General features: G+C 41.0%; 3 protein-coding genes across 3 annotated transcripts; 1 reads left to right on the top strand and 2 right to left on the bottom strand.

The window, feature by feature from the left end:
• Positions 1-5,213: 5,213 nt before the first annotated feature.
• Positions 5,214-11,158, bottom strand: LOC108674892 (galactoside alpha-(1,2)-fucosyltransferase 1). Its single transcript, XM_047883237.1, has 7 exons — positions 10,824-11,158; positions 9,996-10,085; positions 8,889-8,936; positions 8,633-8,749; positions 7,159-7,224; positions 6,389-6,525; positions 5,214-5,713 (listed from the first exon to the last, which is right to left on the bottom strand). The coding sequence occupies exons 1-7, from the start codon at positions 11,037-11,039 to the stop codon at positions 5,386-5,388; spliced, it is 1,002 nt and encodes a 333-aa protein (XP_047739193.1). The 5' UTR covers positions 11,040-11,158; the 3' UTR covers positions 5,214-5,385.
• Positions 11,159-25,085: 13,927 nt separating this feature from the next.
• On the top strand, positions 25,086-29,067 carry LOC108674913. The gene is made up of 2 exons (XM_018162896.2): positions 25,086-25,330; positions 25,913-29,067. The coding sequence occupies exons 1-2, from the start codon at positions 25,295-25,297 to the stop codon at positions 28,088-28,090; spliced, it is 2,214 nt and encodes a 737-aa protein (XP_018018385.1). The 5' UTR covers positions 25,086-25,294; the 3' UTR covers positions 28,091-29,067.
• A 1,133-nt stretch (positions 29,068-30,200) lies between these two features.
• LOC108674879 (ATP-dependent RNA helicase A) lies at positions 30,201-53,700 on the bottom strand. Its single transcript, XM_018162868.1, has 25 exons — positions 53,475-53,700; positions 52,660-52,832; positions 51,578-51,666; positions 50,834-51,073; positions 45,555-45,601; positions 44,353-44,582; positions 43,567-43,740; positions 43,001-43,198; positions 42,098-42,258; positions 41,531-41,699; positions 40,719-40,919; positions 40,435-40,563; positions 39,540-39,663; positions 39,072-39,166; positions 38,215-38,427; positions 37,783-37,957; positions 36,853-37,029; positions 35,975-36,165; positions 34,941-35,102; positions 34,276-34,380; positions 33,976-34,077; positions 33,538-33,708; positions 32,626-32,782; positions 30,989-31,322; positions 30,201-30,210 (listed from the first exon to the last, which is right to left on the bottom strand). The coding sequence occupies exons 1-25, from the start codon at positions 53,560-53,562 to the stop codon at positions 30,201-30,203; spliced, it is 3,915 nt and encodes a 1,304-aa protein (XP_018018357.1). The 5' UTR covers positions 53,563-53,700.
• Between the last annotated feature and the right edge of the window lie 11,856 nt (positions 53,701-65,556).

Below are 65,556 nucleotides of genomic sequence, written 5' to 3'. Positions count from 1 at the left end.
CTACTGCACTGCTCTTCGTTGAAGATTTGAAAACAATCAAAACCTGGCAACTGAAATTTTCCAGATACATTTTCACCCCGTGATTTTTGATGAGTGTTTCTGTAATACAAATAATGTCTATACACTCGTTTGCGATCACAGTTAACAGTTCACTTATTTGCTCATATAACTTGTTAATATGATATATGTTTCCATTCCAGTGATTAGTTATAGTGAAGTAAGCATGCATTGGGCAAATATATATGGCCTGTCGCTGATTCCTAACATGTCCAAGTTCTCGCGTTTTGCTGGTCAATGAACGATTCCTTCATATAGCATTTGTTCTAACGTTAGAATTGTAACTTAAGTTTCTCAAATAAAATACTATTATTGCATTTACTAAGTATTAATATATTAAGTGTTAAATAACGGACCCAGATATTATTAAGAGGCCTCATATAACCTACAACTTGTGACTGCTTTCTATGTCAGAGTATATGTCAAGTGCGTAATAAAATTTAAATTACTTAATTTTGATCAAATAAACTTAATTAGGAATAATTTTGAAATAATACGTAATTCATATTCGAATAGCAATTAGGCACCAAATTTGAACAGATAAAGTTGAACAAAATATTAGAATATTATTCGCTATAAAGAGTTCACATGTGTCTTCAAACCATTAATGATTTCCATGAATCTTTCTTGCCTCACCACGTTTTTACAGAAATAATATTGGTTCAAGGAACTTTCTTATTGAATCAATTCAATTATAAAACTTTAATATTAATAAAAAAATGCGTTCACGCATGATGACATGACAACAGATAGTGAACCTAGCGCCTGATTCTGGCCAGCATCTCAAGCGTTAGATTGTGACATCATCATCCCTGTTAATTAAGCGTTAGATTGTTTAATTAGTTTAATTGTCAAGCGTTAGATTGTGACTCCTTCATCCCTGTTAATTAAGCGTTAGATTGTTTAATTAGTTTAATTGTCAAGCGTTAGATTGTGACACCTTCATCCCTGTTAAATAAAATGCGGAGAATTCAATGCTACTCCTACTCAAACATTTAGGGAAATTACTGGAACATAATGTACAAATAGTGACACCCTTTTTTCCCCACAGCGTGAACAGAGGATGGATTATATTTTAGTATTTATACACCATTTTGCCGGGCAAAATTAGGTCAGAATGAGCCAAAAAAGAATAAGTGAATCATTATTTGGACTTTTGTCATCTCGATCATAAACAGATTAGCTTACGAATGACATAATTAGGGAGCGTTCGGCAAGCTTTCCGATTCATGTTGAGTAAAAACTTCTTATTTCTAACTTATTCTATTTCTATTCTTATTTCTTATTATTACTAATTTGATGCACATAGGAAGAAGAACTTATCACTCCTGAAAGTGCAGGGGCTTCAATACCAACACCTAAGCATGAACTCTCGCGTGTACCACTTCAGATACATTCTAAGTGAATAAGAATTCTGTGTTGTGTACGGCTATATTCTTCATAACATTTATGTAGCAAGCACCCGTGAGACTCGAAGATTTCTCTGAAAAGTGGAATAAAAGTATAAAAAAAAATAAAATTATATGACATACTCAAGCCCAATAAACTAACATTTAATAACAATGGTGAATATTCTGAGACATAAATTTTTCTCTATCGTATTTATCATCTTAGAAACAACAGCGGCTGTAACACATATCTTCGCTCAACTGTTCAACAATGCAATGTCATTGATCTGCAATATCCCACCGAACAAATTTACGTCCTTTTTAAAACAATCTAACAATTTACGTAGTATTTGATTAGCAAATTATAAATAACAACCAATGGGAATATGAAATAAACACAAATATTATTACTCTGCTACGTATAATATTATTATTATTTTAAGCAGCTTTCATTGAAGACCAGAGAATTCGTTTTATTGCCAATTTTCTTATTAGTTTTTTCAATAGATCAAACAAAATTTTTCGTTTGCACGGGTAAATCGAAAATCAGAATACCGAAGGACATTTTTATTTCTTTAACGACGTTTCGAATGTTTCTATCATTCTTTATCAAGTTAAAAGGCGCATTGAGTGATGGAATTTGGCTCGACATAAGTACAATAAGTACAAATCTCTACTGTTAAATCTTGAATTGTCCTGCAGGATCTACCGACCTCAGTTCACAATCACAGTTTTCTCAACAAGTTAAACTCTTCTGTTTGATCTGCACTACAAAAGATCTCAATATAATAATTAGTCAGTCGTCAAGGATACAAAACTGATTTACACTAATTATTTCCTTTATCTCATTCAAATCTTCAAGCTTTCCAAAGTTAACCATCGAATTAATTATCTTCACTTTCAATTTGCATTTTCGCCATCGTGAAAACCTATTTCTATTCCAAAGAAGAGCTACGGGCGGTAAACTGGCTACGAAAACGCGTTGCACTCGAAAGTTTAGAGCTCACAAATAAATATTTATACTACAAAATACCTAACATAGAATAGACTATGAAATATCACATCTACATTAGATTTCTAACATGGAACTAAATGAAGATACCTGCGATGGTTAATAAATGATGAAATGATATTCCTCGTGATATGGTGTTTGGTACAACATGCTATAGGATTTAAATCAAGGTGAATTTCTTAGATTTCTGGCACATGAAGCACATTTACGAATAAAATGACCAAGGTTAAAAAGAATAAGTGCAATAAAAGGCCATAAAATTTCTGGCACTGGATTGTACTAACGATGTGATAATAAATAAATAGAAAAAACATTTTTAAAAAATACATTAAAAAAAACTTTTTTTAAAAAACACGTTTTTCTTTTGGACTAAAAAGTAGAAAATAAATTATGACTCGCCCCAAAAAACGTGTGTCGGGCAGATTTAGGATTAAAGCGAAAAGCACACAACACACGAATTTTGGAAATTTGATGGTGCACATGAACGTAGAGCCCGACCCACGTTTTTTGGGGCGAGTCATAATTTATTTTCTACTTTTTAGTCCAAAAGAAAAACGTGTTTTTTAAAAAAAGTTTTTTTTATTGTATTTTATTTTCAACTTTTTAGTCCGTTGCTACACATGAAAAAAGGGGTTTTTAATTAGTTCGATACGCATCGATGATACGCAGCGTCAGCGCGTGCTCGTCTATAACGCCAGCGCCCACACGTCATACTATATATATATACTATATAATATATATATACTTAATTAAGCTAATTTAGGTCTCTAATTGCTAGTTTTTATGATTGTATCTGAAATTGTTAGGCGAAAATAGCCTGCATGCCGAATTTCAGATCTTTAGAGCAATCAGAAGTGGGCTAATTTTCGTTGTCAATGTTAACAACAAACAAACAAACAAACAAACAAATAAACAAACAAACAAACAAACAAACAAACGCGAAGCTAAGCTAAGAAAAACGTGTTAAAAACAAACAAATAAACAAACAAACAAACAAACGCGAAGCTAAGCTAAGAAAAACGTGTTAATAAAAACGTGTTAAAAAACCACGTTTTTCTGGTTTTCACAAAACTAAAAATAAGGAAATAAAACAAATAAAAAAACTTTTAAAAGCCACGTTTTCTTAACGGACAAAAAAAAAAACATTTACTCATTCATAACATTTAAGTTATGTAAAATGTTATGTAATGTTATTTAGGAGTAAATGGTTTTATTTTTTGTCCGTTAAGAAAACGTGGTTTTTAAAAGTTTTTTTTATTTGTTTTATTTTATTTTTTTCTTGGTTTTGTAAAAACCAGAAAAACGTGGTTTTTAAAAAATGGTTTTTCCATTTATTTATTTTCTACTTTTTAGTTGCCAATTTTAGCTATTGAAATCAATATCCAGGGTTGGCAAGTGTGGATGTTCGAGAAAAAAACTCAATTCCAAACCGTGATTTTTAGCTGTTTTTTTCTTAATTTTTTTTTTATTTTAATTATTAATTCTGATGATCATATCATGAATTGTTAGGCAGCATAAGCATGCATGCCAAATGTAAAGTTTCTAGGATGTTCAAAAGAGCTCTAAATTAAGGTCTACATTTTTGATGACAGACACACAGACACGAAACGAAGTTAAGAAAAACGTGGTAATTATTTCCAATTAGAACCTGATCACGGAAAACAATGCCGCATATCATGATTTTTTTTTTTTGTAAAATGGTAGAATGGGATGAGCGTAGCTATATATTAACAGACCAATTCGTGAATCAAGTTCTTATTTATGAATTTTCTTGGTAATTAAGAACAATTGCTAAAAAGTTTTGTCAAATTACGCTAAGTTTAATTATTTCAGATATTTTATTAGAAATATTAGTCTATTATTAATATCAATCGTTGTTCCTCAGTGCATTCCATGAACTGCGTGCTTCGCGAATAAATTGTATCAACTAAATGTGCTATTCAAAAAATAAGGATTAACGAGATGGCTCTATCATCAGCAAATACGTCAGTAAAATGTTTCATTTTAAATTATTAGACTATGAGCTCCAAATAAATTCCGACGCATTAAACATGCGTGACTATGCGCTGTGAGGCGATTTAAGTGAGGGGAAGAGGGACCACCCATATATGAACCCTAAATTTAATCTCATTGATTAAATGTCACATTAGAAATGTATACAATGTGGTCAACGTGGTGTGATAAAACTTAAGTTTATAATTACGTGATCTCTAAATGGTCATATCTTTCTTTCGAACCAAGTCCATGGCGGGGTCATTCATATTTTGTTCACATCAGCTGCCCTGCACTACAATGTCTTCATAAGGTTTTCATTCTATTCAGTTTAATTTCATTCGCAATTTTTTATACAAAATAAGAGTATATTATTTACGCTGACCTGTTACACCAATGTGATTCATAGTGAACGTTTAATGCATCACAGTAACGCACAAGAGAATATTATTAATCTCTTTACATTTACACTTAATACTTAACAGTGTTTATAATAAAATGATAAATACTCTGATATTATTACAGCATTGGGCGGTATCAACGCCCGAGCCTCCTATCTTTGTCACAGATCGTCTCATTAATTAAAAAAGTCAAAGAAAAATAATCGTTTCTTCTCGTAGAAGTAAGAAACTCATTGAAAGAAATAATAAATTAAGAGAAAAAAGTTCCGTGGCACTGTGAATGAAAGATTTTATTATAATTTGCTTTTTTGCTTATACATTAAATAAAAACCATGCCAAGGGGATCCAGACAAATGGAAAATATGCTGCCGTTATAATATAGTAGTATAATATAGTACTATGATACCATATTATATACTATTATACTATTATATCGTACTATAGAACAGCGATGTACAATCTAGTCTTCATACAGACCAATGATGATAAAATTCTTTTTACTCAACACTTTTTCGACGATGGGAATAATTATTCATCAGAACACTACGGTAACAAATGAAGTTGTATTAAGTTTAGTCTTCATGAAGTCCAGGGACCGGTGATGGGAGTACCGTTTGAAGCCCACATCTGTGGAGGGATGCGGGTACACCACTGTTTTGGCATTGGATAACAGGATTGTCCATAAACCAAACGTGCCATGAGAATAAATAATGTGTTCCAATGACGCAAGTTGGACGAAATCCAGCTCCGCGGATGCATTGTCATCCAACACGACCACATCACTGAAGCCTGATGCAAGGTTCTCCTTGCACCAAGGGACTTCTTTCTTTGCTGTCATCACTAGGAAGAGCACTCGCCTAAATCTGGATTAAAAGAATCTATGCATTAGCTGTAAATGAAACTTGAAAATAGTGATTCATGAACTGTGTATTATTAATGTTCTTTGCCTTTAATTTAGAATATTTGTAAAGAATTTCAACGTTTAACTAGTATTAGTTCCGATTGGAATTTTCTTTTATAAAACTTTCCTTAAATTAAAAAATGCAATGAAAGTTTCTTTGAAACATGGAATGAAAATGGCGTCCGTAAATGAGCATCGAGTTTTTCAACGTCAAAGTATGACTAAACTGCCGACAACATCACTCATGACTTTATTGTTGTATCGTATTTATTGTTCAAGCTAATGAAAAACATTTCAACTTAACTTGACGAATCGTTGTCAAGTCTAAACTTTAATTAAACTCCTCGGGGTCTTCAACTTGACCCGATGCTCTGGAAGAAGTAGGCGAAGCTAACAACGATAGAGGCGTGAGCTTAGTGTTACACACGTGTTCTTGCACACCTACCGTGTCCTGAGTGATGTTCCTTGTACACCTACCGTGTCCTGAGTGGTGTTCCTTATACACCTACCGTGTCCTGAGTGGTGTTCCTTGTTCTCCTACCGTGTCCTGAGTGGTGTTCCTTGTACACCTACCGTGTCCTGAGTGGTGTTCCTTGTTCACCTACCGTGTCCCGAGTGGTGTTCCTAGTTCACCTACCGTGTCCTGAAGTACTCGAAGGCGCTGTGGTAGTAGGCGGGCGGTAGGAAGGAGTTCCCAGAATATTTATCAAGAATATACTGGAAGTCTCCCCGCCTTACGTGCACCCCCACCACAGTTTCAACGTCCGCTGTTCGCTGCACATTTGAAAGCCATTGATCAAGTTAACGCAATAATCGCCGTGCATAATAGCAATTTTAAACTAAGCAATCATAACGACGAATTTCATATTGATAAATTTTCATATATAAGTTGGTACAGGCACACTTTACATGACATTATTTAGATCGGAGTTTCGGATAGTGCATGCGCATTAATCGATATGAATGAAATTCATTATAGAATACAAACAAAAGTAATTAAATGCTATGTAAAATCAAAAGATCTTATCCAATGAAATATTCGTTTAAGCGCACTAACTTCACTCAGATGAGTGAAATTAGTCGTTTCAGTGAAATTCAGTAGGTTAAGTGAAATTAGTCGTCGTTTCATGAGTTTCACTCATGAAACGACGACTTGGGTGACGAATAATGGCGAAGTGATTAAGGAAGTGACTGCCGGCTCGTCTATAAGTAGTTACCTTCAGCGTGGCCTAAGACTGTTACGCCTGAAAAAAACTACCAAAGATAACAATTTATAGAACACAGATCGAGGCGTCATTTCTATAAGTTTTAAAAATTTAGTGACAAATTAACGGCGTGCGATAATAAAAATAAAAATAGTGACAACATTTTTTAGTGACAAAATAACGGCAGCGCTGTGAAACGCACCTCAGGTCTTCCGTTGTTGCGCCTGTTTTCCAGTAAGGACTCCTGAAGACGACGTCTCGCCGAATTCTAGACAATATTCAATGCATTTATTACTTATAAATGATACCGCCGTATGCATGAAATCGAAAGAGATTGTGATTTCCGGAAGACCTGGTTTCAATTTTTACCCTGCATATTCCTGCGTACGCCCCTGCACCAAAATATATTGATTTTGAATTAAGTTTTATTCACGACGATATAATATATATCTAAAAATTGTGGATATAATTTTATTAATGCATAATTCAGCTTATTGGAGCACTTGAGTTATTATTTAATGCCTCAATACAGCGTAAGATTTTAACAAAATTTTCCAAATTACAATGCCTTATGATATTAGATAAATTTGGAAATCGACAACGTTTTCGGTATTTGAGTGAACAAAATTCTTATAAAAGTTTACATCTTTTGAAGTCGATAAAGAAATCACGATTTATTTATTATTTTTTGGTTTTGTAACCAAGTTTTCAATGTCTCATGAAAGTGACCGTACTTTCACAATTCCATACTTGCACAACTCGGTACTTGCACAACTCGGTACTTGCACAACTCAGTACTTGCACAACTCGGTACTTGCACAACTCGGCACTTGCACAACTCGGTACTTGCACAACTCGGTACTTGCACAACTCTGTACTTTAATGTGACAAGACCTTCACGCTACATCAGCTTCATGAAGTTGTCACAAAACTCCGTGCACTATTGTCGTACTCCTGCACTATTGTACAAACCTTGCCTTAATAGTGTTTATTGTTCATATCCATTTGAAATTCTTATATCGATGCCTTTCTATATTCCGTGGTAGTTTCTTGTTACTTAGGATTTAATATCTCTTTCGTGTGTATTTATATTTTAAATGCAAGTTTCATAAAGGGCCAGAGAGTATTTCTTATTGGTCATTTTTTACTGTTTATCTCTATTCGGCGTATTAGGCTTTTGATAAGACTTGAAATTTAAAATAAAAAATTTCCACGGAATATTTTATTATGATTTACGACGTTTAGAATGCAACTTCATTCATTATCAAGTAGGGGGAAGAGTTTTGCAACACCTTAATTTGAAATTTTGAAATGACGTTAGTACAAACATAAAGGGTGTTATATGGATACAGATTGAAAATGGTGAAGATATACGGTGTATTTTCTTGTCGTTTTCTTTGCTTCCCAAGTCTTGGTGTCAGAAGTTATAAGTTAATTAACGCTATTTGTCTGTTTGCTCGGAATTGTTGGGAATACATTGTTCAAAATTCCAACATTATATATTATATTTCCGGCTGAGGCCTTCGTATGGTGCCAAAACCGTGCTACCGCTACCATATCAATATTTCTCAAAATATTGCATTTATTAGTGCATTTACAAGATATATAAATAAAATAAAAAACTAAATTTTTGCATTGCAGTAAAATCACTAGAATTCACTTCACTAAAATCGTACTTTCAGTGAAGATTTTAGAGCAAACTTCTCGCGGATGAGGGGCATCATATTCCAGAAGGTAGAGAGTCTGCACGGCATGCCAGTGAGCAACGTGAAGTTCTCATGTCTCTTGTTGGTCTTAAAGTCCTCGAGCGCCGTGAAGTAATCAACCGAGTGATTATTCATCTGAAACATGGGATTAACAAGCATTGATGGTGATTATATCCTCTGGCTTGTATATCTTGTATATCTATCTATATACTTGTCTCTTGTTGGCCTTAAAGTCCTCGAGCGCCGTGAAGTAATCAACCGAGTGATTATTCATCTGAAACATGGGATTAACAAGCATTGATGGTGATTATATCCTCTGGCTTATTTATCAAACAGATAGCTTTACGCCGCATCTTGAGATTGGTGTCATCTTTTATGATCTGTCGTATATATAATATCAAATGTAACGCACATCTGTTGTATATTCAATATCGAATGTCATGTGCAAAACAACTGCAAGCCATTTGTTTGAAGCATATTAAGCTTTAAATTTTTTTATTATTTTCGGCCTAAAATCTCAATATATTGATTAATGCACAAATCTGTCGAAATCTCAATCTTCGAACAAAAAAAAACTTGATTGTTTTCTTTGAAACATTTTCCTGAAAACTATGAAACATGAAACTTTGAAAATACGTGTATATCATTAAATGGACCGTTAGAATAGTTTACCATCGGTCGTATACATACCCGATATTTTCAGTAAAACGTAAGTCATCGTTATTCTTTATTATAACAACCCATATTAATTGGTACCTGTCAATTAATCAAAAGAAACTTAAATCTTTTTTTAGTTTAACGTAGAATTCAACTTACATTATCAAGTTCAGGGCCTATACTTTCAAAAAAAGTTAAGAGATCGTAAGTTCATCAGCCAATCATTGACGGCCTTTCAAGCAAAATCCACTAATCGTAGAAAAGAAAATAGAGCGTAAGTACTTACGTTCACTTAATCATAGACAAGAAAATAGAGAGTAAGTACTTACGTTCACTTAATCATAGACAAGAAAATAGAGCGTAAGTACTTACGTTCACTTAATCGTAGAAAAGAAAATAGAGCGTAAGTACTTACGTTCACTTAATCATAGACAAGAAAATAGAGCGTAAGTACTTACGTTCACTTAATCATAGACAAGAAAATAGAGCGTAAGTACTTACGTCCACTTAATCATAGACAAGAAAATAGAGCGTAAGTACTTACGTTCACTTAATCATAGACAAGAAAATAGAGCGTAAGTACTTACGTTCACTTAATCGTAGAAAAAAAAAGAGCGTAAGTACTCATGTTCACTTAGCGAGTTTTGAAAGTATGGCCCCAGAGCTGTACTCTCACCTGCTCCATGATGGCAGAAGGAATGGTCGGCAAAGGGGCGCGTTCAAAAAGCTTCATCAATAGATCACGCATGTTTGGGTAGAGGAATCCCTGATCAAATAAACAAGACCGGGTTAATATATATATCAAGTTATGCATATAAGATTATAATGCAATGAATATTGAATTGAGTACTTATTAATTCTAATCGTGTATTTTATTCATACTATGATCATTTTTCTGGTCAGTAAATTAAAATTGGTAAAAACAATCTCTCAATTGAGAGCATATACCTGAACCTTGTTATGAAGTTTTTGAAGCAAACAATAATATTCTTCGCGTCAGGACAAGGAATAAGTAAGCCCTGAAATTTATCACGGACACCCAATATTTCTTTGGTTGCTACACGCGCCATGTCTTGAAGCAGGGCTGTATTATAAAGTACTAATAAGAGTTCTATTACAAAGGAAAGTATGAATAATGCGTTTTATTACAAAGTAATGTATAGATAGAACTTCTATTACAAAGTAAAGTAACAATAGCAGTTATATTACAAAGTAAAGTAACAATAGCAGTTATATTACAAAGTAAAGTATCAATAGCAGTTATATTACAAAGTAAAGTATAACAATAGCAGTTATATTACAAAGTAAAGTATCAATAGCAGTTATATTACAGAGGAAAGTATCAACAGCAGTTATATTACACTGGAAAGTATCAGTAGCAGCTCTATTACAAAGTAAAGTATCAACAACAGTTATATTACAGAGAAAAGTATCAACAACAGTTATATTACAGAGAAAAGTATCAACAACAGTTATATTACAGAAGCAAGTGCCCTCGCTTCACCTGCATCGTGTATGTGATGTTGGTGTGCAGTAGATGTGCGCACATACATATTTGGTTCCCCAGTCGACCTCCCGGTCTAAACGATACGACGGGCTGTTCTGGATTAAAATTTAAATTTACTTGTTTTGCCGGGGTGGAACGATGTAAGGTAGTGAATTTATATAAGAAAATAACTAAGACAACCAGTGCGAGTCTTAATATGACTTTCTTCCGCATTTCTTAACAGTTTATTAAGAAATAATCTAGCTAAATTTACTTGCGGTTTTCGTCGAAAGAAAAATCAACGGCAAAAAATAGTGAATAAGTGGACTCTTTTGAACATATTAGGGCATTTCTCTATTTTAAGGGTCATGTAGTTTCTGAAAACCGAAACATACAAATTAGAATCGAAATGAAAAATTGCACTCCCATTTATTTTAGTTATATTCGGTACAGATTTTCAAAACCTATAACTAGATATGTTATCGATATTGCCATAGGGAAATAATTCAATTTTGTGGAGATGACTTCCAGAAATATTTATCGTATTTATCCTTCCATCAAACGCACTTGGCTTTTTTCCATCATCTGAATTGTTACGTGGAAAAAAAGCCTTCATAGGGCAGCTTGGGTCAATTTCACCCTCTATACTGCCGTATGTCACTCTCAGGGAACATACAATTATACGTAAACTATTGAGTGTAGCAACCTGAGGACGTTTGTACGCAAAAGAGAACATTTTAAAGTTATCATACGTGGCGGCAACCATCAGTGCAAGTCATTTTGCGCTCACTACAACGTATCATTTTTGGGAAGTAGGCGCGTGACAATATTGCTCCGGTTACTCGTGTCAGGCGGTAGAGGGTTGAGTGTAATTGCACAAAACCAAGATATCGTTAAAACCCGCTTTCACAATACAAATGAAGTTAACTTTTCACTTGTATAATATGCTGCACTCTGATGATAAAGTTTTAAAGTTACATCCACAAAAATCACATACGAAGCCATTTAAATTTGAGTACAATATTTATTATTAAGTTTGAGTGAATACTTCCAACTTGTGTATAGGGTCCTCGAACTAGACGCGCTCGCGAGCAACTACCGCAGCTACGACGCGATAGCGAGATAACGGTTGCTCCGGTGAGCTGATAACGAGTGGTCGATCCCGCGCCGCTGCTGATAACGGGGATCCAGCTGCTGCTGATAACGGGTGATCCAGCTGCTGCTGAAAACATATGGTCCCGCTGCTGCTGATAACGGGTGATCTGGCTGCTGCTGAAAACATATGGTCCCGCTGCTGCTGATAACGGGTGATCTGACTGCTGCTGAAAACATATGGTCGCGCTGCTGCTGATAACGGGTGATCTGGCTGTTGCTGAAAACATATGGTCCCGCTGCTGCTGATAACGGGTGATCTGGCTGCTGCTGAAAACATATGGTCCCGCTGCTGCTGATAACGGCTGGTCCGGCTGCTGCTGATTACAATGAATAGCAGTTCAGTTGTAAGAGAAACAAAAGTATATTTGAAATATACAATTTCAAGGCCGCTGAATTTAAATAAGATTTAGAATTTAGACCGCTATAGCGCTGTAGCCGCCAGCCCTAACAAAATTTAGAGTCGTCCCAGCTTCTGGTAATCCAAATCAGACGCTGCCGCGTCCGCAAATTTTTACTGGGAGGGGACGCAGCGCATGCGCTTCGTGTAGTTGTTTGGAAGCCACAGACGCTATTATATGGAACCATCCGATCGAGTCTAGATCGGATTATGTCATGATTGAACTATATAAGGTTGACCCACGAGAATTTCCGTCTTTCAGTTCAATTTTCTTGTTACGTCACGTAGATCAAGAAACGTAAACAAACTCGTCATTCCCATGACGGATTGGTTGGCCGGTTTGATCGCATTTCGGTGATTGATTAATGCACGTGACGTCACTGAGATCAGAGACGTCACATGCGCACAACAAACTGCATCCGCAAAAATGGGCTTCTGATGGTCAACCTTATACTAGTTCAACAAGGTTTTATGTTATTTTAAAGTGCTTCCATCTATTGAAAATCCCGCGGGCTGCGAAGTCCATGAGATTCTCTGTGCTCAAGGTTTCAAACCATTTGACATTTATCGCCAAATCAAGGCAGTGCTTGGTGGAAAAATAATTTTTAGTGGTGGAATGATGCGGGAATGTGTTAGGGCCTTTAAAGATGGCCGAACAAATATTCACGATGAGGGAAGAAGTGCATGGGAGACCTTCAGTCATCACCGATGATCTGATTAAAAAATTGGACTGCAAAGTGACAGCAGACATTTTACGATTTCGTCCATGGCTGAAAAGTTTTCTGCTGTCTGTAAAAGTGTTCTTTACGAAACTGTGTTCGAAAGTTTAAATCGGGTTTAAAAGATTGTTCAGCGCATTTTTTCTCGAGCGATACAATAACGAGAGGAATGATCTCCTAAGCAATATTTTCCTGGTGATGAAGCGTGGGTAGCCTACGTTACACATTTCCGATGATGACGAAGCAAAAACAGTCGTGTAGCTGTAGTTGTCTGATCAGGCGGCAAGCTGTTTTGACGAGGGTAGACGAAAGTTGGTCCCAAGATACGATAAATGTCTCAATATTAATGGGAGTTATGTAGAAAAGTATACTCGCAGGAGTAGAACGCAAGATTTGGGCTGCGAAGTGGGGTACAAGAGTGGGCTGCGATGGGGTGCAAGAGTATATATAGGGCCCATAAGTGGGACGCAGGAGTGGGACGCAGGCGTATGGCTCTGGAGTGGGTCACAGGAGTGGGACTCAGGACTGGAGCGCAAGAGTGGGGCGTTGTAGTGAGGCACAGGATTGGGCCCAGTAGTAGAGCGTATAGGAGAAGGGCTCAGGAGTGGGGTGCATGAGTGGGGTGCAGGATTGGGCCCAGGAGTAGAGCGTAGGAGAAGGGCTCAGGAGAGGGAATCAGGAGTGGGACTCAGGAGTGGGGCACAGGAGTGTGGCGCAGGAGTGGGGCACAGGAGTGAGGCGCAGGAGTGGGGCACAAGATTGTACAGTACAAGATTGGTTGCAATAAATGCCTCGTGTTTGTCCCAGTTAACTTTCTCCTTAACTGGAGCGTCTTCTTGAGCCTGAGGTGGACCAGCTTGTACTCATTAAATGAGATAAATTTACCTCTTTTATGTATCCCAGTTCTTAGTTTCAAAACAAAGAGGAATACCGCAACTCGGAAATACATATACTTGTTTGCAGACTATCTCTATCATTAAATTGCGCTCTATCAACAGTGATCTCGTTTTTTATGTTATAGACTTGCCGTTAAAGTGCATTAATGTTACAGGATTTTCAGCCTATAATATAAAAGAAGCATCCAACAAACAGAACATCTTATTTGCTTCGAACGCGTGCGTTCTCGTTATGTTGAAAGCATTAACGTTACCAAACTTGTGTTATTTACCCTGATATTAAAGCAGGCTGTGTGTCTGGTGTCAAACATATGTGTCATTAGCCAAGATTTGAAAGCAGGCTGTTTTATTCACCAAAATTTGAGAGCAGGCTATTTTATTTGGATTGAGCGCTGCAACAGCGTATATTAGCGCAGCCTGTGTTTCATGTTACTCGGTTCTGGCAGTGATTTATTAATGCTAATCACGTGATTTGTTAGTAAAATGTTCCATGATGTGTTCTGAGCATTTCGAGTTTGAGGTGTGAGGACGTGACCCCTTAATGAGAGGTTCGTGGCCCCTTAATGAGAGGTTCGTGGCCCCTTAATGAGAGGGTCGTGGCCCCTGAATGTGAGGGTAGTGGCCCCTAATGAGAAGGTTGTGGCCGCTGAATGAGGCTCTGGCTGTAACGCTCTTATACTAACGATAAAAGACGATATCTTAACTTGGAAAGATTAACTCGCTACGATGTAATGTTTATTTCAAATAAAAATGCATGAACACTGAAAAATGTCGCAACTCACCAGGCAATTGCGTCAAACTTTCTTGGATGAAATTCTTGAGGGCATAGCGACCTCGCTAATCGCTATGAACGATGATTACCGAGCGTCTTATCCAAACTGCGGTGTGACTGCTCAGACGTGCAGTAGATGAAATAACATGGTACCGCGTTTAATATTAATTATAATCACATTAACCAGCATCAATTTTGGTCACACTATTCTCAGTTCACCATAAACTTTCTCTTCACTACTGGTCTCACAAGTAAGTATTGTACAGACTCTCCATCACATTACATCACTCACCGCAAGAGTGACGTTGCCGTAACGAAAGTGTAACATAAATGCGTCACGTTCAGATTGTCTCATCGCCTTATTCTTGACTGTTCCTTATAGTATCCTTAGTATATGTTTCGGACGTAGCAAAGTTCTTTTCGAAAATTGAATGTAGCTCATTTGGCCGGAAAGCTTACATTATACTTAGAAAAAAACGCTCGTAAAGAACACGGTCAGACTTTTCGAAAACATGGCCATGCAATCAAAAATGGTTAAGAGTTCTTAACACCGTCAGCTAATCACTGACAGCTTTTCAAACAAAACCCATCACAGACGAGAAATCGTCCGCTACGGTTATTTGAGCCGCCAAGTGTACTTAAGCAATTTTTGGTAGTTCCTAAAAAATGTGTCTAATTTTTGAGTTTTACACAATAATTGCACCTAGCACCAAAGCAGCCAACCGGATTTTTTTATGAGATAACAAATATTTTTTGCCGTTACTGCCAACCCTGCGCAGCAGCAGCCTTTCGTCACCGGTATGCAGGCCGTGGCCGTTACCGCCAGCCTTTATTTTCTGGGCGTTTCCTATTTTTGGACAACGCGGCAGGGGAGGTAAAAAATTAGCGGCTGGACAGGCTCTACCCGCCGGCACGGTATCCAGGATACGGCAAGAAGTTGTCCGATTTAAAATTCCTGTCCAGCGACCTACTGACTGGAGCGTATGCTTGGAGCGTATGCCTGGTTCTGCCTGGAGCGTCTGCCTGGAGCGTCTGCCTGGAGCGTCTGCCTGGAGCTCCTGCTTGCCTGTCGCCATGGAGCTTATGGAGTCCCTTTGGAGCTGTAGGGTTTACAGAAGCCCTGATAATTTCGCATGAATGCACAATTACCCTAAAATGACCTTAACCCAACCACATTTACCTTAAAATAACATAGCCTAAACCCAGTTACCTAAAAATAATCTAGAGCCAGTTACCCTTAAACAACCTAAGCTAGCCACAGATACCCTAAAATATCCTTAATTTACCCCAGTTATCTTAAAATAGCCGAAACTCTTCATGTAAATGCAATCATTTTGTGTTGGAGCATCATAAGTGAATAAATTATTCGTATATCAGAGCACAAATGTCGGGGAACAAACGTCGAGATTAGGGAAAGAGGAAAAAGTCGAGTGCCTCAAATGTGATAAACAACTGAACATTTGGTTAGGTTATCTCTAGGTGTGGTGTCAAAAAGGGATGGGGTCTTAGGTATGGTGCCAAAGGTGATGATGGTGTCTTTGGTATGGTGATAAAGGTGATGATAGTGTCTTCAGTATTGTGCCAAAGGTGATGATGTCAATTTCTTATTGTGCCACAGGTGATGATGTCTTTGATATTGTGCCAAAGGTGCTGATGTCTTTGATATTGTGCCACAGGTGATGATGTCTTTGATATTGTGCCAAAGGTGCTGATGTCTTTGGTATTGTGCCAAAGGTGCTGATGTCTTTGGTATTGTGCCAAAGGTGCTGATGTCTTTGGTATTGTGCCAAAGGTGCTGATGTCTTTGGTATTGTGCCAAAGGTGATGATGTCTTTGGTATTGTGCCAAAGGTGATGATGGTGTCTTCGGTGTGGTGCTAAAGGTGATGGTGTCTGTCTGAATGAGTGTGGCAGTCAAATTGTATGGTGTATAGGTTTGATGCCAATGTGTAATTCTTTTTATGTATTACGCGAAATTGCACGACTTCTAAAAACTGGTCATGGTTATCAAGTTACGCATGTATAGGGATAGCCGAAACTAGTCGTAGGCAAGACAAGATGCACAAGACTACGGTTATCTCGGTATGGCTGTCTAGACATAGTTATCAAGGTATGATTGTCTAGAAATATTATCCAAAAGAATAGGTATTTGCGTATGATGTGTGGGTAACATCAGATTTGCTTCTGCCTCATCCCCCTCACGGCTGCGTTGTGTCTTGGTCTGGAGAGCCATCAGGCGGCGTTGGTTGCCAGATGGGCCGTTTTCCAGCCGAATTTGCCGATTTTGGCCTTTACCCAAATGAGTCGGCCTAATGAGAGCCTCATGTTAAAATGTACGAGAGCCTTGGACCTAATTTAAATCGTCTAAAGGACCTGAAAATTTTGTTGTTCCACTAAAAAATACAAATGTACCACTGGATAGTGGCCGTTGTTGGCCTGTCTGTTCGCTGAATTTGCCGTTTTTTACGCTACCATATGGCATCCCAGCTGTATCTGGCTGGCACTGGCAGTCGCGCGGCCGGCGCCATTCCGTGAGGTTGTTGCTTGTGTGCGTGGGCCTAGTATCCCGGCTCGTTGCCGATACTGTAATTATTTCCATATAATTGCACTATCCCATAATCAACTCGTAGTAAGCGCGTGATATATATAAATAGAATGTTTGCTGATAAATGGAATGTTTGCTGAACTTCTTAATGGTGTATCATGTCATTTATAGCATTTAAAATATGTAGTGGGACAAACAGCTTTATACACAATTTCCCCATTTGGTTCTGTCCATTTATTTCCTCAAAGTCCCGCTGATTTTCGTTCATAAAAATGTGACAAAATAATGAAATATAAATCATGGAGATTAGTAAATACGGATAATAAATTATGGCCTTCATCTGCGATTATCTTCGATTTCCAACGCATTCATTGCGCTGCAGTGAATCTTTGGGTGTTCATGGTGTGGTGCTGCTACAGTATAATGGCCTTTCATTTGTACTCTCATGGTACAGAAGTACTGTCATGACAATGGTAATCACTGCTTACGGCCCTTCCTCTATAAGCAAACATATATCATGATATATCTTTAGTTTGAAATTCGTGTAATTGGCCAGCATTCTCTCAGTGACGCCACCACAGCTCTGGTGACCCTAACAAAATTTAGAGTCGCCCCAGCTTCTGGTAATCCAAATCAGAAGCTGCCGCGTCTTAATTCAAATCAGAAGCTGCCGCGTCTGTAAATTTTCACTGGGTAACAAAATTTAGAGTCGCCCCAGCTTCTGGTAATTCAAATCAGAAGCTGCCACTTCCGTAAATATTTACTGGTAAGGATCCTCACTGAGCGCTTGTGATCCTCGTCCGCTTAAATTATGTCTTACGAGCGACGCAGAACATCAGCACACACACCGCTACTTTCTTTAGAAAATTAATTTATTATCTCACCGCAGATCTTGAAGTCGTAGTAGTGCCTGCATGAACTTTCTAATCGCATTTGTTTGCCTATCATAGTTCAGTCAGCTTTCATTCTCATATTTTTTTCTTGCCCACAGTATAAGAAATAACATACGTTAAAAGATGCAATTCTTACATATGACTTATTACTTTAGTGAATTTTTCTTATTTATTTGGTGAGATTTATCAAAATATATTCCTTGAAATATTCATAATTCTGGTATTAAGCTCATTGAAAGCTAGCAAAAGTGTGCCGTTACCATGATCATCTGTTGCGATGTTGATAATTTATCTTTGCAAGACCCCTCAGGGGAGACTTCTGACGGGTGTCTGTGCTCGTCAGAAGTCCTATGGGATCTCGCGCTCCTAGGGGGATTGTTCCTGAGCGCCCCACCGCTGAGCTCGCGGTGTCTGACTGCAGGTCTCAGTTGTGGGGTTAAGTAATTATGTAGGTAGGACACCTTACATTAAGTTATAATGTAGGTAGGATTCCTTACCTCAAGTTATTATATAGGTAGGATACTGTACATTAAGTTATTATGTAGGTAGGATTCCCTTTAAGTTATTATGTAGGTAGGATAACTTGCATTTAAGTTATTATATTGGTAGGATACTGTACATTAAGTTATTATGTAGGTAGGATTCCTTACATTTCGCTTCTCTGTCTCCCTCGTGCGGGCGGCCGACGTCCCGTGTAAGCGACCTCTTGTTCTAGTGTCTTATTTTAGTTTCTGTTGCTTATCACCTGTCCCTCCTTGTCACCTGTCCCTCTTGTCACCTGTCCCTCCTTGTCACCTGTCCCTTCTTGTCACCTGTCCCTCCTTGTCATCTGTCCCTCCTCACCACTTCGTGTCTTTGAGATGCTTACGCTGCTTAGCATCGTTGACGCTCCGAGTATGAACGCCTTCAAGAACATTCTAGACGAAACTATGCAGGAGCATATGTTCAGTTTTAAAATGCCTAGCAAATTACGAGCCTTACAAGTGTCAGGAGCGTTACTAGTGTCTGGAGCGTTACAAGTGTCAGGAGCGTTACAAGTGTTAGGAGCGTTACAAGTGTCAGGAGCGTTACAAGTCTCAGGAGCGTTACAAGTGTCAGGAACGTTACAAGTCTCAGGAGCGTTACAAGTGTCAGGAGCGTTACAAGTGTCAGGAGCGTTACAAGTGTCAGGAGCGTTACAAGTGTCAGGAGCGTTACAAGTGTCAGTGACGTCACAAATTTGCTACAATGACAAACTCCTCGTAACCCACATATTTCAATCATAAACAGTTCGCGTTTCAGTTTTTCGTACTAAATGTTCTGTGTTGTACTTATTTTTAATTTTTATATTACGCTAAGGCCTAAAATAGTATTGGGGAAGAAGTTCCCTCGGAAGCTGCAGATTATACAGGAAAGATCTGCAGTAATTGAAGCTTAAGCCTACTCAGGCGGAAATTGTGAGCAAGAAAAGTGAGGGCAAATGTGAGGACAGGTGTTAGGGCTAATGTGAGGTTAAATGTGAGGACAAATGTGAGGGCTAATGTGAGGGCAATTATGAGGTAAAATGTGAGGGTAAATGCAAGGGTCAGTCTGTGGAAAATGTGAGGGTAAATTTGAGAGCAAATGTATAGGAAATGTGAGGGAAATTTGAGGGCAAATGAAATAGCCAATGCGACGAATATTAGGGCAGTTGTGAGGCTAAATTTGGGGATAAATATGAGGGTGAATGTGAGGGTAAATGTAAGGGTAAATGTGAGGGTAAATGTGAGGGAAAATGTGAGGGTAAATGTGAGGGAAAATGCGAGGGTAAATGTGAGGGTAATTGTGAGAGTAGATATGAGGAGAAATGGGAAGACAAATGTGAGGGTATCACTTGAAACCGTATCACAAAATATATTGCAAAATGAGAGGGATTCGTAACTTAAAAGCTCTTTTGGGAAGCAGTGCCTCAACACTAAAAACATCAACACTTTTTTAATAAAGCAACGCACTCTGAAATGAAGAAGATCCGAGCGTCGTCACCGCATCGGAATGTCACCACGCGGCCCTCGTACGTTCTGGTATCAATAATTCAGAAAATAAATCCTGTGCAGTAATTCTCGATGCTTCAGTGAAAACGCGATGAATTTCAGCCGAAACGACGGCTGAACATCATTGGTCATGATGCACGTGTTATGTCACGTCATAACATGGCGGTTTAACATAACATTGGTCATGGTGCACGTGTTATGTCACGCCATGACATGGCGGTGTAACATAACAACGTTCATGGTGCACGTGTTATGTCACGTCATAACATGGCGGTGTAACATAACAACGTTCATGGTGCACGTGTTTTGTCACGTCATAACATGGCGGTGTAACATAACAACGTTCGTGGTGCACGTGTTATGTCACGTCATAACATGGCGGTGTAACATAACAACGTTCATATGGTGCAAGTGTTATGTCACGACATAACATGGCGGTTTAACATAACAATCGTTCGTGGTGCACGTGTTATGTCACGTCATAACATGGCGGTGTAACATAACAACGTTCATGGTGGACGTGTTTTGTCGCGTCATATCATGGCGGCGTGACATAACACTTAAAATGTCAAATATTCCTGTAACTCTCTACATTCCTCAATTTATAACACAAATTGCCTGTGTCGCTCAACTTTCGACGATTGGTGAGTAGTTTAAGGAAAGTGAAAACGGCAAATTCCTGCAATTATTCAAAGCGAGACTATGTCCATAAAGTGATAAATTTTTTCCTATTGCTTGTGTCATCCTTACCTAGTTTGGCTCGGCAAAATAACATATTAGCGCTACGCTGAAAATGCAGTTGGTAAGAAAATGTGTAACTCTATGGACAACATGACATATTCATTTATTTGAGTGATCATTTACCGTTGAAATCTGGCAAGAATTTACAGTGGAAAGAAACCATAAGTCAACGGAACTTCAGTTAAGAAAGTTTACTGGAGAAAGCAGGCTAGAACTGCACACAAGTACAGAAGTTTCGGCTTCCAGCACCTCAGCTACAAATCAACGCAGCTTACCGTTCATTGCTGCGCTTTACAGTTTAATTCTTCTTTGTTATTAATCGCTACCATCACTTCGCCAGCATCACTACGTTCGCACGATTTTCTCGAACTTTCTCTATCGCAATGACATTTTTTATTATTAATTGACTCTTTATTATAGGATGTTATATAAATTGACTGTTATAACTGTTATATATTGGATGTTCGCACAGCTGAGCTGCAGCACAAATATTGCTGCGGTAGAGCTACAGCACAAACATTGCTGTGTTAGAGCTACAGCACAAATATAGCTCATGCAAGGCAGGTTAACGGCAGTTTCAGTTCAACGGCGCTTCAGTAAAGGCGCTTCTAAATTCTCTGAATCCGTTGCGGGCAATTCAAGTTGTATTAATTTTTTATTTATACATTGGTATAAGCGTATAACTATATATATGTTTAACATATATTTCTTATTTTGATTAATATATTGATTTTTAGTTGTTTAGTTGATGCAAGAGCTTGACGTTGCGTGGAGTGTTCGCTCCACTTACCCGCGACGCGCTCAGCGGCGGCAGATGATGAGACTGCCGAACGTTGCCCGGACGGCGGCCCGGCGTGACTAACGGGAGTGTGGATACCGTGAGGGCTGGTACCGTGCTGAAGTGACGGTACCGTGCTGAAGTGCTGGTACCGTGCTGAAGTGCTGGTACCGTGCTGAAGTGATGGTACCGTGCTGAAGTGCTGGTACCGTGCTGAAGTGACGGTACCGTGCTGAAGTGCTGGTACCGTGCTGAAGTGACGGTACCGTGCTGAAGTGACGGTACCGTGCTGAAGTGACGGTACCGTGCTGAAGTGCTGGTACCGTGCTGAAGTGAAGGTACCGTGCTGAAGTCATTTTTCCACAGTGACTTTCAACCATTGGAATTGCTACAAGATATTAAAATTGCTTTTTTGGTTTATGAGAATTATTACTACGTTTTGTTATTTAGAATAAAAAGAATTGTGAGATCAAATCGAAAGCCAAGCTTTTATTTATGTCAAATTTTTTACAAAAATATGATGCAAGATAAAATCACGCATAAATCTGTGAAAGAGGCTCATAAGCGCAAAAACGCAATAACGGCGGCCGTGTCTTTTCTAAACTTACTATTCATCACAACCAACGATGCACTAACACCGTTAGGCGCCCGACTTCATGTAACGGTTCAGACTCGTGACAGCGGTAACGATGTAACAGATTTACATGCACAGGCCAGAACAACGCAGACGCTCAATGTTATATCCTGAAAACAAAATCCTTCACCAAGAATTTAAAAGAAAAGAAAACGCCCAGTAAATGCACTATATCTTCAGTGAAAACGTTTAAGAAACAATATCTGTAATCAGTTCAAAAATTTAGAGGAAACCGAAAACGGAACATAAAAACCTATCGATAAATGAAAAAGAAGTTCCGTACATGAAATCCTACATGATTGCTCTTGCTGGGACATGTATATTCGTGTGCCTATCACTATATATTCGTGTGCCTATCACTATAGATTCGTGTACCCGTCACTGTAGATTGCAGCGCCCGGACGATACATTGAAGCATCCGGACGCTTCAATGTATCGTCGGACGCTTCAATGTATCGTCGGACGCTTCAATGTATCGTCGGACGCTTCAATGTATCGTCCGGACGCTTTAATGTATCGTCCGGACGCTTCAATGTATCGTGCGGACGCTTCATTGTATCGTCGGACGCTTCATTGTATCGTCAGACGCTTCATTGTATCGTCCGGACGCTTTAATGTATCGTCCGGACGCTTTAATGTATCGTCCGGACGCTTCAATGTATCGTCCGGACGCTTCAATGTATCGTCCGGACGCTTCAATGTCTCGTCCGGACACTTCAATGTATCGTCCGGACGCTTCAATGTATCGTCCGAACGATTCATTGTATAATGCGAACGCTTTAATGTATAGCGCGGGCGCTTCAATTAACAATACAAGTGCCACACAATTAATTGTATTGTGCTCGGCCTGCTTTATCTCCATACTCTTCCGGCGAGCTGCTCTGAAGGATCGGGAGAAAGTGTGTCTCGTTATAAATGCCGTTACCGAAGGAAACAGCAACATGACTTTCTCTGATACGCTTGCAATCGCAGCACTGCACACTACTTAATGTTCCTGGTGTTCCCATTAATATGTTCATGTTGAAGTTTCACCTGTTGTTTGGCTGATGTTCTGACTGATGTTCCATCTGATGTTCCATCTAATGTTCTACCAGTATGATGTTCTACTCGATCTTCGAATGTCGTGAGAATTCTCTCTCATGACAGGTCAGGTAGACCATCGATAAATGTGAACATGAGGTGGAATATGAGGCGGGACTTCAGGCGAAACTTATGCGTGTAGAACGACCATGCACGTACCATGTTAAGCATCACGCACCATATACCTACTTAAAAGTTCAGAATACCAGGATTGGCGCAGAGAGGCGCGGGTTCGATCCCAGCTCTGTGCGCCAGTTTCTGGTCAGAATCGGCGAGGAGGCCGGGCGGTTAAGCACAGCAGAATTGAAGCAGTGAGTTGCGAGTTCGAGACCGCAACATGCTGTGAATATTCTGCGATGTTAAGAATCGGCGACAGGCCTACGGCCTAATAAAACGCTGAAACCGCTATTACTATAACCGCTATTACCATGTTAACAATCATCAACCATACCTATGTGAAGCGACGAGCTTGCAGTCGACTTTCTTCATCGAAATCCCGTTAACATTTTTATACGAAAAAAAAACGAAGAGTAAAAATACGGTCATTGATCACGTCTGATCAATACATACAAATTTAAGAGTAACAAACTAGAGAGTAACAATATAAAGACTGACAAGATTAATCACGACTGAAAATATTAGAGTAGCAAGACGATCATTGATCACAATATGTTCGTCACCACAATCTAGATCGGCCTCAGCACTCGCCGGTTCGGTTGCACTCGCGGCGACGGCGACCAAATCAACTCGAGGCAGACGCTCTGCAGGTTTTTTGCCGCTCCTGATGACACTGCAAAAAAATAATAAGAAGAACAAGCCGACCTAGAGCTGCGAGGCTTCCCTGACCTCTTTGTAGGATGAGCGAACGAAATGTGGCTGAAAAGAACTTGATTATGTAATTAAGAATTGCAAGGAAGAGTGACTTGTGGAAGGTAACTTTTTCATCGACGTTTGCTAGAACTTGGCCGGTTATTTCAACAGCTCTGTATAACTGATGCATCTTAACTGTATAAAGCTTCGTGTGTTAAAGCTCTGCTTGACAAGCGAGAAGCCGTTGAGTTTATATCAGGTTCAGGGCTTTGGTAAATTGCTTTCAACTTATAATTGTTATGAATACAGTCTCATTTAATTTAAATTGCAATCGTAAACAATTACAACATTTTGTGTTCAACTTCAACCGAGTTCATCTTAGAATATTTTTAGAGGATTAAGCATATATCTGGAGATTGTATTTTTAATAAAAACATTAAATGAATACATTAATTTAAGTATGTCAATAATTTGGATGTAAATATTAAATTTAGGGTTGCCTTCCGTGGGGTTTATTTATTATTATAAATAAAATTGCTCCAAATGTTTTCGTTCAGAACCAAATCATCTTAAATCAAATTTTAAGATTTATAAAATATTTCGCCAAACTATATATTAGCCCTTCTTTTCTTCCCTTTATTTTTGGAAAAGGAGAATTCTCCATAATTCACAGAGAGCATTGAATATTTTACTCAGAGCGCAGAGAACGTCGTTTCTATGCCCTCTAGGAGGCCCAGACCACAGAAAATTTTGATTGGCAATTCACTATATCTATACTTGACTAAAAATCCTTCTCAGAATTTGAGTTTCACACGAGTCTTTTATATTTTAATTAACTTCCTTATGTTTCAGATCCACGCAGGTTCAAGTCTTCGTGTAATTTTATTGGTTTTGGTTTAAATTCGAATCGAACGTTTAAATGCTCCTCAATGCAATAGCTTTAGATCATCATTTTCATTTTGATTTTGAATACATCACAGCAAATGTAACAAATTATTTATCGTCAGGAAGATTATTTCCAAAAAGTTCCTAATTACATAGTGGACCTCACAAGATTGAAAATGGCAAGCAGCTTTCACGGCATTTCGTTCTTCTTTGTGAGTATCGACGAGCCTTTGAAGGAAACCGTCACCTGTCGCGACCAATTTTTGGCAATTATATATTTTGATGGCTGTAAACCCCCCAGAAATGAGGTGGTGAAGATCTCATCCTAATATAGACGTACATTTTCGAGGAATATACGAAGCACATTTGACATGAAACTTGTTGTTTCACAAGAGCAAAATGATTTCATTTTGAGCGTCCGAAATAATCAAGTTCCTCGAAAGAGACAATGAATTATTTCGCGTTTGCAACATAGCTGTGCACTCCTGAACAATAATATTTCTACGCGGATTGCGTTCCAGAAACTGATTCATTATAAGTTTTAAAATTTAATGGTTTCTCTTTCCGAGTGGAGCATTTTTTTATATCGCTCAAATAGTTAGTTTCCCTTCAAAAAATGATTAGAAGGTGTAATATAGCCCCAAAGCCTTATTGCATCTATTCTGTTTTGTGAAAAGTTTAAAATTCATTATAACACTGCGTAGACAAAGAATGATTATAATAAAACAATTATGTTTAGAATCTATCCGAAAATGACATAATTTAGAACCAAGTTCTGATTAGATTTTTTTCAGGTGTTCGTCACGTTTCTGGCAACATCGACGACAGCATTCAACAATTTACCAGCCGAAGACGAGAACCTGTCCTCCGGCACCAACATAACGAAAACTGCCACCATCTTCCAAAATAAAATGAAAACAATGGGAAATGGAAGTGAAACAAACGTTTCTCAAGTGCCAGAGAAGTTGACTGCTAGAGCGAGAGATGGTCGCAGTGTCTGGACAAGCGCCGAAGACACCACAGAAGCAGTAACAACGAAGACCTCCGATGCAGATGAGCTGCCGGAGGAGCTCCCAACACCTGCTGCTTTAGCCATCCCCGTCCCGTCTTTTCTTGCCAATCTTTTCTCTGGAGTAACGAACCGCGAGTCACGACCAAGCCGGGTTCGTCACCGGGAAAATTATAGATCTAATCTTCAACCAGACCAGATTAGCAGGTACGATGGGCAAAGGATTCAACAAGTTGTTCCGTATCCCACAAGGACGCTTCCTAGAAAAGTCTACCGACAGAGGCAGGTTTCTGGGTCACTACCCGACGACTACCAAGACTATGACCCTGTCTTCCAAAGGCAGATACCAACTAGGAGGGCTTCCTTTGGCCATAATAGGGCGTATCACAGAGGACAAATGCAGGACTATGATTCTAACAATGGACGGAATGAAGTCGCCATCAACGATAAATACGATTTCGTCACGGATGCTTCAAACTTGCCCAAAGTTGAGCTGCCATCAAAAAACCGCATTTTGGATTCTGCTACTTTTAGCGTTCCTTTGTCCTCCCAAGTAGAAGATCAGAACGCTTACTCTCTAATGGATAAGGCCCGAGGAACGGGTTTTGGATCTGCAGTAAACTATGGTGATAGTAGGTTTGATATTTTGGATCATAAATCTCACATACATTCGCGCAAAGATATCAGCTTCGATTATGATGACAGCCAAAATACGTACGAAGAATATGATTACGACAGCCTTCCTAAACAAAATTTTTATCAATCTTTCGAGACTCCAAAGTTTAATGTCCAAGAAGACGGGAGTGGAGTTCTGAGTGGCTTATTTAGCTCAGTTCAGTCGTTGAACCCTTTGAACTATTTTGGTTCTTCTAAAGTGGCTGTAGGGCCTCCAGCCACGCGATCTGGCCGGCGTAGAGGACATCAGCTTCATGGACCGCAACGAGCTCCTCAGTTGAGTGTAAGGCCTCTGTCTCATGAAGCTGTAACGGAGAACGCAGCGTTCACAGAATACATCGACTTCAGTGAACTTGAGCCCTTCTACAGTACCGAAAATCGGAGGTCAGATGAACGCAGGAATCGAGTCAGAGCAGAGCTACCTCCAGGGGTAAGGCACCTGGAGCCGCTGTCTAAAAAAATACAGACACGTCGGAAACCTCATTACACATTCAGGAATAAGCAAATTCCAAATGAAGCGGAAGGCCGCCGCGTCTACGCTATCAGTAACGAAGAAGTGATCTTTAACGACGCTCCTCATTATCGAGGCGTGACTCCTGAACAGAAGGAACATCTTGCCAACGATTTCATCGTGAATATTCCTTCGAATGAGGTTCAGTTCGAGGACGATCCGGTAGAAGAAGACCCCAGGCTGGAGGCATCCAAATTCAAGGAAGATTTCCCTCTTCGGGAAGATCTGTACGTAGGTAAGGACGGTAATATTTATTTGAAAAATCCGAGCACTAAAAGCAAAAAAGCAACGGCCACTGATTCTGACGATTTTCTGGGGCTGCACATGTACGGTATGGACCAGCCACTGTACCAAGAAGTGCCCAAGCCTCAGACAAGATTCGTAAGTTACACTTCAAATGAGGCACGAAAAGGAAAGCAAGGCTTTGACAAGCGTAGACCACATCCGGCAGCTCAATCTCCGGTGCAGCCGTCGACAACCTCAAATAACGGGCGAATGGATTCCGCTGATCTTTCGTCAGACGATGAAATTCCAAAACTGGGAGGCCGGTCACCGCACGTGGACGCGGCAGAGGCGCCCTCCGCAGCTTCCCCGAACTTCGGTCGTCCGCTGGAGGCAACGCGTCGCAAGCCATCGCCTCGGTTCCCAGCTTCCGGCCAGAAAACTCCCTATGTTTCGGATTTCGCAAAAACTTTACTGAAAGTCCAAAAGACGAAAGCAAGATCAAGTGAAGTACAGCAAGAACGATCCAGAACATTTCGGCGCATGAAGGATTGAAAAATAAGATGTAACTCTAAGATGATCAATTAAAAATTCATTGAAAGGAGGCATTTCTCGTAAAGAGCCGCTAGCTGAATCTATGATAGTCGATAAAGAGTGATCGGTTTTCAAGACATGGCATTCGGACCGATTACATATCGCGCTAAAAATTAATTAAATTGAATAATGAATAATAGAGCCTCTGGACGTATCAACTATCAACGCCTTTCTTTCGTCGCCGGCTCAATGATTTAGGAGGTATTGGATATCAAAATATAGAGGCATGCTCAAGAAACAACTTGCTAGTTAAACATTATTAGCACGCTGGTGTCGAGAGAATGTACATGCACTTTATGGTTCAGTTATTGTTATTTAGTGGGAAGAAAGGGAACGACTGCAGCAAGTCGTTCAATTATTGTTCATGAATATTATCGATTTATTTATTGTTATCAATTTGGTTTAGTTAGTTCACCTTCGCTGTACGTTTTATTTGAGGCATTAAAATAAAGAATCTTTATGATATCCATAAGAAGTTGACTTTAGAATGTAACAATTGTTAATTAAATAAGGAACTTATAGATATATACCATATATACATACGGTAATAACAATCGACGAGGAATGCCGAGACCGAATTTTGCTATAATTACCCTGGCGTTTTCCGTGCTGATTATTACAGCAATAAACCTTGTAATGTAAGAGTCGGATAAGCTACAATTGTCACTCCGACAATTAAAATCTATTTTCAAATGTGAATAAATCTACAATTAATTTAGTATTGTATGGAAAACTTCTGAATAGATGGGCTGAATAAGCAACTATCCCCAGGATTTCTGTGTGGAAACAAGTGCGAGTTAAACAGGTTAGAACAAGTTTTTAACAAGTCAAGAAATCGCACGCTACATGTTTATGATATTTATTAAACGATTTTTTCTGTCTGACACAACATGAAATTAAAATTGACTTTTATATGTAAACGATAACACTAATTTAAATGAAGTTCTCATTTTTCCTACCATGAAAATAAGAAAAACTTTCGATGAGAATCATGTCTGGAAAAATCGAGGTTTTAGTTTAGTTTAGTTTAGTGGCCAAATGTTTACTAGCGCTTCAGCTATTTAGCTATCTCGCACCGAAAGTCATGATGAACATCACCATAGAGGTGCTGGGTCTCAATTATTCATCACCCACAAGGGGCGGAAGGTCTCAGATGTCCAGCCCGCTGAAGCTGGCTCGAAAGAAGCAGCGTTAGCATCTCAAAGAGACGAAGTCACAAGAAGGGACAGGTGAAAAGCAACAGAAACGAAGACACTCGAACAAAAGGTCGCTTACACGGGACGTCGGCCGCCCGCACGAGAGAGACAGAGAAGGGAAATGTAAGGGCTCCTACCTACATAATAACTTAACCCCACAACTGAGACCTGCAATCAGACACCGCGAGCTCAACGGTGGGGCGCTCAGGAACAATCCCCCTAGGAACGCGAAATCCCATAGGACTTCTGACGCGCACAGACACGCGTCAGAAATCCCCCCTGAGGGGGGAAAAATCGAGGGATCAATTTCTTGTTTTTATGTGGAAAATCCTCGTTTCCAGATATCTCTGGTCGAAAATTGTTTGACTAATTCATTGAAGGAACTGGAACAGCTGACCACATCTCCGCTTGTAAGGCAAAGCCATTCGCATTAAGTCAACTTTAAGCAATAACTCCGCTCACCACTCACTTATGAGAAGCCACTCACATATAGTAACCACTCACTTTTATATTATAGCAACTCATGGTAAGTTTACTCAGAACCAAAGCCCGATAATAACTGCTCCAAAGAACACATATAACAATATACAAACATTCTAACTTCGTTCATAAGAACGTTGCGTCTAACACAGAAGACATGCGTGCAGACAAGACCCGTTCGAGAAAAGTGAACTGTCTGCCGCTTTTTGTCCAATTTTGGTATAATTTAAGGAAGAAAAGTTCCAAGTCACCTTTACGTCCTTTATTAATGAAAGCATCGCTACAATTTTCAAATTTGTTCCGATATTACACAAACAAACCTCTACAGACGACAAGAAATTTGTCACGCTTTTTATTCGATGCAGAATAAAAATAATTTGTACTTTTAACACTCGCTATGCTGTTCTGCAAATCCGTGAAGTTAATCTAATATTTTACATCACTGTTCTTACTTGCAAGTTCCACCAAACGAAATGATCAAGGCAACGCAATCGATGTTCAGTAATTGATTAGCCAGGAAATGTGTTATGGTTCAAAAAAACAATAAAACTGATTCAAATCCATTTAAAAAATTAAATTAAAATCAAATCAAATATGCTTGTGCACGCAAGTTTGAAATTGGCATAGAGCGTGACAGCGAGTCTATTAAAAGAAGTCAAATAAACGCCAAGGAACACCTGACGATTCCACTTCAACAAAAATTTTATATCATGTGCCTTTGGTTATTCCATCTAATGAAGAAATTAACTACGAGAAAATGACGGTCAGTCATGTAGGGAAGTGAGTAATCGAGTCTCACTGTAAGTTCAATTTCCTTCACACAACAAATGGCTTCCTGCACTCAACTCAAACCGACAAATGAGAGATTCAAGATCTCAGAGTGCACAATAAATATCGTCTTTATATTTAGTAATAAATTGAATACCGGCGTTATAATCGCAACTGATATTGGTCGATAGTTGAATTGAGATCTCATTTGTCAGTTGCCAGAGACATTGGCTTCAATAATCATTCCATTGCGACCCTCGGCCGCCCCAGGAACTGCCTCCTCTACCCAAGGCATCCCCTCTACCGCCACCGAAGTCCCCTCGGCCGCCACCAAAGTCCCCTCGGCCGCCACCGAATTCCCCTCGGCCGCCACCGAAGTCCCCTCGGCCGCCACCGAAGTCCCCTCGGCCGCCACCGAAGTCCCCTTTCTCCTCGGCCGCCACCGAAGTCCCCTCGGCCGCCACCGAAATCTCCTCGGCCGCCACCGAAGTCCCCTCGGCCGCCGTTGAAGTCCCCTCGGCCACTAAAGGAGTCCCCTCCAAAGCCTCTAAAACCTCCTCTACCGCCGTTGAAGTCTCCTCGGCCGCCGCTGAAGTGCCCTCGGCCGCCTCTGAACACTCCTCCGCCTCCCCTGAAGCCCCTCTGCCCAAACCTCCCTCCTGAAGGAGCGCTGCCGCGGTTGAAGTAGCCGCGCCCGTAGCCTCCCCCGCCCTGGTATGCGCGGCTGCTGCCCGTGTACCCGCCGCCATCTGAGCCACCGACCGGTAAAGTTTTATTAAAATGGCACACATTAACAATTTTAATAATACCTCACCTACTAAGACAACTTCCATTAATGATACGAGTCGCCAACAACAGAGACTCGTCGCTCATAACTTAAAAACAATATTAATGGCCGAAAAGCGCATTGTTGTGTTCAATTACTACATGCAAAATAAAATAAAATATATAAAAATTCTTCTTGAATTCTGGTAATAGGATAAATCGTAGCAAGTGTAGACCGGCAGCATAAACAATACGGCGGCCTTCAACTGTACGACGACACACGATTTAGTTAGCTTCTCTGTCAACAGAAACACGAGTAAATCAGCTTTTCTTCCGAAGCTTTAAAAACAGTAAAATATATCATACAACTGAAGTGAATATGAAGCTATTACACCTTGTCCAACATGATCTTGGTCGGAGAAAATTTTGAGTCCTGCTCGGAATTTCACCAACAAGAATTTCTCACATCCACTACACTTCAACATACTAAAACTCTAAAATGCACGTTTAACGTACACGACAATTGGATCAGGCAAAATAGAACGATATCAACGAGATTGACTTAGTAATAGTTCATTAGAAAATCAATGATTTATTACCGTAAAATTATATTTATACGCAGGTTGGTATGCTGATTAAATGAAACCAGAAATGATACAATTTAAAAAAATATATAAATGACGATTGTCAGGAGTGCCTTAAGGGCAAACATATACAGTATTAGTAGTGCAGACATCACAATATATTCAAGGGACTTAATTAAAGAGCAGGCATAGCAGTATATTAGTCACTTAATTAAAAAGCAGACATCACAATATATCAGTTACATGATTCACTCAGTCACAATCGACGTCGCGACAGGCACGCAGCATTCATAACTACACAGCAGTGAGCCAATGATAATTAAGAACGTGTGTTGTTTATTGAAAGTTCTGACAGTATAACCTAAAAAACGATCAAACTTACTCAGAATCAAGGCTTGAAGTAAAGACTGGGAATAATTTCATTATCCATTATTTTTCAACAATAAAAATCTTGAGTCAAGGAATTTAAAAGCAAAAAATATCACAAAAATTCACCAGATCTTCTTAAAAACGTTTCAGAGTACACTTAATTTTCAGTTCAAAAATTAAAAAAAAAACACTGAGTTAAAATAGTCAAATTAAAAAAATAACTTTCGAATTCTTCTCGTATTCAGCAACAAGGGACATGGAGATGGACTCCGAAACGTTTTCTCTGAAAATAAGGTCAGGTTTCTGTTTACGTGTCCATAACTGCATTACTGACCATCACTGTAAGGACCACTTGAGCGGAGGTACTTCCTAGGAGGTCCGTCCTCTGCACTGGCGCCCTCAAACTGCCGCGGGGGACGCGGGGGGAACTGCTGCTGCAGGTTGTGCCACAAGGGCGGCAGGTCTTCCCGGCCAGCCGTTAATAGCGACAACTGCACGCAACACAAACGCAACATAATTAAATAGCTCGATCTGATGGGGGATGTTCCCTGCCAGACGTTAAATAGCGACACATTCTAGCCTGGTCGAGTCATGATTCGGGAAGTTCAGGAGCTGAAAACCCCGGCGTTTTGCCAGGGCCATCGATTCTTTTAACGCGACAAAACATCAGCCCAATACTACAGAAATGGTTACATCAACAAATAGTGATGTGCCTCTTCATCACAGACGATGGTGGTAGACTGGGCCTGACTGCGTATAACACTCGCTACAACAATATAGTTGAATCAACGGGTCAAATTAAATTGTAACAGCAACAGAGCAAAGTCAACAGAATAAAGGCTAAATCAACAGAATGAGCAATAAACATACAGATCTTTGCTTACCTCTTTAACACAGGCGATGGTGGCAGACTGTATCTGGCTGAGAATTACATTCGCCACAATAATAATAGTTGAATCAACGGATCAAATTAAAGGTTAAAACAACAGCAACAAGAGCCAAATCAAGAGAATAAGCAATAAAGATACATATCTCAGCTTACCTCTTTAACACAGGCAACAGAATAAGGGCTAAATCAAAAGAATAAGGGCCAAATAAAGAGAATAAGCAATAAATATACATATCGTTGGTTACCTCTTTGACACAGGCAACAGAACAAGGGCTAAATCAACAGAATAAGGGCTAAATCAACAGAGTAAGGGCTAAATCAACAGAGTAAGCAATAATGATACATATCTTTGCTTACCTCTTTAACACAGGCGATGGTGGCAGACTGGGCCTCGCTGGGAGGTTCGCTGAGGGACGCGGGGTTCTCAGCAGCGGTGATGAGGAGCGCGTCGATGGCAGGACGCAGCGCCACGACGCTCGCCGCCGCCTTAGCGTTCATCTCGAACTTCAACCATCCGTCCAGCCGCACCTCAAACAACAATACTATAATTACATATACAATAATAGAAATATAATATGGATTGCATGGTATAACAGGGATTAGCGTAGCGTCAGCTGATCCACTGTAAGGAGCGTTGTTTAGAACTCAAAAAGGGATGACGAGGGATGATGGCTTGGATGTCACTGCGCATCATCAACTACATCTGCCTGACATGCTTTGGTAACCGGAGACGATGTAGAGCTCAGGGAGTTACTCAAGGTAACTTTGTTGATTAGGCCGATCCTGACGACTCACTTTATTAGTGCCCACCACGTCCACTCTCCTGGACCCGAACAGCAACAGGTGCAGAGGCGACACCATCGTCGTCTGTTTGCAGGAAACTGCTCTGGTGCGGATCTGGAAATGTGCGTACACACACAATTAATATGAACTTGACTCGTGCGATAACACAATTGTTACCCATCGTATGAAAAAAGTTGTTTATTATTTTCTTCTCTGAATATAATTGTACAAGAAATAATTCAGAGTATAAGATAATAATAAATATTTAACGAAGATAATAATGCAGGAATAAATGCCCGTAACCCCACTCACCTTCTCCCCATACACCAAGAAGGGGATCGGGATGACGATGTCTCGAGCGCTGCAGTTGACAGAAGACTTGTGGATGAGCGCAGACTTCCACTCCTGCGTCAGAACCTGCAGAGGAAACCGTCACTGTCAGGCCAGCTGCTCCTCTATTGTTGCATGAACGTTGAGAGGCGACATGACTGGTTGCATTATCAGGGGAATGAAAGGCGGCCGCCGGCCGCCGCTTAGGGGGAATGCACTTGGGGAATGAGAGATGACACGTGGAGAATGTAAGGGAAGGTGGCATTTGAGGAATGAAAGGAAACGTGGCACTTGAGGAATGAAGGTTAAAGATGGCACTTGTGGAATGGAAGGAAAAGTGGCACTTGGGGAATGAAGGAAACTCCCCTCACCATACGCCTCAATACCCTCCTCTCACCGTATGCCCCAGTACCCTTTCCTCACCACAGGAGTTGATTACTCCTCCCCTCACCGTACGTCCCAATACCCACCCCTCACAGTTCACACCGATACTCTCCCCTCACCCTAGGCCCCTGTAACCACCCCTCACTGTACACTCCGATACCCTCCCCTTACCATATGCCCTGATACCCTCCCCTCACTGTATGCCCCTGTAACCTCCCAAGATACTAACTAAGGCACTACTAACTAAACTAATTATAGATTACCTTCCTCTTGTCCTGGTGGTAGCAGACGTTGGGGTAATACCCTAAGGTTATGAGTGCAGTGATGAGGTCAAGCTGCGGGTCGTCGCCGTGGAAGTCAAAGAACTGAGGCAGCAACGTCTCCTCAGGGAAGCCGCTCTGCATCAGCAGCTCCCGTAGCTGGTTCTGGGCAATGACGATACTATCACTATTGTATACTAATTATTGATACAATACTTTAGATATTATATATTCAATACACTAATTTTTTATAATAGCGCTACAATATTTGAATTTGTACGTTGATACATAGGTTACATACACAACGTGTACATTAAATAGAGCAAGTTTACTTGTACACAATTTAAACTTTTTCAAAGCTAATCATAAATATTATTCATTGACATTATTTATTAATATTAATAATGAATAATATTTATAATCATCGGTCAGTAGTATAGTAGTATTCACTTTTATTTACTCATTATTAATGAATATTAGCCGATCCGTGATACCACCTTTGATTTGTACTGTTATTCAGGCTCAAGCCCTCAACTCAACCAGTTTCTCAGTGTAATTAAAATGAAAACTACTTGTAATGTTAAGATTACACAATTTTTGTTGTTACTTTCGATACCCATACATTTCTATTTAACAAGGCAAGCTTGAACAATAAAAGATCCCAAGGAATAAGCTTTAGAAGAAGAAGAATTCTAGGGCATACCGAGGCTAACTTTACCAGCAGATATTTTACCCCAATTTACCTTCGCCTCCCAAATAACCCAGAGGGCAGCCATGGACAGTCGCTAGTTTTACCACAATTTACCTTGGCCTCCCAGGTAACCCTGAGGGTAAGCATGGACAGCCGCTAGTTCTACCACACAATTTACCTTGGCCTCCCAGGTAACCCTGAGGGTAGGCATGAACAGCCGCTAGTTCTACCACAATTTACCGCTTGTTTCACCACAATTTACCTTGGCCTCCCAGGTAACCCTGAGGGTAGGCATGGACAGCCGCTAGTTCTACCACAATTTACCGCTTGTTTCACCACAATTTACCTTGGCCTCCCATGTCACCCTGAGTGTAGGCATGGACAGTTGCTTGTAGTCGCAGTAGCTGCGCTCAGCTTCCTCGCCACGAAGCCTCATCTTGTCCCACGAAGCGAAGGCGTTCAGCGTAGCGATGTGGTCACTGCAGCGGCTGCCGCTGAACGCGCGCTGGAACGGCGACAAACGCTTGAACTCCGGCGCTGCAAGGTAAAAAGGTTATTAAATATTTCAGAAGAAAGAACAATTTACTGACACATGCCGTCCACAAATTATTGTGGATGATAATAATGATAGTTTTGGTGCAATAGTGATAGTCCGCGAGTAATGAGGATTGTCTGGAAATCCGTTCGCAGTGATGCATTCACAGTCCCGTAAAATTACTAGCACAGACAGCAAATTCAAAAAAATCAAATCAGGATGTATTAGGTTAACGTGTCCACTGATATTTATCATTGGAAGGATATAATAACGTCGGTCTTTATTAATTATATAGAATTAGCGACTCTTGTATAAGAAGCCTAGAATGAGAACAAATACTATTTAATAAGAATTAAACAAAAGGTAAACATAAATATCAGAGGAAATAAATGCAGGCAATAGATGCAACAACGTCATAATATTATTTTGCATGGCAATGTAACAACATCAAATAAATGATAATAACTTCAAGCAACATAGACGTGTGAAGACTGCAATAAATGACAACAAACTAACGTTTAATAAATATCTTGGGTGACGTAGCGGTGTGGGCGGCAAGGGTGCACATGGCAACAATAGAGTAACGTATAACAACAAACTAACGATAATAAATATCTCAGGCGACGTAGCGGTGTGGGCGGCAAGGGTGCACATGGCAACAATAGAGTAACGTATAACAACAAACTAACGTATAATAAATATCTCAGGCGACGTAGCGGTGTGGGCGGCAAGGGTGCACATGGCGTCACCGAGGCCGAAGACGCAGCCGAGGACCGCCATGCGCCCCAGCAGCGGCTCCAGCGGCAGCCGCGCCAGGATGCGCCCCAGCGACGTCAGCTCGTCGTTACGGTCCAGGCACTTCATATCTGCAGGGGCGGAGATGAAACTTATAAGGCATCAAATGGAATATAACGTTTTGAAAACGCGAAATTGGCGCAATAATAGAAAAGCCTGCATTAAAAAATGCAAGCCTACATTAAATTAAATGGTTCAACATTGCTAAAGCACTGAAAGAAACAAGGTTAAAGCTAACAAAAATTAATTATTTATTCAGTGAATAAATATTTTCGTTCTATTCTCCTACAACAAGGAATTTTTTATAAATGGAGAACTCTTCTTGAGTGTCCACTCATTGAAGACTCAAAACTATACATGGAGGAGCGTGTCAATGTCTCGAGTCTTCAACCTGCATTCTATTGGCGACACAAAACCGCGGAACACACAATTTCGACCAGGAAACACGGAACAGTCAAGTTTGACCAGGAAGCACGGAACAGTCAAGTTTGACCAGGAAGCACGGAACAGTAAAGTTTGACCAGGAAGCACGGAACAGTCAAGTTTGACCAGGAAGCACGAAACAGTCAAGTTTGACCAGGAAGCACGGAACAGTAAAGTTTGACCAGGAAGCACGGAACAGTCAAGTTTGACCAGGAAGCACGTAACAGTCAAGTTAGACCAGGAAGCACGAAACAGTCAAGTTAGACCAGGAAGCACGAAACAGTCAAGTTAGACCAGGAAGCACGGAACACACAAGCTTGACCAGGAAGCACGGAACAGGCAAATTTGACTCGGAACTATGGAACAGTCAATATTCTGGTTCTGGTTTCGGCTCTCCGAACCTCTCAAGGAGACCTCAGCCTCGATGACGGCGTCCAAGGGCGGCGCCTGGATCGCCTTAGACAGGAACTCTCCGATGCTGCCGAGGCGCAGGAGTTTGATGGAGAGCGCCACCTCCTGCAGCGGCGTGCGGAACATCTCCGGCGTCATGTGCTCGTCCAGCTGCGCGAAGCGGGCCTGCAAACACCACTTGGAGCTCAGGTTGCGTTTACAGTGCATTGTGCTACCATTGACTCCTTGGGGGGCATAGAAACAACTTTCAACTTCACATAAAGGGCCAGACACTGGAACCAGTGTTGTAAAGATGCTATAAAGTTGTGCGTAAAGCCTGTATTCAAACTCAGACTTCAAGCAATGGTTACAGACACTATTTTTTTACGGTCACTTATTCAACTAATGGTTATGAACATTATTTATCTATTTAGCGCCCTCACCCTGCTGATAAGATGAAAGCAGTAGCCAGGCCTGACACGGCCCGCCCTGCCCTTCCTCTGCTCGAGGTTGGTCTTGGAGGCCCAGACGGTGGCGTAGCTCGTCATGTTGTTGTGCGACGTGAAGAGCTTCATCTTCGCACGGCACGAGTCGATCACGAAGACCACGTCGTTGATCGTAATGCTCGTCTCGGCGATGTTCGTCGCCAGGATGATCTGCAGGAGGTCAGGGACGTGACAGTCTAGTCTGGGGCAGCTAAGAAGCTCATTAAGACTTGAAGCTTCAGTGGGAGCATTGAGATGCGTGCGAATAATTGCGCAGGTCTAAAGATCAACGGGACATAAATGACAAGCAAGTCAATAATTTAACTAGATTTTGATATAAATTGTGCCATGAAAATTTTAAGTTGAACGTATATAAATTGCTCTCGAAATCAATCGATCTCCTTGGAACATATTACTACCAACCAGCTCTCGAAAATCATACATTGCAACTGGAATTAATGTCTAGCTGATTAACATTCGAAGTCCCCGAACTTGATAATTTATGTTAATTGCACAGTTATGACACCTTGGTGACGCCCTCGGGCACGGGCGCTGGTGCCTCACCTTGGTGACGCCCTCGGGCGCTGGTGCCTCACCTTGGTGACGCCCTCGGGCGCTGGTGACTCACCTTGGTGACGCCCTCGGGCGCTGGTGCCTCACCTTCTGGTGACTCACCTTGGTGACGCCCTCAGGCACGGGCCCTGGTGACTCAACTTGGTGACGCCCTCGGGCACGGGCGCTGGTGACTCACCTTGGTGACGCCCTCGGGCACTGGTGACTCACCTTGGTGACGCCCTCAGGCGCTGATGCCTCACCTTGGTGACGCCGTCGGGCACAGGCTCAAACACCCGGCGTTGGTCTTCACGCGGCAGCTGCGAGTGTAGGGGCAGGAAGACGTACAGCCCACCTCCTGGGGTCATCCGTGAAATTATCATATGATTTACTAGCAACATTTAAGGCCAAGAATGAAGATATCATGACAAAGGAATTGACATCCCGCGTAAAGTAACATACCAAATAGTTGGAAATTTGTTCATGTTGTATCTGATTTAGTCTGAAAATTGCAAAGGTCCAAAATTACAGAAAAATAAATATGCACCATGACTCTCGTGCAGAAATAAACGTTCTCAACATTCAATCGTTCAAAGTCAAGAAAATAATATTATTCCAATTGAAACCAGCAAATGGGATATAAATAATCCCATGATGAGGAAGCAAATAATCATTTAAAAAAGAATTCAAGATGCACATAAATTGCATAGGTTTTTATGAGAGAAACGCACTGAGGGAAGGACACTGCGAGAGCGCGCGCATCATGGAGAAGATGACGTTCCAGCCCGGCAGGAAGATGAGCACCGCGCCCGGCACCTCCAGGGTCCTGATGTACAGCAGGATCTTCTCCACCACCTGAGGAGGGAAGGACATGAGACTTGATGTACAGCAGGATCTTCTCCACCACCTGAGGAGGGAAGGACATGAGACTTGATGTACAGCAGGATCTTCTCCACCACCTGAGGAGGGAAGAACAGATGTCCGTATCAGCCGCGTGGTCTGGTGTCGTTCAACCTTCGGTTCACTGCAGGTAACTATCATCATAGAACTTTTAAAAAATAATAGCATTGGCCGCTGGCTCAAGACCAGAGGCTAGAAGACCTCTTGCCCGTTAACAACAGTTATCAGTAGACGGAGACTCGGAAGGCGCCTTGTCTACTTGCGGTAACTCTTGCCAAACAGCCTGTAGGTGCGAATACCTAACACCGTTATAGTCAGTCCAAGGGTTGACCTCTTGAAAAGCCTTGCATTACAGGTGAGCAAGAGTTAAATTCAGCTCGTCCGCAGCTACTGGCGGAAGATTTCCTAGAAGAGGGTATATATAATTGATATTTCAACATTTCTTCAGTTAGTAATCACTTGAAGATCTCTTCTTGTAAGAAAAATTCAACCGTCAATAGCACATTAGTCTTTTCTGCACTTGACTCGAAATGCTTTAATTGAAACTCTGGAATACAGTTCAGTTGCAAATCAGGAGAGATTGCAATATTTACAACATTTTAATGTATTGAATAAAATATCTGAAGCTGTGTTGAAGAATCAGAGAATGTCACACTCGAAACACAAGTTGAAATGTAAGTCTCAGCTCAAAGTTGAAGCAGCACAAGTTAAAAAAAGAAGTTTCACCTCGAAGTTGATGTCTCGCTCGCTGATGCTGGCAAGGCTGGCGATGGTGGCGCTGCTGTAGTCCGTGCCGGGGTTAACGATGAGGTTCAGGTTCTCCTGCGGCTCCTCAGGAACGTCCTCATCTCGCTCCTGCAGGATTAATGCACACTAGAGACGACATTAGAGACAAGAGCAACAACACTAGAGATAACTAGAGGAAATACAAGACAGCTAGAGACGGCACTAGAGATGATACTAGAAACAAGAAGAGACGGCACTAGAGACAAATAGAGAAGTAAGCTGACCCTAGACTTGGACTTCTTGCGGTTGTCAGGCGTGGGCACGAAGGCCGTCATCTCGATGAAGTCCTCGAGGAAGTAGTGGGTGACGGGGAAGGAGCGGCCCTCGACCTCCACCACCGCAGGGTTGCCAAAGTAGTCGTGGAAAAGTGAGATGTCGATAGTGGCCGACATCAGCACCACGCGCAGGTCAGGGAACGCACGCACCTGTTTCAGAGGCAACAGGTTATAAACAGGTATAAACTAATCAAAAAAGGACATAAACAGAGAACAGGTCACACAGGCAAGAGATCATAATTAGGGAACAGGTTATTAACAGGTTAGATGGCAGGTCATAAACAGGTCAGGGTCATATAAATAAATATAATATCCTTTCCTCAAATATACAATATAAGGAAAAGTATATGACAAAAATTCTAACGTCCACAACACAGCACAGCAGAACAATTAGAACGTCCACAACACAGCACAAAATAACAATTAAGGACCAGAAAATCAAAGCACAGTCCTTAAAATCGCACAGAAAAAAGCTGCTATAAAGTGAAGTTAAAGATTCTATCAACCATTGCAATTGTAAAAATTTAAGATTCTTTTGAAGCTTCAACCCAATACAGACTACGACAGTGTGGTGACCACGCATCACATCACAACAGTGTGGTGACCACGCACCACATCCCTGAGCACGACAGTGTGGTGACCACGCACCACATCACAACAGTATGGTGACCACGCACCACATCACAACAGTTTGACCACGCACCATATCCCTAAGGACGATGAGGCACGCACCATATCCCTAAGGACGATGAGGCACGCACCATATCCCTAAGGACGATGAGGACAAAGTCAGTGTTAATGTCGCGCTCGTGGATCTCGTCGACGATGACGTGAGACACGCCGCGTAGGCCTCCCTCGAGACGGCGCAGCAGGACGCCCACCGTGCAGAACAGGACGCTGCCGTACGGTCGTGGCAACGCGCTCTCAAATCTGCACATTATTATATATTTATATAAAAACAGAATTCCAAAAGTGGATAAATTAATAATTTGTAGCAACAAAGTAAAAAAACGAACTAAATACATTATACTATTCCTTGTGAAACAATTGATACCTACTTTAAATGACCTGAGGATGCAACTCGCGGGAGGGGGATATGAGACCTTCGACATATAGCGTTTTGGTTATTAGGATATCATCGTAGGTATTCATCCATGATATGAACGGATGATAAACCTTGATATGAACGGATGACAAGCACGACAAGAACATGAACATGAACAGATGACAAGCACGATATGAACGGATGATAAGCACGATATGAACGGATGATAAGCACAACATGAACGGATAATAAGCACGATATAAACAGATAAGTGAGCCATCACCTGACGGAGTAGCCGATGGACTGGCCCAGCTCCTCGCCGCGCTCGGCAGCGACGCGGTCGGCGACGGCGACGGCGGAGATGCGACGAGGCTGCGTCACGACGACGTTGCAGTGAGCACCCGCGCCTGACTCTATACAGTCGTCGAGCAGGTACTGGCACACCTGCAGGTACAGTCTTGTTACTGGCACACCTGCACGTACAGTCTTGTACTACTGGCACACCTGCAGGTACAGTCTTGTACTACTGGCACACCTGCAGGTACAGTCTTGTACTACTGGCACACCTGCAGGTACAGTCTTGTACTACTGGCACACCTGCACGTACAGTCTTGTACTACTGGCACACCTGCATGTACAGTCTTGTTACTGGCACACCTGCAGGTAGTCTTGTTCAACTGAGTACTACTGACACACCAGAGATATGTACAGTACTTCTGAGTACAAATAAGTAGTGACTGTACTTATTATATGATGCCAATTAATCATTTTTTTAACCTGTATATAACGTAAGTTTTAGAGACTTTCCTATGGGAAGCTGCCGAATTTTTCAAGATGATGCACGCTACAGGGAACAAATACTGCCAATGTATAACATTTTACTGGCACTAGCACTTAACTAGCACGCGCAAGCATCACATGTACATGAGGTGACGGCATTGGTAATAACTATTACACTCATAAAAATGAGGACAAGGACCACATGCACCCCACACCTTCGTGGTCTGTCCTAGTATGATGGTGACGGCGTTCATACTACCTATTACACTCATAAAAACAAGGACAAGGACCACATGCACCCCCACCTGCGTGGTCTTGCCACAGCCCGTGTTGCCGCGGATGATGGTGACGGGATTGATACTATTACACTCATAAAAATGAGGACAAGCACCACATGCGCCCCCACCTGCGTAGTCTTGCCACAGCCCGTGTTGCCACGGATGATGGTGACGGGGTTGTCCCTGATAGCGGCGAGGATGTCGAGCTTCTTGGCGTAGACGGGCAGGCTGCCGCGCTCCTGCAGGAGCTGCTGCAGGACCTCGTCTGTCTGCAGCCGCTGCTGCCGCTCTGATAGCAGAGACTCGCTCAGCTGGTCCAGGTCAGCCTGCCGGCCAACAAAGTACATTTAAATAAAACCTTTACAAATATTCCAATACAGATTTATGTTACATTTGACGTATCTGATAAAACATTGTGATGTTCGTGTGAAGAAAAAGAATTGGAAGTTTAGCTTGAGGTCAAGCCAGAACACGCGGCCTGTTTAGTATCAGCGACCATTTAGAGGACATCAGGGCAGCCAAAGGCATCAGGGTAGCTAAAGGCATCAGAGCAGCCAAAGGCATCAGAGCAGCCAAAAGCATCAAAGCAGCCAAATGCATAGGGCAGCCAAAGGCATCAACATGAGATGATCATCAACATTGTTTCAACGTCACATCAACGTTACTTCAACATGAGATCGAAGTCACGCCCCACCTCAGCCAGCGGTCCCTCGTCGATGTTGCAGTTAAGCCAGGGGTTCCAGTTCTGCTGTGGGGGACACCAAGACACGATGCCTCCCTGCTGGGGGGCAGCAGACTCCTCGTAGGCGGCGAGCTGCACGGAGCTCAGCAGCGACAGGCCAGACCCGTCCGAGGGCAGCGGGCCCGTCTGTAAAAACAGGCATACACTCAGAAATATGTCCCAAAATTGGCAGCGGGCCAATTTTAGGTTTAAGCAACTTCAAGTTTGAGGTTTAAGCAACTTCAAGTTTGAAGAACCACGGTACTGCCACTACACTGGCAAATAATATCAAACACTAAATTATAGATAATATCAGCAATAAAGAAAAAGATAACACCATCTCTGCATATTGGTTTCTTCAAATGCAAATATAAAGCGTTCCATGCAACCCACAACAGACAGAAAACATAATGAAAAAAGAAAATTAATTCAAAATTTCCTTGCACGAAGACAATTCAAAGAATGAGACTCGCCAGGTTCTTCACAATAATGACAGATGCTGAATGTCGCGCACGACAGTAGCGGGCTGGACGTGGCACGAGTACGACAGCCCAAGGCTAAACGAACAGAACTCACGACAGCCACAAGCTGCACGAATATGACTCACGACAGCCTCAGACTATGCAAACCCGACTCACGACAGCCACAGGCTGCAGGAACACGACTCACGACAGTCACAGGCTGCAAGAACACGACTCACGACAGCCACAGGCTGCACGACAACTAACAACAGCCACAGACTATACAAACACGACTCACGACAGTCACAGGCTGGACGTTGCACATTTCGAGCGTAGCATCGATCTGCTGGCAGAGCTCGTGGCTGAGGTTGACAGGATAAGGCTTGATGTCGTCGCCTTCTTTCTTCTGCTTGAGGGAGCCCGTGAACGCCTCGATCACGTTCAGGTGATAGAGCTGCCGTACCAGCGACAGCGCGCAGCTCTGGCTGGCCTGACGTTTGTTGGAGCCTGTCTCGCGGCCACTCACATCTGTAAATAGGGACAAACTTGAGTGTAAGTAGGGAGAAAATAATGTGTAAGTAGGGGCAAACTTGAGTGTAAGTAGGGACAAACTTGAGTGTAAGTAGGATCTAGTACTTATATTAAAGATCGTGATGAAATGTTTATTCCACCTAGGGGAGATAATTCAGCCAAGTTTGTTATACGAGACAGCTTATTAACATCAACAATTGTTATAAAATTCAACGCGCCTATACACACGCATTTAATCTAAGGTTACTTATTTAATACCTCAACAGTCGTAACAGTATGGGAGATGAATAAAACAGATCTTTGCATGAGTTTTTAGCAGAAGGAACAGTACCTAAATGAATAATGTAAGACGCGTAAAGAACTGCAGATTAATTGCAGACTTAAAGGCCCATTTGATGGTGATTAAGATCCATCCCGCGCATCAAGGCAGGGATCACACCATACCGCCAGGCCCGTGCCAAGCATATGCTGGTCTAATATTATTTAAAGCATTTCTAAACGTGCATTCACACCAGCCGTGCAGGCACCTGCCGTGCTTCTGGTGTGAATGCTTCTCTGGAAATGCATTATAGAATATTGGACTGGACCGTGACTGGCATATGCCTGGAGGTGTGATGTGTTCCCGGCCCTAAGTCTCATCGTCTGCTAGTGAGTGACTGAGTCTCATCATCTGCCAGAGAATGACTTAGTCTCATCGTCTGCCAGAGAATGACTTAGTCTCATCGTCTGCCAGAGAATGACTTAGTCTCATCGTCTGCCAGAGAATGACTTAGTCTCATCGTCTGCCAGAGAATGACTTAGTCTCATCGTCTGCCAGAGAATGACTTAGTCTCATCGTCTGCCAGAGAATGACTTAGTCTCATCGTCTGCCAGAGAATGACTTAGTCTCATCGTCTGCCAGAGAATGACTTAGTCTCATCGTCTGCTAGAGAATGACTTAGTCTCCTTGTCTGCTAGAGAATGACTTACGTCTGCCAAGACTGTTGACGAAGAAGCTCATCTCTGCCACGAAGCTCCTATGGGACATTCACATCAATTAAAACACGTAAATAACAACAATAATATTCTATAGAGCGTAATACTAAGTTTATTAATAACATGGTAAAAGGTGTTCAGCATTCGGAGCCAATAATTTCAAAGAATTATTTGTTCAGCCGATAATTGGAAAGAAGAGAAAACGTCAAGTGGATTTAGCAAGTCTTCATAGATAACCTTTGGGAGAACATCTCCAAAATTAGTTCAAGAAATACTAATGTAATCAATTATGAATGATAATTTGTTTACATAAATGGAACAATTTTGGTATTGAGTTCTCAAGTTTTTTGTGTAAATTTGACTAGGTATATTGATTGTGCTAGAAATCATGTAAATTTTTGTTGAAACAAAGATGCTGGATACTGAAACAATTTCGATGAAAATATGAAAATTTATATTGCATTTTCTTGGCTTTAAGCTTATTGTAAACTTACGATTTAAGCAAACCGATGATAAAAATTCTTATTTCTTGGTTTGAGATGCTTCACATTCTCAAATTTTTGTCTTAATCAAGAGTAAGAGTGAAAAATGCTGCTTCAGTCATGTTTTTACTCAAACTAATGGCTTAAATGGGCAATAATGGCCTACGGGTTTGCACGTACCGTGCTGCTTATATGCATAACAAGATATTAAAATTATTTAATAACAAGACATTTAGATATAACAATTTTCGCTAAAATGTCCACGATTAGCAGTTTGCTGCACTGCTGAAATGAACATTAACTGAGTTATAATGAGTCTAGCATGCAACAGGTGCAAGCGTGTTGTAATGAGGCTGCTATAATAACTGCTAGACCAGGGTGAGCGAAATGCTCTTCGAATACCCAGTCTAATATTTGTCTGAGCAAAATTAGTTTTAAGATTACAACTCGTCTCTTCAATGACATGAATCAAATCAAATGTTTATGAAAACTAAAGTATGGTTGTCTTTTTAAATGGCAACAGCACATTCATGCCAATATCTGCCGATATGAAACTCAAGATAACCGTTTATTAAATAGAGATTCTTAATTTAATGTATAAATATTTTGCTTATCAATAGTTTTGCTTCATAAACAGACATAAATGATGATTAAATAAGGATGATTGCTTACTAAATACTGAATCAAAATGATGAATGGTTTAATCGAGAATATTCAGTTAAATATCTAGACGATTGCAAAATAAAATTGAGATGATGACTTATTTAATCAAGAATGTTTATTGAAAAATCTATATGCCCAAAAACTTGAGATGATGACTTGTTTAATCGAGAATATTTAAAAATCTAGACGATTGCCCTATAAAAATTTATGATGACTTATTCAATCAAGAATATTCATTGAAATATCAAGACGATCGCCCAACAAATCGAGATGAGCTATTTAATCGAGAATGTTTATTAAAATATTTAGACGATCACCCAATAAATCGAGCTGATGAAACTACTCACGACTCACCATGGGGGCGTGTAGCGGCAGTGTGGGAGCAGCGTCTGACGCACATACGCTGGAGGAAGAACACGGCTCAATGGTTGACACGAGGGAACCTCAACGCATGTTAGGGTTGCCAGATGCCACAAAACGGCCAAATCAACTTACAAAAAATGCTAAAACAGCCAAAGGGGCCACGAATGACATAATCAGCTTTCAAAAAGGCCAAAAATGGCCACAATTCAGCTTCAATGATTTTTCGAATTCAAAAGTTATATTAATTTAAAAGGCCAAAAATGGCCACAATTCAAGTTCGATGATTTTTTGAATTCAAAAGTTACATTAATTTTCAAACTCCTCAATTGGAAAAAGGCCCAAGTAAGCGAATTTGGCCACAAACAGGCACATCTGGTAACCCTTGTCGTCAAGAACGCCATCATGCATAGTACTGACCAGTAAACCATGCACAGGTGAAATGTTAATTCAAATCAAATATCAATTCTTCGGCAGCTATTGTTTGCAATAAATATTCAAATTGATCAATGTTTGTTCAGTGGCATGGCGGCATCGCTGACGAGTTTAACAGCAAAGAAATGCACAGGTCCTGGAAATAGTTCCTCAGGTCCAGAGAATATACGAGGCTGCTTGGAAGAAGTTCTACTGCAGAACTTGAACCAAGCATGTAATGGTGCTGGGTATATCAGAACGGGCTTATTTTCTGTATGTTATAAGTGATTTTTTTAACTCGTGCTCCGGCATTAGCCAAAATTTTCTATTATCGCAGATAATTCAGGTATTCAGTCAGATCTGAGTTTATTTATCTCCCGTAGTTAATAGTTTTTCAGTCCAGTTATTAGTAGCTAATATAGGTACAGCTCTTTACTTTACAGTTCTTTTCTATTACAGTTCTTTAATTTACATACTATCATCAATTCAGAACTATTCACGACCTTTCAAGAGATATTTTTTTAACTATAAGTACTTGCCTAGTTCTTAGATTTAATTTAATAACTTTTAGACTGTTTAAAATCAGTTCTTGTGCCCTTGTTCTGGCAAGAAATAATTCAAGAAATCGAACCGTGAGGAACCATTTCCAGGGCCCAGGCCACGTGTGTGGGCCCTGAGGTGAGGGTCAGCGGGGGGCCACACCCGCAGGGGGGGATGAGCCCCCCGGTGCCCTGCAGAAGATGAGGGGAGCCGTGTTCTCCCTCCTGCTGGTGGTGACGTCTGATATACTGGCTGACTTACTCAACATAAACTGTCTTACTACTCAATATAAGCTATATTCAACACAGAGTGACTTATGGCACAGAGTGACTTGTGGCACAGAGTGACTTAGTCAACATAAACTGTCTTACTACTCAATATAAGCTATATTCAACACAGAGTGACTTATGGCACAGAGTGACTTGTGGCACAGAGTGACTTATGGCACAGAGTGACTTAGTCAACATAAGCTGTCTTGCTACTCAATACGAGCTGCCCTATTCAACGCAGGGTGACTTATTCAACGCACGCTATCTTACTCAACATTAAGAGCCATATTCAACACAAGCTGCCTTCACAAGTCAGTCCCTGGACATACATGAATTTGATATACGTGCTTGTATAAAAAAACTCAAATTTGAACACAAAGAATAAAATTTTTGTGGATTTTTTTAATAGATTTCATCTCTTTTTGTGAGACTTGACTGCTGCTGCGATGCTCTATTATAATATAAATCAGAGCAATTATTACGAATAAATGAGATGGTAATTAAAGTTATAATATAAATCAAGTGAGAGCAATTATTACGAATAAATGAGATGGTAATTAAAGTTACTTAAGTTCACGTGGTTGGACGTAATTTCACCTCAAGTTGTGATACGTTGAGCAAGAATGGCGAGCATAACATGAGAACTGTGGCACTTACCTGCATGAACTGATCATAAGCGAAGTCTTATTTATATCAGGCAGTATAATACCGTAAAATGGGGTAACTTAGACCGGCGGGGTTTTTAGCAAAAAATATAATTGATTTTACCACCCGGTCTAAGTTACCCCAAGAGCTGGGGTAACAAAGACCACCACTTTTTTTGAAATTACATAAAGACTATGAGAGGCAGGAGCCAGCAATTTATGGTGAGTGAAGCTAGAGTATAGAACTGTATTTTGCATGTTTCAATTCAAGTGTAATTTAGCTAGTAAAAAAATGGCATCATTTATAAAAATAAAAGTGGTCTAAGTTACCCCATTTTACGGTACATTGTATATGTCGTGCCGAAATCGCGGAATTGCCGATTCTATGGAATCGGCAGCCAGTTACCGAATCTGAAGAATCGGCATTTCGTTGCTGATTCAGGAAATCGGACGTTAGAATTACGTCATAAATCGAAAGTTGGAGTTAGAAAAGGTTAGGTCAAGTTCGCTCAAGTTCCTTTAGATTTAAATACCTATTTAAACAAGCTTGGCTGACTGACCTAACCCCAGATTCCTATAATAAGAAATGCTGATTCTGCCGATTCCATGGAATCGGCAATTCCGCGATTTCGGCACGACATACAGTACTAGTATAATGAAGTTACCTAACATTGATAGTGTGAGACTTAACGTCCTTCTAGCCATACACACTGAGTTAATAAGTGAAATAAATTAAAACGTAAGTGAACTAAAATGAAACGTCACATGAAGCAACAGAACGCTAGTTTCGAGTGTTCAATGAAACTAGTTAAGCTAGTTAACTATTTAAGCTAGTTAACTAGTTAAACCAGTTTCAGAAACTAATAAACTAGTTCCTGGACCACGCTAAGCCTACGATTACATGCGTACATTAACTGCAGTTTAATATCATTGGTCTCTTCAGTCCAAATAACTTGAGTACCAGACAAAGGGTTTATCTAGAGACGGTAAATCTCATTAAGAGTCATAGAGATACGAAATATCATTGATGAAACTTGATATGCGTAGGCAAAAGGTTATTCGCACTTGAGAGAAAAGATTGAAACTTTGTACAATAGAGATGCATTTTTTTCCTTGTGTTGGACTGTTGGACTTTCCGACAAAGATTGGTCAGCCTAAAGGGCATATCAGTGCCCTTTACCTGCTCGTGCTGTGAGTAAGAAATTGTGTCAATACTTAGACACTAAGTAGTCCTATTTAGACACTAAGTATTCACATTTAGGCACTAAGTAGTCTCATTTAGGCTAAGTAGTCCCATTTGGGCACTAAATAGTCCTATTTAGACACTAAGTAGTCCCATTTGGACACTAATTAGTCCTATTTAGACTCTAAGTAATCCCATTTAGGCACTAAGTAGTCTCATTTAGGCACTAAGTAGTCTCATTTAGACACTAAGTAGTCCCATTTAGACACTAAGTAGTCTCATTTAAACACTAAGTAGTCCCATTTAGACTCTAAGTAGTCCCATTTAGGCACAAGTAGTCTCATTTAGACACTAAGTAGTCTCATTTAGACACTAAGTAGTCTCATTTAAACACTAAGTAGTCCCATTTAGACTCTAAGTAGTCCCATTTAGGCACTAAGTAGTCTCATTTAGACACTAAGTAGTCCCATTTAGACACTAAGTAGTCTCATTTAGACACTAAGTAGTCCTATTTAAACTCTAAGTAGTCCCATTTAGGCACTAAGTAGTCTCATTTAGAAACTAAGTAGTCTCATTTAGACAATAAGTATGGGTAGTCTCATTTAGACACTAAGTAGTCCCATTTATCCACTAAGTAGTCCCATTTAGACACTAAGTAGCCCCACTTATCCACTAAGTAGTCCCATTCAGACACTAAGTGTAGACACGAGTGCCGTACTTGCTGTGGTCAGGTCCCACTGAGGAGAACTTGAACTCAGGCGCCTTCATGCGGCACTGCTGGAAGTAGATGTGCAGTCTGGACTTGGCGTTGTCGATGGTCCAGTTGCCGTGGATGGCCGCCGTCAGGTCCACGTCCTCCGCGTCCTCCACCAGCTGACGCTCCTTCACGCGGTCTATGTACGTCACGGTCCGCTCCCCACCCTCCTCCTGACGCGGCAGATATACGTTGCCCTCCTCCCTGGTGGGCATGGGTAGTGAGATGGGTGTGGGTGGTAAGATGGGCATGGGTGGTAAGATGGGTATGGGTGGTAAGATGGGCATGGGTGGTAAGATGGGCATGAGTGGTAAGATGGGCATGAGTGGTAAGATGTGCATGGGTGGTAAGATGGGCATGAGTGTTAAGATGGGCATGGGTGGTAAGATGGGCATGGGTGGTAAGGTGGGTATGGGTGGTAAGATGGGCATGAGTGGTAAGATGGGCATGAGTGGTAAGATGTGCATGGGTGGTAAGATGGGCATGAGTGTTAAGATGGGTATGGGTGGTAAGATGGGTATGGGTGGTGAGATGGGTATGGGTGGTAAGATGGGTATGGGTGGTAAGATGTGCATCGGTGGTAAGATGGGCATGAGTGGTAAGATGGCATGGGTGGTGAGATGGGTATGGGTGGTGAGATGGGTGCCCTGATCCCTGGAGGTAATTGGTATCAAAACCCTCTCCTTCAAGTGGTTCAGCATGACTCACTTGAGGCCAGGCACTGGAGCAAGCGGTTCAGAGGCCAGCGTGAGAGGCCCTGGTACACCAGGGGCAGCAGGCCCCGTGCTGGGTGCTGCCTGTAGAAGACACATACAATTACATACAATAGATTACACTTTTAATTAGCAAGCATAATTAAAAGCAAATTCTCAAGTCAGGCAAGCATGCCAATCATTGTACCAAAGCTCTGGTATGCATATAAAAAAATTGAGTGGCCAAGTGTGTTGCCAAAATTGTTAAGACACTCCATGCCACGTTTTTCTAGCCGCAAACTTGGCAAGAAGTGTCAGTAAAAATTAGATTTTCTATTTTCTAAGTAAATGTTGTTGAGAAGCCTAAAGGGTATTAGCCTACACCGGTTGACAAGGATGGAAAGTGAAACAAAAGTTTATGTTGCTTGCATCATACACAGACCAGCTAGCTTGTTACTGGTCTGCACCTGAAACAAGACTTTTTCTCTCCCCTCCATCATCTTTACTCGAGGTTAGCTTCACAACAAGCAAGCAGATGAGAGGGTTAACTACTACTGCTACTGCTCATACATGATGGAGGAATGAGGCAAAACATAAATACAAATAATACTACCTAAAATTAATAGTTTTAATAAACTTCAATATAAATATCATTTACAGTCATACGGATTTTGTTGGAGTAAAATTAGAAGGTTCAATTTATGACATTGTAATTAATAAATACACAAGACTATTTCTGATAAGTCTATTGCTTCACAAGGTAAGCACTTAGAACCCTGGTAAATTTGGTAATAAATTGTCACATAACTACTGAAAGATATAATTTGACAGATGTTTGAGCATTTTTGACTATCATACTGCTGTTTGGCAAATTTATATAAAAGCCACTATAAAATAAATGCTTTCATTTAAACTTTAAAAATAAATAAGGAGTTATGAGTGTAACTTAATTCTTACAATCAGTTATATATATTCTTCTATCAGGTTAAAGCATCAGGTTGTTCCATAACATGGAACATCAAAGATGATTATTTAGCAAGAAAAAAATTCAAGTAATAATAGTTATCAACAATGACTGCCTGTGTCATTATTACATACCATGAGGAACGGCACATCCTGAATTGTCACTTCCCCTTTCCTGATGAGGAACTGTATGAAGTCTTTGGCTGCATTTGCTTCTGCTTGTTTCTTGCTGGTGGAGTTGCCGATGGCGGTGTAGGCGTATGTCGGCACTTGGAGCTCACACAAGAACCGGGGGCGGTGGTGAGGTCCTGCAGTGGTGCCAACATAGACAAAGCATTACAAAAACAATACAAAAAAAATCATAAAACTTCCGTCAACTTTACATGACGATCATATAGCAAATTCTGAGGTATATTCCTTTATAAACATCCATGTGTCCATGGAATAGTGTGAAGATGGCATTAGTTTACAATGAATCAAATAATTACAAGCATGAATTTGAACCAAATTAACCAATCAAAATGCAATTGGCAAATAAACATAAAACTTTTCAAGCTTCTAGTATTCAACATAAATTAAGGAGTAAATTAATATGAGAGAAGTTATTTCAGGGATCAGGATAACAATAATGAAACTCCATTACATATAATATAATGGGCATAATTCTTGGAAATTATAGATTTTCCATTAATGGAAGAGTTTATGTATATGCAACACAGTTAAAAAAATTTGAATGTTTTGTTGATAATGATAATAAGAAAATTGAGCTTACAGAAAGCCATCTATATTTTAGAGGTGCCATTGCATTCAAAAGGTAAGACAGACAAATGAATGGCAATTCATGATGAATAGATCCGCAAATAGTTTTACAAAATGACAAATAACAAAAGTTGTTACAAAGTTAATACCAAATGAATAATTTATAAAATACATCAAACATCTTTTCTCACCTGAATGCCTCGTACTGTAGTTGGAAGTTAATTGTTTTTTCATGGTGAAATTATTCAGCCATGCTTTAGAATTATCAGTCATTGTCATGGAATATATAATCTTGTTTCTTCCTAATAAATTTTTGAGTTTTCAGCAATTTTACTTTCAATTTTGATCTTTGGAAATGCTTTGAATTTTTACCATGTCCAAAAGCAAAAAATCAGATAGGCTAATAATCATATATCATACTGTTGGTAAATTTAAACAGATTATATTTGTTTAAATACAAAGCTATGTAACCAAGCACTAGCAGTGAGTAAAAACTCAGAAGCAGCTAACTCACAGTTAGTCTCACACTAGTCACAGTCTCACTTAGTTAGGCCTTACCTAATGGTAGCAGGCTAGCTGCTACATAAGTGATAAGTCAAAACCAGATTTGAAACAAATCCATGCATGGATTGCATGCAATATTGCCCAGTCAAATTCAAATATGTATCATCAACACCAAGTTCTCTTTGATTGTCAGTTTACTTCATAGTTCATGGCAATTGGTAGATTGTCTGGCAGACAATGTGGCATAGCCTACTCTATATATACACACAGATACAGAACTGTGTAGTGAATAGTGAATACTATGCAAGATGACTAACTGGCAGTGTTGTTTAGTCATATTTTTCTTAGAAGGAAATAAATGAACATTTTTTGCAGAATGAAAAAAATCACTACTACTCTGTCAGTCTGTCTCTTGTATCATAATTATATACTTTTCTTGATTTTTAGACATGGTTCTAAGTTCTAACTTCTCTTCTAGGCTCTAAGCCTCTAGCCTCAAGGTTCTTAACTGATTGAGAATTAATTTTTCGAGGATAAGGATATGATGGAGTCATCCTCTATCTTGGTCCAAGACCACCTCACAGTCACGGCACGGGTAACACCCATAGACCACCTCACGTGATTGAGTTGCTACCATCTCACGGATAACGGCTCAACCGTGCACAATGTCCACTCAGCACAGTCTGCACAGACAGCACCCACACAGCAGCAGCACCTGCGTGTCTTTCTTTCTTTTGTTTCAAATTTGTGGGAGCCTCTGAAAACTTGTCCAATGTGGCCCCATGACAGGGTTTTGAGTTATAAGTGCCTAAGTAATTTCTTCACAAGTTCATGTGATGCATTTTGGACTTCACAGTTACTCTTAATCAGTACACAACCCTGCCTAACTCCAGCTCCCTGCCTATCTCAAGATCTTCCTATTCTTAGCACCTGTTGGAGAGAACACACCACAGCGGAGCTGTAAAACACGGCACTGATGGCAGAGCCGTGGAACACGGCAGAGCCGAGAAACACGGCAAAGCCATGAAACACGACTAAGCCGTGAAACACGGCAAATCCGTGAACACGACAAATCCGTGAACACGGCAGAGCCGCAAAACACGGCAGAGCTGCGGAACACTGTCCAGTCGCGAAACATGGCAGAGCCGCGCAAGATTGTCTGTAAAAGATCATTATTCATGAAACTAAGGGTTTCATAACTTAGCCTACATGTCAATAAATTCCCAAAACATGGGTTTCCCACATTGATCTATTCATACACAAGGGCCTCCTCAGAGTCAGATGTCAGAGAGAGGAGGCCAAACAACCAGTTCAGACTGTGCATCCTAATCCTATGATCCTAGTGCCAAAGAAGTCTAAGTCCGACTTAGTAATTAAATAATTAATGACAATGGTGCCCCCACCTGCACCTGGGAGGCTGAGGATTTTGAGGAAGGGGAGAGGAGGATGCCTGAAACGAAAGCAGAGCCTCTCCCCCTCCCCTCCCCACAAAGGTCATCACCAGGTGCAGGTAATGCACACTCGACCCATTCTGCAATAGGCCATGGGCCTATTTCTTCAACGCCGACACTTCTATTCTATAATATGAACCAAGAAAGTAATTTAGCACCAAAATGCAAACCCAAACTATATTCAATCATAGTTTCATACACACGGTTAAACACACCAGTGGCCAGTGGGTGACCCAACAATAGGTGTCCCCAGGTTAGCTTTTACTCAAGGCATGCCCTTCACTTTGCGGCACCGTCTTTGCATCATACGAGAGTCACAGCACTAGCTCCGTCCAACTGAAAGTCCAGCCTCACCCGCGTGTCTTTTTTTTATAATTGATTTGTAGGCTTCGGGTATGCCGGTAGCACACCTCGCAGCTTGAGCATAAATGGGGTTTTGGACACTTCACTTCACTTTTAGATCTCTTTACTAGTTTACTTTCTAGCACCTCCACCAGCCAGTGCGGCAGTAAATACTGAAAAGAAAAGGTACAATTAGGCTTGGTAGAATATTTACAGCCTGGTCACCATGTTGCAGTTAAGCAAATATTGACCAAGATGTCGGATGGCAGCGGTGCGTCTCCTCATTGGGGCATCCCCACCGCCGAGAGCTGAGGAGAGATCCCAGGGCAGAGAAAGACCCTCCAGTCTAGTACGGAAATTTCTTCGCTGGTTGATGAATTGTGTGCAGTGCAGGATGAGGTGCCTGATTGTGCCCTCCACATTGCATATTGGGCAGTTACTTGAGTCAGCTAAATTGAATCTGGCCAGATGAGCATTGACGCCTGCATGCCCAAGGCATAGACGTGACACAGCGCATTCAACTGAGCGTGGCAGCAATCCATAGTCCACATAAGATATCTCAGGTCCCAAACTTCTTCGGAAGGTCCCTTTTCTAGGTATGTGCACAAAAAAAAAATTTTTCCCTTTGATCATAATGAAAATTATACTGCTGAAAAGAGAAAAAAATTTAGAAAAATATCACATAAGTATGAGTGGAGTAGGTCGAAAAATGAAAAAGATATGAATTTTTTCCTTTTTTCAATTTCACCCCAAAAATGGACCAACTTCTGTCACTTTTTTTGGAAAAACTATCATTTGTAGGTTTCCTACGTCCAGACCGGTGAGTACCTGGGGTCTTGTTGTGAGGGGGAGTGCTTGGGTGTGCCTGTGGTGTCTATGAGAGTGATGCAACTACACTGCCTTAGTGCTATACATCAGGGTGATCCATGGACCAGGTAAAGAGTGCTCTTACTGTGCTAGTCTACTGTTGAGGAATCACCACCATTTCTTACTGTGCTCTCCTTTCCAGGACCTTTATTTGTCTCCATGCCAACCAAGACTTCTGGGCTATTGCTTATCTTACTGTAATCTTAATTCCCTTGTGTTGCAGGTTAGGATGTTCTGTTTAAAATTATTGTTTACTGCAAAGTTGGACCATATTGTACAATTCGGCTCTCGGACAGAATATTGCAGTCACCCATGAGGGATTTTCCTCTGGAGGGTGGTTGCCTAGCTTATCCTGTGAAGGATATTTGGTGCCCTCGGGATTATCTTGTACTAATGGCTCTTGACTGTGTTCTTAGCTTAAGTATAGTGTTGTTTGGGAATGACCTGTGTTTCATTGTCCCAAATTTGTTCTCCGGGTTGGAGGTAGGCTTAGCTAGGTATTGTAGCTTAGGGTGATTGAGCTAATCTTCACATAGCTTTTGTGAACCCCTGCTGACCGGACCGCAACATCGTCCAATCGTGAGAATTTTTTATCTATTCTGGATGTGTTTTTTTTATTTTAGAACTTATTCATTGCAATAATTTGTCTACTACCCTACAGATAGAAGACTAGTTAACTTGATTAGGCGTTCGCAACACGGGATTGGATTTCAAACTACGCGCGATTTCGGAAGCGGGACTATTTCTAATGAGCTCCAGTTGATCTATTTTCATTGCAGTGGAAGGTGGTCCAACGCGGTGGTAGCTGGTAGGAACCGTAGGGTTGGTTTTTCGATACGTTTTCATATATGGACATGAGAATATATTACCTATACAGAATTCCATACTGACTTAAAGGCAGAATTGGATGGAATAAATTTCAGTTTCATGGTCTTGGCACCATAATTGAGCTTAAAAATATGAAATTAAATAGAATACATAAATAAAATGTGCTAGTAATAATAATATTATTAATTTTTAATAATATTAATTCTTAACTAATTATAATAAATATTAATGAATATTGATATCAATAATAATATTAAACACTGATCATCATCATGTCACGTCTCATCTCGTCTCATCTCATGTCTTGTCTCATGTCTCATCTCATGTCTTGTTTCATGTCTCATCTCATCTCATGTCTCGTGCCTCATCTCATGTCTTGTCTCGTGCCTCATCTCATGTCTTGTCTCATGCCTCATCTCATGCCTCGTCTCGTGCCTCATCTCATGCCTCGTCTCATGCCTCATCTCGTGCCTCGTCTCATGCCTCGTCTCATTTCATGTCTCGTCTCATTTCATGTCTCGTCTCATTTCATGTCTCGTCTCATTTCATGTCTCGTCTCATTTCATGTCTCGTCTCATTTCATGTCTTGTCTCATCTCATGTCTTGTATCGTCTTATGTCTCGTCTCGTCTCATGTCTTGTCTCATGCCTCGTCTCATGTCTTGTCTCGTGCCTCGTCTCATCTCATGTCTTGTCTCATGTCTCATCTAACGTCTCGTCTCATACTTGTCTCATGTATTGCCTCGCATCTCATCTCACGTCTCGTCTCATGCCTCGTCTCATGCTTGTCTCAAGTCTTGTCTCGTGTCTCGTCTCCTTATCTCATGTCCAATCTCATGTCTCGTCTTATGTCTTGTCCTATACTTCCTATGTCTCATCTTATGTCTCGTTCGTGATGCGGTACTATAGTACCGCATCACGAAACGCCATTTCGGATGTCATTCACAGGTCAGATCTCAAACCAAAAATCGTCTTTTTATCAGACCTCACCATCCCGATTTGATGATAGGCAGAGCTTCTGACATGTTACAAGCATGTTCAAAGAACTCTTAGCTTGCTCTGATAACATTTTGGTAAATTTTGTAATACGATATCACATTTTATTTTCAGCACAAAATGGCACCCTTTGTGAATGCCCTCAAGTAAACTATGCTGATTTCTCGAAAAATGAGATGGCGTCGTCATAATTAAAGTTTTTTTTGTTCATTTCCAAGCATAATCCGGTTGAATAATGGTTTTGGTCGGACAGGACTTGCAGAACTAAATGTCTTCCGCGCGCGCTAACGAAAATTGCTGGTCCGCCATTTTGCTTGGTTTGTTGTGGTTCGTACGTCGTTACGGTCGTTTGTGCACATACCTACCTTTTCCTGTTTCTTGTACGTCATCTGACCATTGGCAAGCCCATTCTTGATTGGTGACTGGTGAGTGACTTCACAGTGAAAATCCATTCTTCAAAAGTTCAAAGCACAGTTGAGATCTTGCTGTGCGGTCATTAGAGTGCGCAAGGTTTGCTGCCCTGTCTGCCACTTCATTTCCACGGATACCGCTGTGTCCCCTGATCCAGCAAATAACCACTCTGTCAAGTCCCTTGACCAGCATCAACTCATGTATCTTGAAGACAACTGTGCGGTGAGACAGCCCCGACAAACAAGACAAAAGCTGCACAGCGGACCTTGAAACTGAATTGAAAGGCTTGAATCAGACAGAATCAAAACTGGCTCCTCCTTCATAGATACATCTTCAGTGGCAAGCTGCATGGCCTTGTGTATGGCAAACAGCTCAGCAGCAAGCACAGTGTGCCATAGTGACAAAGCAGAGAGTTTTTTAGACTCTCCCTCAAGTTCATTTTTGAGTCCTATAAGTAGACCAGTAAAGTATCATGGATACCAGCATTATCATACTTGAGAAATTGGTTTAAATCTTGAGTTTTGGGAAAATTAAAAATGAACTGATTCCAAAAAATCTCTGGTTTGCCACTATGCAGTGTGCTCTCGTTGAAGCAGCCACCCTGTTGCCAACTGGGTTGAAGGCACAAAAATTCCAGCAGAAACTGACCCATCACCAGTTCTTGAACCGTCCATATAGATTTGGATATGCTTAGGATAGTGTTGCAGCCAGAAATCATTGAAGCAATTCTGAATTAATTCATGTGGCATATTAATTAAGGAACTGTTTTGTGAGTTGATCAGTATACTTGAAGTAATGTCCACTTGAGAAGGAATTGGGTTTATCAAAGGAGTTGCAGCACGCTGAGCCCGGGCGGCTGAGGAAGTGTAAGGCCCAGGTTTTGGAAGTTTGCACGTGCTCTGGCAGTGTAAGGCGTGTTGCCATAAACTCCCCGATCTGAGAACCCTAGCATGGTTGGCACATGATCATCTGCAGGCATGTACAAATATCTGATAGCCCACTTGGTGAACAAATATCTGAATCGGAGCTGAAGGGGTGCAATGAAACCACCCGCGTGACGCGCGTGATGCGTTCGGGCGTCCTGCGGACCGATCCGAATACTACAGTACTACAATTAACTCCATTCCATCTCACTAAAATCTTGACCGGGACCGGTCAGCCCAACCATGGGTCAGCCCTGCTATTATCAATAATAATAAATAGTGATGCTCAGTGGGATGCTCAGGTCACACCCTTGTTTAAGAAAGGAGATAAAGCAAATCCTGGTAATTATAGGCCAGTCAGTCTCACTAGTATAGTCTGCAAGGTTATGGAGGGAATAGTTAGGCATAAGGTTATGCGGCATTTGAGTGACAACAGTTTATTGACTGGTTGCCAGCATGGCTTCGTGGCAGGTGCAGTACTAGAGGCTGCTGAGCCAGAGCCTGCTGCTGGTGCTGGGGGACCAAACCCAGACCCAGCAAGACAGCCTGTATCTCCCATGCAAGACTAGGATCAAGACGGAGGACAATTTCTTGTGATGACAAATATACCTTACACAGAGATGGAGTGGAGTGGACAAACAAACAGAGAAAAAAAACAAAAAAAAAAAACAATGCGGACTGGCAAACCTCTGAGGGAGAAAGCCAGTCGGGTTAAAGCAGAAACAAATCAAATAATAAAGGTTATGAATACTTATAAGAATCTGAATCAAAATTTACCGGTTACTTTACTTTAGGGATCGCAATTCTCACACGTGCTTTCACGACGAACGCAACTGACTTTCTCCCGCAGCTCACACTGTGCTGCGAGCCTGTCTGCCTGTGAGGCTGTGTGGTGTTCTTGTGAGCCTCACAGAAACACTAACACAGTACACACAAAAAAATCTCCGCCATAGTGTTTTTGAAGAGTACTGAGCGAGTTTATTGCTTGATAAAAGATTAAATAACAGAATAAACTAGCAAGTTTTCTTCGTGTGCGCATAGACCGGTGCGACCATGCGAGTGAGACAACAACAAACGCGATTTGTGTAAATAACAGGCGTCCGCAACGGCAGGTGCAGGTCCCATATAAAAAAAAATATATAAATAGCGGTTTCAGCGTTTAGTAGGCCGTAGGCCTGTCACCGATTCTCAACATCGCAGAACATTCACAGCATTTTGAGGTCTCTAACTCGCAACTCACTGCTACAATTCTGCTGTGCTTAACTGCCCGGCCTCCTTGCCGATTCTGACCAGAAACTGGCGCACAGAGCTGGGATCGAACCCGCGCCTCTCTGCTCCAATCCTGGTACTCTGAACTTTAACCACTTTAACCTCAGCTGAGATGGCACATGAAATTTATCGCTTCAGATTTACTATTGGAGGCATAAAATGTAAAATTATAATATTGGAATCAACATTATTGACAGCATATTTCAATAATTTCTATCAATTTCATCATATGTCCAGTATTGAAGAAGGTATGAGCGACCTTATAGAAATTTACAAATACACTCATGGCTATTACAGGAATGAGAATTTATTCACGCAAAACACAGAGGGGATCACCAGGGGCCATCAGTTTAAAATAAAGAAACCAAGGTGGAATACTACTGCGAGGCGGCACGTCTTCTCTCATTGCGTGGTTGATCGGTGGAATGGACTGCCAGAGTAGATTGCCAAGGCGACAAAGTTGAACGCCTTCAAGAGTCGACTTGACTCGGTTATGCGTATTTATATGTACAGCGTGGAAGAATGTACCAGAATGCGACCGCTGGACAATCGGACTGGGCGCTCTTAGGGAGCGCACATTGCCAAAATTTTTGGACTTGACGTGGTCATGTGGCCATTTTTGCAGCAGTTAGTGTTTGATGCAAGACGACGAGACTCGACGACAGGCCCTCGGCCCTTCGTCGGCCTTATCATCTGCGTCGATTCGTGCTATGCTATGATTTACATTTTCATTTTTTTCCATAGAGTCCACTGCCGTCAATGCCACATAAGTCGCCACTTTCGGAAAATCCGCTAGAATATATTAAATTTCGAAACACCAAGAAGCTGAAAATTAAATGTAACACTTGTACACGGTGACTCATATTTAGACTTTCGATAAAAACAGTCACTACATTTTTTTATTGCGCGATCATATCATAAAATGGAAGCTCTTGAGACTCGTCGGGAGTGGCGAGATATACATATATAGTACCTACTCTTGAGTCGCCAACAATATTGACGATGGGTACACTAAATTCGCCATAGCCTGGCGAGGTTATTGCAGTCGTTGCGTGAATTGCGCCTACGTAAGGTACAATAGAGAAAACCTCAAATTCATGCGGCACCAACCCCCAACTTCGGCATTTCTTCAACAAATTAACGGAAAAAATTAAAAATATTGCTTTTGTACGAAAATAAAAGTAACACCAAATTAGTCTGTTACCATGTACCTAGTTTTTTTTTATAATTGGTTTTTAAGACTTGGGGTGTACGAAGCACCTCCCAGCCTGTTCCCTGTCAAAGAGAAAGAGCAGAGCGCAGAGCACCGAACTTGGTACTTTGCTAGTTAGAGTGCTGCCTCTGGCACCAAAATGCAGGTTTCCATGGGGCTGCAGCAGGTCTCACAGCAATTAGTTTCTCATATCTGTAGACTGAATCTGAGAGTAAGTTAGTTAGAACAAGACATAAATCAATTGTTTATAGCTCCTTTGGTTTCACAGTGAATCCAGCATGCCAGACTGCAACAGAAATTGTGACAGGTTAGAAAATACACGAGGGCGCTCTGCTGCAGGGATCTCAGCTCCCAAGACTGTGCTTAGTCTCCAAGGTACTCCAATGTCTGCCAGTGTGGCTGCAAAGGCTGTTCTCTGCACTGCAAATTTGTAACAGGTTAGCAAAAAGTGTGAGATTGTATCTTCCTGGTTACAAATGGGGCATACTGGATCCTGGGCCATCCTAAAACGAGTGCGGTGAGCACCAACGCCTGCATGACCAAGGCACAGTCGTGATACAGCACATTGTATTTTCCTACTGAGACCACCATAATCAGTATAATTAATTGAGTCCTCTAAGCTTAGTCGGAAGTGGCCAGTGCTTGTTGATGCCACCTCTCTATGCCATTGTTCCTTCCACTGAATGAGGAAAGACTTTTGCAACTGGCACAATGATTCTCTGAAGCACAGTGTTGATCGAGATGATCTGTCGGCACCATGTGCAAGGTTCGCCACGCGATCAGCAATTTCATTGCCCCTGANACTGATCAATAATTGTTTACCCAAAAATCCCAAAATGGTAAACACCACCTTGGCCTGTTGGCCATTATTGAAGGCAATAAGTGCCCTTTTTAGCCATCCATCATGATCCATATACTGTTATTGTTAGGACGCTAATTGCAACATAAAAAATAACACCTCAAAAAAGACAAAAAAGCTGAAAATCAAAAAAATCAAATAAATAAAAAAAATCATGAAAAAATAAAAATAATAATTGATTTTTGATTTTTTTTTATTTAAAAAAAAATAAAAAAAATCGCCAACCCTGATTGACAGACTGACAGTATACTACAGGAGTACAGGGCTACAGGACACAGGTGGAATGAACAAACTTTCAGGTCTTTGAAAGCCTTTTGGTATTGTATGAAAAGTGAAGTTAATAGAAAATTTGACAATTCTGCTTGCTTGGTGCTGGTGGTGGTGGTGGCGACCATTTTATTCCAAGGAAGGTCTTCTAATCTAGATGAAGACAACAATTTCAATTCAGTTGATGTTGAAAGTTGAATATGGCAATTTCAATTCCCAATTTCCCATTGGACACCAATGCTAGGTCAAGAATTTACCAGTACAGTATCATAGACATAAATTATTGATAGATGATTAGATACCATCACCAAGACAGTAACTGCTGCTACTGCATACACATTACACAAGTAATTAGTATTGATTCTTGAGATCTAGCTGAGGAAATTAAAAATGAACTAATTCTAAAAAAATCTGTGGCTTGTCAGGCGTCACTAGGATATAGGAAAGGTGCCTTTCGCGCTAACAAGTGGGATTGGAGCATGATGATTCCAGGAGACCAGGAGGAATGTGTGCCGCATTTGCCTGCACACAAAAATGACATCACGATTCAGTAGCCACTATAAACAGTACAGTACAGAGAACTGAAGTCTGAAGAAAACACTACACACCACACAGGCTCGCATCTCACACTTTTTTTTATAATTGATTTGTAGGCTTCGGGTATGCCGGTAGCACACCTCCCAGCCTGAGCACAATGTCTCATTTCATGTCTCGTCTCATTTCATGTCTCGTCTCATCTCATATCTTGTATCGTCTCATGTCTCGTCTCGTCTCATGTCTTGTCTCATGCCTCGTCTCATGTCTTGTCTCGTGCCTCATCTCATCTCATGTCTCATCTAACGTCTCGTCTCATACTTGTCTCATGTCTTGCCTCGCATCTCATCTCACGTCTCGTCTCATGCCTCATCTCATGCTTGTCTCAAGTCTTGTCTCATGTCTCGTCTTATGTCTCGTCCTATACCTCCTATGTCTCATCTTATGTCTCGTTTGTGATGCGGTACTATAGTACTGCATCACGAATGCCATTTCGGATGTCATTCACAGGTCAGATCTCAAACCAAAAATCGTCTTTTTATCAGACCTCACCATCACTATTTGACGATAGGCAGAGCTTCTGACATGTTACAAGCATGTTCAAAGAACTCTTAGCTTGCTCTGATAACATTTTGGTAAATTTTGTAATACGATATCACATTTTATTTTCAGCACAAAATGGCACCCTTTGTGAATGCCCTCTAATTAAGTAAACTATGCTGATTTCTCGAAAAATGAGATGGCGTCGTCATAATTAAAGTTTTTTTTGTTCGTTTCCAAGCATAAGCCGGTTGAATAATGGTTTTGGTCGGACAGGACTTGCAGAACTAAATGTCTTCCGCGCGCGCTAACGAAAACTGCTGGTCCGCCATTTTGCTTGGTTTGTTGTGGTTTGTACGTCGTTTGTGCACATACCTATATTAGGGCATTCAGCTCTATTGTGGGGCCCAGCACAGAGGAGACATCTCCTCTCATCCGTGCATCCACTAGCTACATGTCCCGGCTGTTGACACTTGTAGCATCTTAATGGAGAAAAGACAAAAGGTCTTACTGGAAAACGCAGAAAGTCAATATAAACTGCTTCTGGAAGCTTCAGGCCTTCGAACGTCACTTTCACCGCAACAGACTCCTTACGAATTCCTTGATCAATGCGTGGCAGACGCGCCATCTGCAAAATTTTGGTAGACCCTGATTGTGCTGACTCTTGCAGTTCTGTAATGTCTACGGATAAATGAATTGGGCCAATGACTCCAATAACTGATTTGTCAGTTCCAGGCTGTGAGCATTTCACAGTCCAGTTACCAATTCTTGTGACTTGTAGGAGAGCTTTCAGGTCTGCAGCAGAGATGTTTTCAAACTTAGTGGCCATCAGATTCCTTCTTGGATTGGTGCACACTTTCATATTTGGGAATTTGCCATATGCAGACTCTCTAATGCATTTAGCTAATTTGACTGGATTTTTTAGGAAAGATTCTGCATTAGGTCCAAATGGTTTGATTAGTATTGTATTACCCTTCCCTTGACTGATCAGTGTGGCATTCATAACAGGGGAAACACGCTTGCGGCGGCTGGGGCTGACAAATTCTTGGTCGTTTACTTCATGTTCACGAGGTGGAAATTTCTTTTCTTCCTAGAGGCCCCCTTACCTCGAGGAGTCAATAGTGGCATAAGATTGTAGCGGTCTCATTCAGGATTTTGAATTAATGTAATAAAATATTTAGAAATTTAGAATTAGATTTAAATTGTAAGAAGATTTTCTTTATTTATGAACGTCACCTCGGTGAATACAACAGCCGTAGTTAACTTAATT

Source organism: Hyalella azteca, unplaced genomic scaffold, assembly GCF_000764305.2.
Source record: "Hyalella azteca isolate HAZT.00-mixed unplaced genomic scaffold, Hazt_2.0.2 contig12345, whole genome shotgun sequence".
Classification (NCBI taxonomy): domain Eukaryota; kingdom Metazoa; phylum Arthropoda; class Malacostraca; order Amphipoda; family Hyalellidae; genus Hyalella; species Hyalella azteca.
This window is presented reverse-complemented; position numbering and strand designations above follow the sequence as displayed.

Excerpts from the sequence above, each read along its gene's own strand:
- LOC108674892 (XM_047883237.1), bottom strand. The coding sequence starts at position 11,039 with ATGCGGAAGAAAGTCATATTAAGACTCGCACTGGTTGTCTTAGTTATT. Across the intron at positions 8,750-8,888 it reads CGGCGCTCGAGGACTTTAAG|ACCAACAAGAGACATGAGAA; the intron begins GCCAACAAGAGA and ends GAGGACTTTAAG. Across the intron at positions 7,225-8,632 it reads CTCTAAAATCTTCACTGAAA|AATTCGGCGAGACGTCGTCT; the intron begins GTACGATTTTAG and ends AATATTGTCTAG.
- LOC108674913 (XM_018162896.2), top strand. The coding sequence starts at position 25,295 with ATGGCAAGCAGCTTTCACGGCATTTCGTTCTTCTTT. Across the intron at positions 25,331-25,912 it reads ACGGCATTTCGTTCTTCTTT|GTGTTCGTCACGTTTCTGGC; the intron begins GTGAGTATCGAC and ends GATTTTTTTCAG.
- LOC108674879 (XM_018162868.1), bottom strand. The coding sequence starts at position 53,562 with ATGACAATGACTGATAATTCTAAAGCATGGCTGAATAATTTCACCATG. Across the intron at positions 37,958-38,214 it reads GCTTTCATCTTATCAGCAGG|GCCCGCTTCGCGCAGCTGGA; the intron begins GTGAGGGCGCTA and ends TGGTGTTTGCAG. Across the intron at positions 35,103-35,974 it reads GGGTGACATGGGAGGCCAAG|AACCAGCTACGGGAGCTGCT; the intron begins GTAAATTGTGGT and ends GTCATTGCCCAG.